Source organism: Coptis chinensis, chromosome 4, assembly GCF_015680905.1.
Source record: "Coptis chinensis isolate HL-2020 chromosome 4, ASM1568090v1, whole genome shotgun sequence".
Classification (NCBI taxonomy): Eukaryota; Viridiplantae; Streptophyta; class Magnoliopsida; order Ranunculales; family Ranunculaceae; genus Coptis; species Coptis chinensis.
The window spans coordinates 27,818,551-27,883,382 of record NC_141459.1 but is presented as its reverse complement, the minus strand read 5'-3'; the positions used below and the strand labels follow the sequence as shown (position 1 = coordinate 27,883,382).

General features: G+C 37.9%; 3 protein-coding genes across 12 annotated transcripts; 2 read left to right on the top strand and 1 right to left on the bottom strand.

Annotated features, from left to right (window-relative positions):
* The first annotated feature begins 20,795 nt into the window (after positions 1-20,795).
* Positions 20,796-28,966, top strand: EMB2421 (FAD/NAD(P)-binding oxidoreductase family protein). Of its 2 annotated transcripts, none has more exons than XM_086607830.1 (11): positions 20,796-21,254; positions 21,537-21,619; positions 21,735-21,870; positions 23,477-23,970; positions 24,061-24,108; positions 24,353-24,527; positions 24,830-24,942; positions 25,026-25,122; positions 26,653-26,872; positions 27,647-27,800; positions 28,301-28,966. In XM_086607830.1, exons 1-11 carry the CDS (start codon positions 21,080-21,082, stop codon positions 28,574-28,576), a joined length of 1,971 nt encoding a protein of 656 aa, XP_086463956.1. In that variant the 5' UTR covers positions 20,796-21,079; the 3' UTR covers positions 28,577-28,966. The 2 variants fall into 2 exon arrangements, with proteins under 2 accessions (XP_086463956.1, XP_086463955.1); XM_086607829.1 differs by having other exon boundaries at positions 20,802-21,254; positions 28,166-28,966.
* Positions 28,967-29,098: 132 nt separating this feature from the next.
* On the top strand, positions 29,099-34,929 carry CYP722A1 (cytochrome P450, family 722, subfamily A, polypeptide 1). Of its 9 annotated transcripts, none has more exons than XM_086607835.1 (10): positions 29,678-30,303; positions 30,783-31,080; positions 31,181-31,330; positions 31,713-31,899; positions 32,012-32,091; positions 32,190-32,273; positions 33,451-33,529; positions 33,628-33,737; positions 34,250-34,368; positions 34,529-34,929. In XM_086607835.1, the coding sequence occupies exons 1-10, from the start codon at positions 30,071-30,073 to the stop codon at positions 34,629-34,631; spliced, it is 1,443 nt and encodes a 480-aa protein (XP_086463961.1). In that variant the 5' UTR covers positions 29,678-30,070; the 3' UTR covers positions 34,632-34,929. The 9 variants fall into 9 exon arrangements, with proteins under 9 accessions (XP_086463964.1, XP_086463962.1, XP_086463965.1 ...); XM_086607831.1 differs by having other exon boundaries at positions 29,688-30,303; positions 30,759-31,080; XM_086607833.1 differs by having other exon boundaries at positions 29,697-30,303; positions 30,759-31,080; positions 31,719-31,899.
* Positions 34,930-39,772: 4,843 nt separating this feature from the next.
* LOC147503002 (uncharacterized) lies at positions 39,773-41,047 on the bottom strand. Its single transcript, XM_086607828.1, has one exon. It carries the CDS (start codon positions 40,713-40,715, stop codon positions 39,960-39,962), a length of 756 nt encoding a protein of 251 aa, XP_086463954.1. The 5' UTR covers positions 40,716-41,047; the 3' UTR covers positions 39,773-39,959.
* Between the last annotated feature and the right edge of the window lie 23,785 nt (positions 41,048-64,832).

Sequence of the window (64,832 nt, the reverse complement as noted above, 5' to 3'; positions counted from 1 at the left end):
CTGGATGATCGGGTCAATGGGTACCCCATTAGCAAGTGACATACTTCCTGGATAGAAATATCTCTTTCAGAGACACTTTTCATAGGTAGCGCCTTGAAAGCAGATCTTGCATTTTGACAGGGTCGATAAAAATCTTCAACAATATCTTGAAAAGTATCTTTGAAACTTTTTGAAGTTGGTTCAGATTTAGCGGCGTATTTAGCAATGTAATTGACAACATATTCCACTGAAAGGACAAGCGACCAATTAATGTTTGCACGCCAGGTCTGCAAAATCTTTCGATTGTGGGAACACACTAGTTCATCATTCCGGCGGCCGAGAAAACGATACATGTTACTGTTGGGAGACTCTTCTACAATCTTCGACTGACCAATTACATCAAATGGGTATCTAAAGCGACATACCATTTGTTTGGTTGCTTTGTGTAAGCGAAAACAATGACTCCCACATATAGAGTGTCGCATGACGCAATTAACCAACGAAACATAGTCATCTTCGTTTGTATCAAGTTGTAAATTAAGTGGCAAAGTGCGTGCACAAGGATGGTCTTGCAGATTTCTAGACATGCTTGGGTCTGGGTTCACAGTGCAAACAAGTCTATCAAAATAATCAATGACATTAGATCTATCGATAGCACTTGTAGCAATCTTAGTAACATCTGGAGCATCTGCTAGCCAAAGAAATCCATGAACATGACCACTACCACGATTTTGCCACTCAAACCGGTACCAATTATCAACCACAGAGAACTCAGCTCGTAAGTAATCCTGAAAGAAGAATTCCACTCTTGCCTGAAAGAACCAAGCGACAACATTTGGGTTATCATTAATTAACTTTGCGCGTCCCCTTCTTTTATCTAAAGGAGACATCCTTTCAAGATCATTAGAAGGATCTAAAATACGAAACAGTTATGGCCATTGCATGTCAGCAGCGCTGAGTGTGAAGAAGATGGTTGGTGCACCTAACTGTTTAACCATGGCAGTCAGCTCTTTCAATCTTGTATACCAATAAGACCGGTGATATATGCTTGGAGAACACTACTTAGAGTTTTGAACTCTCTAAATTAATGTAAAAGCAATCAAGATTCCTTACTCACGATCTTCATTTCGTAGAGTTTGAATAAGGATTCGAACTAACCTAAAGCTTAGAACAACTAAAAATTAGATGTTACAATAAAGGGAAATTAAGGAGTAAGGATATAATATAAATGTTAGATTTTTCCTTCCTATACAAACATTAATAAAAACATTAACAATGAAAACATGCACTTAATAACCTAAAATGGAAATTTGAAAGAGAAATTGGAGAGTTAATCCTCCTCATGTGAAACTATCATTAGTGTTGATTTGAAATAGGTTTTGATTCTTCCTAGACTCATAGACAAGTCCCTAACGGAAAAATAGATTTGATCCCTAGCATGCATGGCTCACTAAAAGAGCTCATACATGCTAGCAAGTGAACCCAAACAATGACTTATCTCTAAGCTCATTGCTTGATTTCTAACTAAACTCTACACCAACTACCATTTTGGGGTAGGATGTAGAGTTAGTTGTTCTTCCTAAACCTACTAAACCAACAATTGGTTTACCCTCACATGAGTTAGACTAACTCCCCAAAAGGGAAGTTAGCTCATGATCCTTGGGACAAAGACTTATGAACTAATAAAAACACCAAAGAGAAAGAGAGAGAGAGAGAGAGAGAGAGAGAGAGAAGAAATATCCACAACCAAACTCACTTCTATATTTTCTAGAAGAACAAGTGTTCCTCCATTAAAACTATTACAAGCTTTTTAATAAAAACCAAAACTAACTTCTCCTTTTCACTAAGGAACTAAAATAATCCATGTGAGGAAAATAAGTCAAGGGAGTAAATAGAGTGTCCCCCACCCTTGTCTAATTTCTTCTCCATTTTAGAGAAATCTCATTTCCTCCCACGTGAATTATCAAACCACATTGATTCATTTTTATCTACCATATTAAAAACAAAGTGACACCTTTGCCTTTTTCTCACTATTAACACCTAATCTAATTTATTACATGCAAGGTGTCAACTTTGCACCAATAATTTGTTATCTTTGTCTTGACATGCTCTATGATTGATGACTCATCCAATCTTGTGGCCCCAAGATAGTGGGTCCATGTCCAGATCGTGGCGGGCCCGGGTATTTGGGTTTTTTTACAACTTCCCCGCCTATGCGTAGAGTTCATCGCCCGATTGTCCGAGCAGCTCTCTTTGTCGATTCGAGTCCCCGGGTTCGAGAGGTAGGAGCTTTGGAAGTTTGATGCTTCTACGTGGATTTGGAAGAATTCATATATACTGCTCCTCATGCTTTATTGCAGTTTAACCAATATTTCCATGTTTTCGCGCAAATACCGCAAAAGTATGAAAACATATTTATTTCATGATTATTAAACACATAATGAACCAAATTTATATGTCTCAATGGGGTTTCATAATACACTTTTTGGGTGCTTATCACACTACCCTCAAAACAACACTTTGCTTGTCCTCAAGCAAAGAAGAGACACTAAAATAGATAAGTGGCCAAAATGTGTAGTCCTAAACTAATTCTCGTTTCAAGCAGAGTGGGATTGTATTGACCATATGCAACAAGGCCTTTAAACCACTAGGAATTCCCTAGTGGACGAAGTTATAGCCTCGTGAGAGTTTTCCAGAAAAGATACTCACAAACTTCATTTATACTACAACGACTCAAAGGATGTAAACTTGTTTCCTAAATTAATCTCAGATATCCATACATCTCCTTAGCGTGGAACGAGGATTTATTTCTTTGAAACTCAAGTTAATATGTATTCAATAATTAAAACATCTACATATGATTATTCATGCAAGTGAACTTTTCATTGAAATATACTAGCGTGGTTATTTCGATCATTGGAGAGCATACCTAAACGGGTTCTCACAGGTGTATGTGTTGAAACACATATTCACTCAAAAATTTTCCACTCAGAGGTTTTGTTAACTCCAGGTGCAGTGAGCACACGTTTCCTTACATCTCAATGACAAATGAGGAGCCGATGTCGATCAATCACGCCTACTACTTATTATCACACCACCCCCTACTCCTAATTGAGCTAGAGGTCTTTATTAGGTATTGTGGGGCTTAGGTGATAGTGTACAAGAAAAAATGGAAATGGATAATCAAAATTTACTTGAGTATGAGAGAATAGGGTCTTCATATATTTACACTAGAGAAATCCTTGTTTCCTTTCCTTCTTCTAACCGAAGTTTTTCCAACCTTGTTCTTAAGCCTCCGGCTACTAAGGATTTTTTTTTTTTTTTTTAATATATATATATATATATATGGCTTAAGAACATGATTCTATTTTCCTTTCTTGAAGCAAGTAACCTAATTTATATTTAGGACAAGTCTTTTTCTTTATTCTTCCACATTTCATCCTATTTTCATACTCATCACTTAGGTAGGTTCTTTTATTTGGTTTAATAGATGGGTAAGGAATTTTTGTGGTGAAAGTGAAAGGTTTGATGAAAGGTTCGATGGAGTGACTAGCGGTAATATTTGTAAATGTAAGAATTTTTAGCTATGTCGATCCAAAGAAGGCCTAAATTCTCTTTAGGGTTCAGGTGGTGATCAAGTAAGTAGATCGTAATTTCCTCTAATCGAAAATTACTCCTCCTCAGGTCATCACACATAAATCACTCATATCAAGGCTTTTGGTTAGATTCTCACGGGATTTATAGTTTAAGTAACTAACCGTTGGTTTAAACTTATCGCTATGTACAATCAATGATACTCAAGATATGAATATTCATGAAAAGATGTATAAACTATTGCATACGATATCTAAAGTTTCTTAAAACAAATCCTAATTCGGATACTAATGTGAGATTTCTAGACAATTTTCATCATTGAAAAGGAAACAAGACTTTGTCACTAAGTACAATTATTAATATGAAAATAAAACTATATATAGGCTACAAGATGCCTAATTTTTTTGTTACGTGTTTAAAGCACCCCCAAACGTAATGATGCTTAGTCCTCAAGGATCAATAATTAAAGAGAGAAAGTACCGAGAACCGTGGAGCAAAATTAGGGCTAGATTGCTGGAACAGAGGTTGGAGATCATAATATATTATTCAGAAAAAACAAGAAAATGTTCAATAGCACACTAAACATAGCACACGATATAATGAACCATAGCTGCATTTAAACATGAAAACAATAGCACACCAAATAGAAGGTTTAGCTAGATATATGTACAATGGCAAACTCAAGTTTACCATCCAACAGATCGCGGAAGGTCCAAGGCCCTCTTTAAGGAAATGCATTTCCTTAGCATCGCCAATAGATAATAGTCCGCCAAATTTCTGCCCATTCTTTGTCTCCGGATTCCCCAAATTGTCTTCATCTTTTCGTCCTTTGGGTAACATCGAACATGCCTCGTATCGAAATCGGACGCTTCCATTGATTTAAACCTTAATGAGCTTAATGATTCGCTTTTGTCGGGCACATGGAATCCACCTTGACCCACCATGAAAAGTAGCCGCAAACCGTGGGAAATGTGTCTTCATGATTCGCAAGTTTGATCGGGTAAAAGTATATACTTATCCCGAAAAGCGCGAGCTCGTTTCAGCCGAGACAACACAACCTAAAATGTTAAATAAAGCATGACCCCGAAGCTAGTGTAATCAATAATGACGCAAGCGCAGCCTTCATTGGCGAGAGAAATGTCAATCTCCCATAATGTTTAGGAGTACAAATAACATTGCAGTCCCCATGTTCATGGTCATGCTTGCTAATGGAATGGTGATGTTGCGCCATGGTACATGGCCATCTCCTTCGCGTTTGATCTCAAGACCATCACCATAAGAGTCGCTAAATGCTTGCCACTGAAAAGAACGGTAAGAATTATGATAGATGTAATGGCAAGATGCAGCAGGTTCGCGGATATGGAAGGTCCAAAGTTAGAGCAAGTTGTTGTTCGTAAAAGATATGAGGTGTGTCACCAACTCGGATTGTGAACTGTCTAAGTAGAAACCATGCGATGGTTGAATGCTGGTGTGTCATCCATATTAGCATAAAGTATGCAGCCAAACTAGGAGAATAAGTTTGGTCGTTGAAGAATTAGGGAAGACCACCCAATGTTTGTGATGTAATCATGGAAGAGATGGCCATAGGCATTGGAATCCATCATAGATTGAAAGGATTGCTCAGAATGAGTTTGGGAGGTACCATGGATGATGAAGATGCAATGTTTGATGAAGATGCCATGGTGGATGAAGTAAAGAAATGGGTAACGATATCGGGCGGCTGAATGGAAAAATGAGTATGTAAGAAAATAGACCCTCCTCAGAAGCACATGTTAAAATTATATTAGTCACAAATGAAATGATGACAATCCTACTAAGCATTTCATACAAAATAAAACAAAAAGATAAGATAAAATACATAGTAATGACGGAAAAACATAATAACATATATGATTATATACTTATTGACCTAGTAATATCATGGATTCTTATATTGATCTAGGAGATGCATATTTTGCACCGCATCATTTAGGTCATCTATTTGTTGGCCGAAATGCGATCCGAATGTCCCCTCGGGCAGAGAGTACAGCTTTGATTTTCCATTAGAGAGCATGATTTTTCAAGAATTGAGAATGATTTTCCAAGATCTCTTCCCTGCTCAACATCATCGCGTTTTGACGATCTTGAAAATCCCCGAAGGGTTGTGGATGATGATATTCCGACGAGTGTGTAGTTCCCTCAAACCCCTCGATGAAGAAGTTTAATGCCTTCCATGGGATTAATAATATTCAAAGATGGCATTTTCATCAAATAAATGGTCAATTTGAGCTTGAGGTGTTCTCGCTTCATCTATCGAGTATCGTGGGTCCAAAACCAAGGGAGTAGTCCGCTTTGAAGTACCTTTATATATGCTCTTTGAAGGGTGTCTCGAGATATTATTGATAACCCTAACGCATCATAATCATGTAACCAAAGTGGGTAGAACTGGCCGACCGCCTTGTTTTCTTTGGTGACTACGCTCGAGAGGTGTTCATCTCTTTTCGTTTGCAAAATCCAAAGTAGGTGAAGTTGAGGCTTTCAGGACTTCAGATTGGTGTGATGTACCTACCACATTATGTCCCAACCATTGGAGCACAACACGCTGATTCTGCTTTCAAAGAGCGTTGAAGAACCATGATGATGTGTATGTTCGACGTTGCCATGAGATACTGTAGTTCGCAAGAAAGTTTTTATGAATCGAATGATGACTCTTGAACAAGGGACTCCCCGGGTTTTAGTGGATTTGAAGTATGTCGGAGATCATTTCCTTATTCAATTCCAATCGTTGTCCATAGGCATTGAAGTAGAATTTTCCATCTTCATAACCGCTAAATTGGTAGAACATCAAAACCAATTTCGGAATAACTAGTCCGAATGATATAGAAGAGGCCCATCCTCGACGATGATTTCAGTGTCAAAATAAGGAGAAAACCGGCCTTCTTCGAAAGTTTTATGTAGTCTTTCTCCGCCGTTATTTTTCTTTGGAGCCATTGCCAGGGAGGAAGGATAGTGAAAAATTGTATGAATAAGAATGGCTTTAAAAAAAAAAAAGATTTATAGGCAATCTATGAGGCTATACCAACTGAGTCCAAGTGTATTTAATGACCCATGTGATTATGAACAAAGATCATAGGGGATCCACAATAAGTCTTTGTCATGTCGATATCCAAATACAATTAATGAGATGGTTTAATGTTTAGAAAATACGGAGAAAAGTTTCACAGGGTAGTTAAACTTACACGTAATTTCAGAAATGATGATCATAACTCAGTAATAGAATATGGATAGAATAATCGAACTGCATGTGTGACAAGTGTTATGTGTACCTTTAAGCGTCGCAGCGATTTTTGAACACGATGTGTATCCATTAATTATTTCGTGAGTTTTGGATGGCCTTTCTTTGTTACTTATTATTATTATTATTATTATTATTATTATTTTTTTTATTATTTTTTTATTATTTTTTATTTTATTTTTATTAGAGAGGAAAAGACGACTAATATACACAACTAATTAATACGGAACTTCTCCATTTAATAATGAACTGCATAAATGTGTGAGAATTATTTAACACACCATACTAATATACAAAATAAAAATCAGAAAAGAGACGGTTACATAGATCTAGATGTTCCGATCATGTTATGCATGAGTGACAAGAGAATAATGATAGACATCGTTATCAACGACTAATGTGATAGCCCATTCGCGTTGCTCCTTTTCCCATCATCTAGTTTATTCATTATTGGCAAGAAATTGAAAATTTGTGAAGAAGAATTTGTGAAGATTGAGAGAAGGAATGAGTGAAAGAGGAAAGGAGAGTTGTATTTATAACTTGGTTTGGAATCGTTGGGCATGTGACCGTTTGATCGATCCATTGGGTCTCGACCGTTGGGCTTTGAGAGTAGGCCCAATGAATCAAGGAGCAAACTCATATTTTAAAAGTACTATATTCGCGATAACATAAATAATTTCTCATTTAAACCGATGCGGAGATACAAAATTATGAGAAATCAACCGATATATAATAATTTAGCACTAAAAATAAAAATGCAATGCATTAGGAAAATAAATGACATAGTCATTTCTAAACCAAAGAAAATAAACAGCCATCGGGGAATCCTCGGGTTAGCAGAAGATGAACCGGGTTTCTACGCCTTCGCCATTTACTTTTAACTTCAGCCGAGTTGACTAGGGCAGAATGTGGCCTATAGGATCAGAAGTAACCGATCTTGAATTGTTGCTGATTAGCCATCATCATTCTCCTGAATTGGCCTTGGCGATTTCTCATTTCTTCTTTGGAATTCATTTCGAAGTAATCATCTCTTCCTCGCGAAGAAACATCCCGCGATACTAGAATTCATGTTCCTCAAGGCATCCATAGGAGTATTGATTCGGCGCATGGTATCTTCATTAAAACAACCCTGGTGGTGAAGGCGAGGAGGAGGTAACGTTATCATGCTCAATGTCATCTCTAGCTACTGGGTCCCAATGGTCTAAAACACAAGTCTCAAAAATTCCAAAATTCTCGAAAGACCTTGTTTCAATGAATGGAGTAGCAGACTGGAACCCTAAGTTAAGCATAAGCTGAGTAACAAACGCTAATGCAGAAGAGGAGCTGACCTATTTGATGCGGTCAGAAGAATATGGCCCGTGAAATGGACCATACAGAAAGTGTGCTTCCTCTCCTGTAGGATCCACAGCAGGTGCAAGAAAGTCTTGTTCACGTCAGACGTCTTTGAAGTTCCAATGACGTTGTACGCCAGCCATTGAGTGACGGCTAATTGGTTACGTCTGAGCGAATGCTGGTACACGCAGCTTCGAGCGAGTGATGTTGTACCCTCGAGAAGCGGTCAAACATCAAATCCCTCGTGGTCGGATACTCGACAATAACAGGGTCGGGCTATCGAAGAGTTAATCGGAATCGCGCAGATTCAAATCAACTCCAAAGATGAGTTCACGTTCCATCCCATCCGCCAGTAATCCAAAATTCGTCACCCGAAACCTCCATTATTATAAAATTTCAACACCAATTCTTCGGAATATTGAGCTGGGATTCGATGCAATAGATATTCCCACTCTCTACTTTCAATTTCCTCATCAAAAAATGGGTGAAACATCCCGGAATTATAGAGATTTGTGAAATTTTGTCGACCAGAATTGGCCTTCGCGGCCGCCATAGCGTATAATTTAAATTTTGATGGTGCAAATAGCAAGAGGAGGTGGAGGAGGTGGTGCTGGAGGAAGGGGGTTGAGGTTGGTGGAGTTTTTCTTGCGCGGTGGTCAATTCATCGGCCGGTATGCGCGCTGAGTGGATGGTGAGGGGACCAAGATCCGTTTTTTGTGGAAGAAGAAGTGAGGGGGGTGGACGCGTGGGTGCCCCGTGCGTGGGCTTTGTACCCGGATCTTGGGTTTTTGGGTCGGGTCAAAATTTTTGGCCCAAGTACAAATGAATTACAGAAATTCCTCTTATGTCCCGAAAAGTTCGAAATTTCAAACGTGGAAAATTGGATTCGCTTCAACTCCGAATTTAACGGATGAGATATCAAAACGATCAGTATTAAAAATGCCATCCACTAGAATATGAAAAATCACATTCAAACATCAATTTTTTTTATTTTTTTTCTATTATTATTTTTTTTTTAACAATCTTTCGTTTTTATTTATTTATCCTTTATATACAAATGTACAAGTCGAGAAGAACGGTCAACAACACCGAAATCCAAATAAAACAACACATCACAAACAGCTTAACTCGGGCAACTTTCATGTCGCTCGGGCGAACCCAATCCAGCCGACATCGTGGCTTATCCTTTATGTTTTGGGGGGGCCTGTGGTTCGTGGATCGGTACCATCCCCCGACCAATGTGCAATGGTCTAATAATAATATTACCCTTAGTACATATGGTATAGCCTCAAACCGCCAAAAACAGTCACATAGAAAACCGAACGGGTTGGCTGGGGAATCCATTGCCCGCATTTAACTAGGAAATGTCCGATGGTGCATATCACGACTCTCTTTGGGCACCATGCTGGGTGCTAATAAAACAAAACGAGTATATACATGTTGAGTCTTTTAACGCCGATCCTCAAGATTTAATGTGAGTCTTTTAACGCCGATCCTCAAGATTTAATCCCAACCTGTGGGAGCAACGGGACGACGACGAAGTTTATCCTGTTGAGCTGGTGTCAGACAATAATATACCTTATACCGGCTCATCTCGGATAAAAGATCAAGACCTGGACAGAAAGGAGTTTGACAGTTCATACACCACCCCATCCTTTTTCCGCCGCTGAAAGCAAAAGTACTACGACCATTACCAATTCGAGATGGGTGAGATTTGGACCAAATGATGAGTTGGAGTTCGCGAGGAAGAGAATAGAAAAGGGAGGAGAAAGAAGGAGTTGAAATTTTTGGTACCCATTGTTTTCCTCGAGGCACGGTTTGCTCGATTATCAGAAGACATTTATACTCAGTTCTGAAGTAGAGTTTTCGTGGACTAAGGTTCCGGCGCTTGCAACCACACACTCTAGGGAATTTTAGAAAAGAAAATAGAAGAGGGCGCTATTTACCCTAATGGCATACTTTTCCCTGTTTAAATACATGGAAAGAAGTACACCAACGAATCTATTAGTCGCGGTAGACGGATCATTGAGAAGAGTCTCTTCGACATCCGGAGAGCGAACTCATGATAATGTTTGGTACCGCCATTTACTTGAAATTCGCTACCATCATTTACGCTTTTTTTACAGAGATAGCCCCATAAGGAGTGACAAGCAGAGACGTTGAAAGGACCGCAGACCATCGAAGTTTTTAATTTTCTGGAAAGATGTGTAATCTTGAGTTGTACATCAAAACTTTTGACCGACTTTGAACTCTTTTCGCAATATGTGCTTGTCATGCACTCTTTTCATGTTGGCTTTATAGGATTTCGAGAGATCATAGGCATCACTCAATTTCCTCAAGCTCATTTAACTCGTAATTTTCTTTTTACCGCCATGTTAGTGTTATAATTGAGGCTTTTGATGGCCCATGAGCACGGTGCTCAAGTTCAACCGCAGATGACAAGGTTTTCCAAAAACGAGGCGATACGGAGACATCCCTATAGGTGTCTTAAAAGTCATTTCAGATGCCCACAAGGCATCCGATAATCGTAGAGACCAGTCTCTTTTCTAGATGGATTGACAGTTTTTTCCAAAATGGATTTTATTTTCGATTAGAGACTTTTACTTGACCAATCGTTTTTGAGGATGACACGGAGTTGCCACTTTGTGTGTGACTCCATATTTCTTTACTAATGATTCAAAAATTTTATTGCAGAAATGTTTTTCCCCGGCCACTAATTATAGCTTTGGAACACCAAATCGAGAAAATATTTTCTTTTATAAACAAAACGACCGTTTTATGATCGTTAGCTCGACATGCCAATGCCTCAATCCATTTTGACACATAGTCAACTGCTACAAGTATGTATAGGAAGCCATGAGAATTTGAAAATGGACCCATGAAGTCGATGCCCCATACATCAAAGATTTCCACAATTAGAATGGGATTTAAGGGCATCATATTACGTTGAGTAATGCGACCTAATTGGCGGCAGCGATTGATGCTTTGCAATGCTCATGTGCATCTCTAAACAAGTGTTGGCCAATAAAACCACATTGTAGAACCTTGGCCGCAGTTTTCTTACCACTAAAATGACCACCACAAGATTGTTCATGGCAGAAGGATAACACATCGCCAGGTTCCCGGTCGGGAATGCAACGGCGGATTAGTTGGTCCGAACAATACTTGAAGAGGTAGGGATCATCCCGTAAATAGAATTTCACAGTGGATAAAAACTTTTTCCGGTCATTACGGAGACCAAGATAAAGGAACTTCCTCGGTAACTAAGTAATTTACTATGTCGGTACCAACGGGACGAAAAAATAGAGTACAAGTGTTCATCCGGAAAGGAATCACGATAGGTTCAAGATCGAGATCAACATCAATCGACAAGTCTTGATAAATGGTTTGCAAACCACATTTTCGCTTACCTTTTTATCTCTAATTTCGAGAGTAAACTCTTGCAAAAGGAGAATCCATCGGATCAACCTTTGTTTTGCATCTTTTTCGCTAATAGATAACGTTAAGTCGTCGATGGTCAGTGTAGACAATAGTTGGAGAACCCACTAGGTAAGGATTTAAACTTATCTAACGATATACAACGGCGAAACTCTTTTCAGTGGTGGTGGTATAATTACGTTGAGCTTCATTAAGGGTTTTACTCGCGATAGTAAATGACAACCGGCTTATCTTCTCGCTGTTGTTCTAGTACACTCCTATAGCATAGTCGCCAAGGCCACACATTAATTCAAAAGGTTTAGACCAATCAGGTGGTTGAATTATGGGAGCGTGGTTAATGCGGTTTTAATACCTCAAAGGCTTTTTGCAACTGAAACTGAAATCAAAAGCGGCATCTTTAAGCAGAGAGATTGGTTAAAGGTCTAGCAACCTTTGAGAAATCTTGAATAAATCTCCTATAGAAACTTGCATGGTCCTAAGAATGCGCTAATGTCTCGAACTGCTTTTGGTATAGAACTGAAGCAATTTTTTCTATCTTAGCTTTGTCGAATTTCGATTCGGCCCTTTGAAACGATATGTCCTAAAACTATTCCTTTAGTAACCATGAAATGACATTTTTCCCAATTAAGAACAAGGTTTTTCTTCACAACGTGTAAAGACCTTTTCAAGATTTGATAGACACTATCGAAAAGAATCTCCATAAATTGAGAAGTCGTCCATGAATACTTCCATAAACCGCTCAACCATATCATCGAAAAATATGAAGCATGCAGCCGTTGAAAAGTACCGGTGCATTGCAAAGGCCAAAAGGCATTCGCCTATATGCAAATGTACCAAATGGATGTGAACGCTTGTCTTTTCTTGATCGCCAGGTGGTCTATGACTATCGAAAATAACCGAATAACCATCAAGAAAGCAAGAATAGGCATGACCGGCTAAACGCTCGAAAGCATCCGATCGATGAATGGAAGTGGAAAGTGATCCTTACGAGTGACGGCATTAAGTTTGCGATAGTCAATGCATATTCGCCATTTTATCGATACGAGCGGAAATGCATTCATCTTTATCATTTCACACAACCGTAATGCCGATTTTGGAACTACGCGGTACGGACTCACCCAAACACTATCGAGATAGGGTAAATAATACCCGCGATCTAGTAATTTTAACACCTCCTCTCGACCACATCTTTCATGGTAGGGTTTAGGCGACGTACCGCGGGTTCACGCGACGCCCTAGCATTTTCTTCCGTGTACGCGATGGGTGCACACATTAGGTTCAATGCCTTTAATGTCATCGAGGGACCATCCAACAGCGTAACGATGTTGTTGAATGACATTAATTAAACGAGCTTCCCGATCGTCACCAATCAGGAAGAAATAATAACCGGGTGACGACCATCAAGATCAAGCTATAACGATTTTAATTCGAAGGAAGAGGTTTTAATTCGGGGTATGGAGTGGGTATTAAAGATTCTTGAGGAAGGTCATCATCCATGTAGTAAACAGATTTATGATCATCCAAGTTACTAGACATCATCGGTTGTAGGGTCAAATAATGGTAATCGACTCTAATAACTCATTTACTTCTTGTGTATAATCATCGCCCTCAAACTCGTGAGTCGCTAAAGGAAAGAAATTGGTACACTTCATCTTCGTGAAAAGAGTTTGTAAAATACTCTTTGCGAATGCTTTGTTAACCCCCGGCTGACCTCACCATCAATGTCGCTCGAAGTTGTTTCATCAACTTGAACACATTCACCTCGACCGAAAGATTTCGGGGACATGGTCATGGAACCATCTCGACAGTTAATAAGAGCATTAGCGTGGTGGCGAGAATGGACGCCCTAAGATGATTGGAATGGAATCACATGCAACCTCTCAGATCCAAAATAACAAAGTCTACGGGATAGAAGAAATCTTGGACTTTACAAGGACGCTTTTTCACAATTCCTTTTGGATACTTTATGGAACGATCCGCTAACCGTAGAGTCATGGTGGTAGGTTTAAGTTCATGAAGACCTAGTTGTTTAAATAAATAATATGGAAGTAAGTTCACACTAGCTCCTAGGTCTAGTAGAGCAAGAGTCGCGGTATTTGTCACCTAAGGTGCATGGAACCGTCGGGTCTACTGTGGTCCTTGTATTTTACTATACCATTGCGGTTCTGGTGAATGGAGGGAAACCGCAAAATGAGGAACGCTTTGTCGAGGAACGTTAGTTCTTCTTTTTGTGGTGCACATATCTTCAGAAATTTTGCATGTTTTGGTAATAATTTTAAGGCATCGAGAAAAGGTAAGTTTATTGTTAAATTTTGAAAAGTCTCTAATTTCAGCAAAATTGTCATCGTTTATTCTTTTGCTGCCGCGGCAGAAACGGTGCCTTAGGGCTGAATTTGGCAAAAGGGTCTACTTGCTTGTTTCCTACATCCGGAGGTGTTGACTCTGTTGAACTGGGAATCTTCCATAGGTTCATTCTTAGAAATAGATTCCTTGGAACCCTCCCGTTCTTTTGGTTGATCATCCGCATACGATCCGATTGTCGCAGTTTTCCAGATCGTAGAGTCGTGATTGCATGGACCTCACCTTGGGTGGGGGTGCTTGTACCAGTGGGCATTGGTCAGTTCAAAGGTCGCGGTTTGCTAGTTTAGGGTTTGGAACCGCCAGGCAGGAAACACTTTTTTCGACTCTTTTCTTTCGGCCAATTGTTGGATTGATTGTTGGATAGACGCTAAAATTTGAGACTGTTGGTTCATGTAAGCCGGGGAAAGTCTCATTTGTCCCATCCGTAATGGTTGGCGCAGTTGTCAGCAAAGGTAGTAGTTCTCGATTATTGCTTAGAAGTTGTTGATTATAGTTGGGATTTGGATTACCGGAACAAGGTCTGCGGTTGGTCCGATAATTAGCATTAGAATTCTTTTGAAATTGACCTTGTTGGTATTGTTGATTATTTCCTTGGCGGTATGGAATAAAATTATTGGTAGGTCGAACAGTTGATTAGCCAAAACCGTGAGGAGCCCCCATTTGTTGGTTATTTTGGCCAAGTTTAAATTCGGATGTTGTCTCCACGGTGCATTGGGAATGTTGAATGCACATGCCTCCTCCGCTTGTTGAGTAGGGGAAGCATATAACAAGGGGCAATATGCATCGATGATCGGGACTAAGACAAAGGACACAAGGAGCGGTGTCAACGCTCATGACCGGTTTTGGTAGTTGATCGCTTACTTGAACCGCAAGGGCATCTACTTTTTAGTTAGGGATTCTATCAAATTTTTATTTCGTGATCGGGTTTTACCTCAAAAATAGATGTGGCTTTTTGTAACAAAGTATCCTTTGATGATCTAGACGGCTCGTGTTACCCCCGGTGTGTGCCTTTTTTTCGCTTTGTTTTTCAAGAAAAGTATAAGCTTCAAGAGAGCTCCTTTGTCCATGAAGCAACCTCCGCTCATTATATCAAGAGTTTCTTTTTGATGATCGCACGCACCATTAAAGAATGAACGAACAAGGACGCCTTTTCTAGTTGGTGGTGAGGACATTCTAACGTAAGATCAAGAAAACGACTCCATGCTTCCAGAAAGGATTCATGAGGATTTTGGCGGAAGAATTGAATTTTCTCAAGCATTTCGGTTGTTTTCTTCTCGAAAGTGTAAAACCGGGAAGCATAAAAGCTTGAACTAGTTTATTCCATGTGTCTATGGATTGTGATTGTTGTCCTACTAGCCGATTGACGCTTTTTCCGCTAAAGTGAATGGAAACATCCCGGGCAAAGAGTTGTTCCTTAGAGATCATTTGGATGATGAAATGTTGTTGCCACTTGTTGAAGTCTACGAAGATGATTAGACGGTTTTTTCGCGGCTCCAAACCATGATATATTGGTAATAAACTGAAAACGCTTTGGTGGGATAATAAAATCACCGACAATGTCCTCAAGTTTGATGCAGGAAGAAGGTCCTTCCCTGAATGCAAAGATAGAAGTCCGAGAGGGCTTCTCGCTAGTGGAGGATCGTCGGCCATAATGACAGAAGTTGATGGCTTAACGGGGATTGTGGACGAAGGTAATTAGCGTAAGAAGAACAATTTTTATTTGAGAACTTACGCGAATTGCTTATCGTATTTTTTCGACGATAGGTATGTTCAATTTCTTTAGTGGAACCGGACCTTAATCTCATGCAAGCATTAAATCTAACTTACGGAAGGAATTATGAGGACTCGAATTTTATTAGTATCTTAAGCATTAGGATTAAACAACATATGCCTAAGCTGCCGCTTTTAACGAAAGGGAAACTAGGAATACGGTGCATAAACCAAACGTGTCACAACAAAGAGATATGAGGGAGGATTTCCGCAAGCAAGCCGCGGTTCTAATTAAGTAACCTCAATCTTCAAGTTTCCTAGACACCATTGGAATATGATTAAGATTTATGCAATTAAAATTTATGCAAAGGTGGTATTAAATTAATTTTAATTTAATTTAATTTAATTTTTTTTTTTTTTGTTTTTTTTTTTTTTGTTTTTTTTTTTTTTTAAGATTTATACAAGGGTTAAAAAATACAAACATGCAAATAATGATCTACTCGCAACAATACTATGTGCAGTAGCATGTGAAGGTTCTACTCATAACACGATAGCTATACCTAATAGGCAAGCTTGTGTCATCGATAATTATTTCCATGCACGATAGGCAAATAAACATCAAGAATAATCGTGTATGTACGCTAATTTGTAAGTCGATATTACGAAACGATATCAACAAGAATGTGGGAATTTGAATCACTCATAACGCATCTAAATACCTTAGCATACCTAATACGAGATACAATGCAGTAATAGATGACAAAACTAAACATGCAAAGTATTATACCTAAACTAAAATACGACTCTTGTATTGCATAATAAATCGATTTCGACAATACTCATTGAGATTGAATGTCCCATGAGAGCAGCCTTTACCCCGTAGGTTTAGAAACAACTTTACCCAACTCAGATTTTAACCCTCGTTGGAATGTTCTCCTCTTTCTTGACAAAATCGACTTATTAGACAAGACCGGTAACGATAATCGTAGAAATATCAAACATGTAACAAGAAACATTTATACGTAGAAAGACATATACCCATGCAATACAAGTATCATTAATATGTAAATATACATTCATATGCAATTCATGTCCGTAATCGTGATATAAATATTTACCGGTATACTTAACTTGATTCATGCATAATTCTAGGCTAAAACTTAAATAATAATTCATAAATATTTCCTAATACTATATACATGGCATACATGCACATAAAAAAACAAAAAAAAAAATTACACTAATAAAAAAAATTGAACCTCAGAAGCTTCGCGTTTTCCCGCCTTGAATAAAACAAACGTTTCAATTCGTTGACGCGATTAATCCCAAAGGATTATCGAATATTTCGTAAAAGGATCGATATTTAGGCCCTGAAATGGATCAAGGTAGATCCGAGATCTTTGGTGGTTGAACAGAGCAAAAATGAATAAATTAACTCGCTGACGCTGGTCCCAATTTCGCCACCACGCTGACTCCCAACCACAAGACGCTGCGGTCCAAGATTTCGAGAATACTTTCAAATTTTCTCGAAGTCTTATAATTGTCAGAAGTTATCTCTCCAAATCCTAACTTTTGGTACGAAAGTGGAACTAATTTTTGGATTACGTGTCAATCGCGAGGCAAAAAAATACGAAAAAATAACAAAAAACATAAACGAACGAAAATGAAAGGAATGAAGAGAATGGGGTTCCCCCTCGATGCAACTTCCGATCTTTAGCACACATTCTATGGCTTTAGAACAAAGGCGCCATTTGATATATGCTTGGAGAACACTACTTTAGAGTTTTGAACTCTAAATTAATGTAAAAGCAATCAAGATTCCTTACTCATGATCTTCGTTTTCGTAGAGTTTGAATAAGGATTCGAACTAACCTAAAGCTTAGAACAACTAAAAATTAGATGTTACAATAAAGCGGAAATTAAGGAGTAAGGATATAATATAAATGTTAGATTTTTTCCTTCCTATACAAACATTAATAAAAACATTAACAATGAAAACATGCACTTAATAATTTAAAATGGAAATTTGAAAGAGAAATTGGAGAGTTAATCCTCCTCATGTGAAACTATCATTAGTGTTGATTTGAAATAGGTTTTGATTCTTCCTAGACTCATAGACAAGTCCCTAACGGAAAAATAGATTTGATCCCAGCATGCATGGCTCACTAAAGAGCTCATACATGCTAGCAAGTGAAACCAAACAATGACTTATCTCTAAGCTCATTGCTTGATTTCTAACTAAACTCTACACCAACTACCATTTTGGGGTAGGATGTAGGGGATTAGTTGTTCTTCCTAAACCTACCAAACCAACAATTGGTTTACCTCACATGAAGTTAGACTAACTCCCCTAAAAGGGAAGTTAGCTCATGATCCTTGGGACAAAGACTTATGAACTAATAAAACACCAAAGAGAAAGAGAGAGAGAGAAGAAATATCCACAACCAAACTCACTTCTATATTTTCTAGAAGAACAAGTGTTCCTCCATTAAAACTATTACAAGCTTTTTAATAAAAACCAAAACTAACTTCTCCTTTTCACTAAGGAACTAAAATAATCCATGTGAGGAAAATAAGTCAAGGGAGTAAATGGAGTGTCCCCCACCCTTGTCTAATTTCTTCTCCATTTTAGAGAAATCTCATTTCCTCCCACGTGAATTATCAAACCACATTGATTCATTTTTATCTACCATATTAAAAACAAAGTGACACCTTGCCTTTTTCTCACTATTAACACCTAATCTAATTTATTACATGCAAGGTGTCAACTTTGCACCAATAATTTGTTACCTTTGTCTTGACATGCTCTATGATTGATGACTCATCCAATCTTGTGGCCCCCAAGATAGTGGGTCCATGACCCATGGCAACCGGTATTTTTGGGCGGTTTACAACTTCCCCTATCGCGTAGAGAGTTCATCGCCTACGATTGTCCGAAAGCTCTCTCTTGTCGATTCGAGTCCCGGGTTCGAGAGGTAGGAGCTTTGGAAGTTTGATGCTTCTACGTGGATTTGGAAGAATTCATATATACTTGTTCCTCGTGCTTTTATCATAGGTTTAACCAATATTTCCATGTTTATCGCAAATACCGCAAAAGTATGAAAACATATTTATTTCATGATTATTAAACACATAATGAACCAAATTTATATGTCTCAATGGGGTTTCATAATACACTTTTGGGTGCTTATCAATCGGGGACCACGAATGTTGTTAGCAAAGTAAGAGACACGATTAGCTAATTGCTTGTCGCCGGACAAAAGCATATTTCAATTTCCTCAATTGACAACTCAAAGATCCCCCTCGGATTCTTCCTCACAAAAACATCACCTAAAGAAAGTGTCTGCCACCTTGAAAGAGAGTTCCAAGCAAAGTAGCGGAATCTCGTATCTCTAGCAAAACGGCCATCATAATATTTTATCAAAAACTGGAAGTACGACAATGGATTAACTTTCCGCATACATGTAGCTTTTAACAACCATGAGGTTAATTATGTAATTTCATAATGTTAAGGATGTGGATGTCATTTGATAAGGATTGGTGGTAGCCGTCGGATAGAGTTCACACTTCACAAGATCATGACATGTGTCATAGATGATTTGAATTCCAATTTTGTATTTGTCAAAGTCACAGGGTATTTATGTAATTATACCTAGAAAAGGGCATTAGAGTCTTTTCATTTGTCTTGACCAAAAATATCACGGTCAAACTCAATTGACTTAGATGTGTTGTGGTCTTGGGGGGGTAAACCTCTAGATGAAAGAACTAGGAGAGTAAAGCTAATTGGCCTAAGTTCGGGGATAAACCTCTAGATGAAAGAACTGGGGATAAAGCTAATTAGCCTAAGTTTTGGGGGGTAAAGCTAGAAAACTATTAAAAGAGAAAAGGGCAATAATGTCTTTTTACATGAATTGACCAAAAAGATAACAGTTGACTTGGATGTGGTGTGATCTTCGGGGGGGGTAAACCTCTAGATGAAAGAACTAGGGGGTAAAGTTAGAAACTGTATAAATAATGAGGGACATATCAATAATTTCAAAAACAAAACCACAACTTAAATGGACACAAATACCCCCCGTAATTTAGCTCCCAAACAAAGAACCACGTTCTCATCTTTTTCTACATCATATCCTTTTTTTTATTGAAAAATAAAAAAGAAAGAATAAACCCAATACAAATATCTAACTTTTCTCTTGCAAAAAATCTCAAAAAATAAAAATAAAAACTGAAGATGAAGATGAATGTAAAGATACTTGTTTTTCCACACAAAGAAAAGTTTAAACTAAAATACCACAAAAGCCTATTTTTAAAGAAATGTGTGGTTTTACAAAACAAAAGGCTAAATAATCCAAAATTTGTTTGAAAAATCATATTTGTTTTTACATAGTACACTACAGTTACTGTTTCGCATATTGAAAAATATATGCAAAAGCAATTTTTACATAGTTAAAATGCTAAGCAAAAATACATTTTCATTCGAAATTACTATGCAAAAGTAAATTTGCATAGTCAAATTGTCATGCAAAAATAAATTTGCACAGTCAATTTGATATGCATAAATATTTTCTTCATCTAGTCTATTTGTTATGCAAAAATAAATCTATATAGTCAATTTGCTAAGCAAACATAAATTTACATACCAAAATGGTATGTAAAACTAAATTTGCATAGTCAAATTTCTATGCAAAAATAAATTTACATAGTTAACTTATTATGTATGCAGATTTTTTTGCACATTGAAATATCCATTTATAACAGTGGAAAATAAATAAAGTCATTGAAAGAAAATCAAACTTATCCAAATCCACCAGATGAAAAGAAAAATTGGCACTAATATTTTTCAATACACATGAAGTTGAATTGAAAAGAAATTAAAAATCGATTTTGCCCCTTCCAATTGGAACTTATGACCGTTGTTTTTCATTAAAAAAAACAAGTTGAACTGATGAATGAGTTGATTCAAGATCAAATCTTCGAATGAACTAAACTCCTCTGTAGCATAATCATACGCGATTTTTGAATCGTAAATGAAAACTTTTTAAAAAAATCTTTCAAAATTGAACAGAATAGAAGAGAAAGTAAAAAAATTAAACTGATTGAAGGAGAAACAATGAGTGAAAATGGTTTTTTTGTTCGGTAGAAGGGGGCGAAAGAAAATAAAACGATAAACAAAAGAGAGTTTTTCGGGAGGTTATTTAATGCCGCATGAATTATTTATCGCGTATTAAATTATCGAGGTTCCGTGTATATACTCGACCTTTCATTATTTACTCCGTGAGTTACTCATCTCTGTAATAAATATCCTTTTGTAAAAAATTGTTGGTAACTTGGCGTGGAAGTTAGTTGCCCTCTACAATAACACCAACTGCCCCTTCTCAATTGTTCGACAAAATGTCTACTCGAGTTTTCAAAAACCTTAATCTAATCCTTGGTGGCTTCTCACCACGAAGCTTTTCAACAACAACCAAACGTAGTTTATTTATTCACCATGATGATATTCTTCCTGTTTTAATCGTTGGAGCTGGTCCAGTTGGTCTTGTTCTCTCTATTCTTCTCACCAAGTTAGGTAACATCTGTTTTCTTCTTTCTCTTTCTTTTTAACTTTCATAAATATTAACAAGACTATGTACATAGCAACTGGTTATCTTACTTCTTTTGCCTTTTGAGCCGATAATGCTGTAATTGGAGAATACATACTAGATCATGCTCACAGGACCTATGAACAAACCGATCCCAAAGAACGTTATTTGGATAGAGTAGCATAGCATTTAACTATTCTTTGCGTATTGATTTTTGACATGACACTTATATGTAAGAATGTGATTGTTTTTTCCTATATCCTATATAGGGGTCCAGTGTGCAGTTCTGGAGAAAAACAAGACATTTTCTCAACATCCACAAGCACACTTCATAAACAATCGATCCATGGAGGTTGGTACACTGATCTGGACAGTGCGAATTCTTTTTCTTATTTTTGTTTCAAGGGAAGTTTTCTGAATACATGTAGATATGTATTATGTATAACCAACACAATCCTACTTGTCAGGTATTCTGTAAATTGGATAATCTGGCTGTAGAGATCCAAAGCTTGCAATCACCTGTTGAACTGTGGAGGAAGTTTATATACTGCACTTCTCTTTCTGGTTACATCCTTGGGTCAATTGATCACATGGAACCTAAAGGTATGGTCTTAATCTCTATCTTACATATTTTCCCATCATAAAATATTACTAATCGGACATTACAACACATCCATTCAGAAGTTCGTAGTTAACACAAGACTCACCCAGACTTGTCCAGGCTGTCTTTAAGGAAAAGGACTAGTGCCCATTTCATATTCACAGGGAAACATTGTCTACTGTTGTTAAATGTCTTCTGTTCTGTTGCATAACTAAAGGGTACTTTCCCTACATTTTGGTTAATCACTTTAGGGATTTTTACCTGGGTTATCGAGCGTCACAAAATCTGTCTTTATGGAATTCAACCCAAGGGCAATGACCACCCGGGCCTTTAGGGGCTTTCAGCAAAGGGTACGGACCACTCCTTGTATATCATCCATTCAAATGAATTCTCATATTTCTAAAATCATGCATGATACATGAATGATGCACCACATACCTTTTTCCAACAACACTGACAACATGTTTGCACTTCTATCATCAACCACCTAAATGTTGGGCATGATGTGTAGATCTTGGTATTTTCTCCCTTTTGTTTTCTTCAAAAAAATGTTATCAGTGTATACACAAATTAAACATATAATAAAAAGGAGCAGTACTTACCTCAGTAAATGGTTAGCTAGATCTCTAATGAGTGTTTCCTTGTCCCCTACTTCTCCTCTGAAATAATAAATTACCTAATATTGCTGTTATTTCAGTTTGAGATGAGAATAAATTAATAAAGGATTTTTTTTTTTTAAATAATCTTTGTTCTCCTCTCTTTCTCTCTTCTTTACTAAAAATGGGAGTCACGGAGCTTATTTTCTCTTTTTGTCTTAAGTTCAAAGTAAAAAGGATGGAGATTTCCTCCGTTGACATGTCGTATTTGCTATACTATTCCCTATAACATTTCTTTTCGTTTTTTTTTTTTTTTTCACCCTACTTCCAATAAAAACACCAATAGGATTTCATTGTTCAAGATATAGGACGGTTTGTTATGAACGAAGATATATCCAACAGAAGCAGAGGCAGGTACACTCCGTCTCGTTCTTTGTACTCCACCCGATTCCCCATATAGAGGCTAGGTTAACACTCCATACTAACTTACTGAGGAGACCCTACTTGGCTTCTTTCGATACTTTTATTATCAGATGTATTTAATTAAAACTCAAGTATCACATACTAACCCAGGTCTTCAACAGTTCCTAACTGATGGGTGTAAACTCGTCACCCAATTTTCATTGTCTCAAGCATACCCCCTTGGTAGTTACATGATCCAAGGACATGAGGAGTGACTGATGATTCAATGTACTTTTGCTAACATCCAAACCTTTTTCATTGGTTTCCTTTATCTCACAAAAATTCAATGCTCTTTCTTCTCTCCAGACCCTGAGTGTCTTTATTATTGCCTTTTTAATTGATATTCTGAGCTGGTTCGCACAGCTCCCAACTATCAAAGTTCATATCTTTTTCTGATTTTGTATGATTGGTCTTTAGAATAACAACATCTTTTCTTTTTTGAGCTCCTAATATTCCCTTAGTTTGACTTGTGCATCTTGTTCGGAAAACTATTCTTATAGTATTTGCAACAATCATTTTGTACCGTCTCCAAAGCACTTCCATTTTGCAGATCTAGATAAAGTAGTCAGCCCCGTTTCTGTTGCTCACTTCTCACAGTACAAACTAACCAGGTTACTATTGAAGCAAATCGAAAACCTTGGCTTTCATGTTTGTGGCTCTAATGAGTTAAATGGTCCCCATCATGATCTCATTGGGGAAAGAAGTATACTACTGGGGCATGAGTGCAAATCCATTGAAGCTACAGATCGTGGTATCATGGTGGGTGTTTCATCTTTTAAAAATGGAGAGAAGGTAGAGAAGAATATCCTGTGTAACATACTTGTTGGTTCTGATGGTGCTGGAAGTGTAGTGCGAAAGCTGCAGGGAATAGAAATGAGAGGTGAAAGGGACTTGCAAAATCTTGTTAGTGTCCATTTCCTGAGCCAAGACCTTGGGAAATACTTACTGAATGAGCGACCTGGAATGCTGTTTTTCATTTTCAATGTTGAGGCTATAGGAGTTCTAGTTGCACATGATCTCAACCAAGGGGAATTTGTGCTGCAGGTGGTAAACCATAAAGATTGCTTCATTTGACTTTACACGTGGTTCAGTAGGCAGTTATTCAAACTGAACTTTCGTACTTGTTTTCTGCAGATACCCTTCTATCCTCCACAGCAGAACCTAGAGGATTTTAATTCCGAGGTACTTTAATTTGTTGCAAGATAGATGGGTGCATGAAAATTGATTGTTTATATGAAAATTCATGCTTAAAGGATTGAACATTTAATTAAAGAAAATGTGTGAATGATGAAACTTGTGCAAGGACTAACGGATGGGAGAAAGCTGCTCTCCTTTTCAATGCTTCATGACCCAACGATTCAACATGTAGATCCAATGTGTAGTCTCTGTGCTACAGTGTATAATGAAAAACTTCAACCTTTTGTAGGTGTGCAAGGACTTAATATTCAAGTTAGCCGGCAGAAAGCTTGTGGACATTGACATAATTGATATAAAACCATGGGTGATGCATGCTGAAGTTGCTGAGAAGTTTGTTTCCTGTGATGACCGAGTCATACTAGCTGGTGATGCAGCTCATCGTTTCCCTCCAGCTGGTGGATTTGGTGAGTGAACTTTTCTTTGGGCCAAATCCAGTTTCGATTTCCTAAAGCTGATTCCAACATATAATTCTGCGTCCATATGTAATAATGTATTCAAGAAATGACTCAACAAATTTTTAATGTAATAAATAAAAAAACCCAGCCACACTTTACCATGACCCATAGATTAGATTACTCTTATGAGAATACTGTATTAGGAGTAAATTTATCCCAAGTCCTGATATGTTCCCGAAGTTCTTGTTTGGAAGCTTTGCATCTGTATAAATCCCAAATTAATAATTAAAACTTTTACATGATTGGTGCAGGAATGAATACTGGCATCCAGGATGCTCATAACCTGGCCTGGAAAATAGCTGCTGTTGCGAAGGGTATTACCTCATCATCAATTCTTCAGACTTATGAAATGGAACGTAGACCGGTATAGCTTTCTTCCATTGTTAGATGTCTCTCTCTGGGAAACTGTTAGGTGAATTATTAATAACTAGCTATAATTATTTTCAGATCGCCGTATTTAATACTGCGCTTAGTGTTCAAAACTTTAAAGCTGCCATGGCAGTTCCTGCTGCACTTGGCTTGGATCCAACTGTTGCTAATTCAGGTACGCATGCACTCTATTATTATAGGATGTGCTTAGAAACTTCTCCAGGACCATGGTGTTCTAAACCTCAACATTTTAACATCAATATTCCAACGACCATAATATAACTTATAAGCGTTTCAGTGAAGTTTGAACTTAAATGTAAATATTATCTTGGAGAGTTTTTTCACTCTTCATAAATCATAATACATTTGGAGACTTCAATATTCCATTAATGTTGGGAATAATGTGCTAGGGTCTTAGTTACTTAACTTTATGAAGTTCTATCAGTGACTTGTATAACTACATCATTGATTCTCTTACCTATATAAAGAACTTATTACTAACAACAATATCATAATTAAGATGCTTTCATCATCATAGTAAAAAACTATTTAATTACAGACTATGTTCTACTATTGGTGTTCACATGATATTCAGGGGCTCAGGGTTGTGCTGATGACACTCTCACTGTCTCAGTCAAGAAAGTGCCATCTGGGAGAAAGGATAACTCCTCCAGGACTTTTCTGGTTTATTATTAAGTTTAAATTTAAAATTCTTGATGTGCAGGGATAAGATATTGCTCATTTTTTTGTATGAGTAATACTCGTCACACCCTGATACTCTCTCCACACCCCGTCTGACCATTGTACCCTTACTAAGTCTCTCCACACCCCACTCTCAGAACTTTGGTTCAGTTATTCTAAGGTTGCAAGGAGGAGTTTAGTACCAAGTATTTCATAATACTTGTACCAGATTACGTAAATAGTAGTATGAAAAACCAAATCTTCAATGCGGCGAAAGCGAAACTTTGATTTCATTACCTTCATTACCACATTCCCAATGCTCTCTAGTAAGACCACCATGTCATACTGCTTGATGTCCCAATACTCCATCTGTGTTTAACTCATAAATCAGAAATTTTTGAGAGTTGAAGAAGAGGAATGCAATGAAGACCTATTTGCCGCATACAATTTAAATAGGTGCACTTGGGGACCTTATTGGAGTGTAATTTTACTTTTACTTTTATGTTTCTTACTCTTTTTGATCATTATAACAAACTTCATTGATGTTGCAGAAGTTGATAATCCATAAACAAGGAATCAACCGTAGCCATGAGATTATAATTCCATGTTTCCCTTCATAAAAGTCAATTGATATTTTGGTCTTAAGACTTAAAATCCGGTTGTTACATCCTTTCCAACTACACCAAAGAATAACTAATTTGTGTGATGAAATGTCCATATTCTGTTAAATTAGTTGACATTCCAAGTTGGCATAGATAGATTAGGAATTTAGGACACTTGGGTGAGAGAGATTGATGAGAGAGATAGAGAGGGAAACATAAACCAGTGGAGTAGCAGATGAGAAGACAAAAGAGAAGAACAAGTGTTTGATGGGCTGTGGAGACTAGAGAGAGAACTCATTAACTAACGGGGTGTGCCAAAAATTGGCAACGGGGTGTGGAGAGAGCAAATCGGTATGCAACAAGTATTACTCTTTCGTATTCACAGTTCCATTTACTACTGATTTCTTATGCTGGTTTGGCAGTACATGGAGTAATAAATAGTGCGCTTGGTTCAATTTTACCTTCTGGACTACAGAGAACACTATTGGATAAAATTTTCACTATTGGTCGAGCACAAGTTTCCGAGTCTTTTTTGAATGACAACAACCCATTTGGATCTTCAAGGCTTGCTAAACTAAGGGGTATATTTGACGAAGGAAAAAGCCTTCAGCTCCAGTTTCCCGCTGAGGATCTTGGCTTCAGGTATCCATATCATTTTATTTTTTATTTTCTTTCTTGGTTGTTGCATTCAATACTGAAGCCTGTACACGTTCTGCACATTTCATGGCCAATGACTAGTTTATGTGGTACTGAAGCATGCCTTGATGCTCTAGGAAGCTGGGCAGTTAAATCGTTGAGTACTCGCCGAGTAATCGGTGAGTACTCCCTACTCGCTACTTAGCTGACCCGACCAACAATTTAATCCCCAATCACAATTGGGCTCAAAAACTCCCTGAGTACTCAGCTGATTATCCCCGATTAGCCGAGTAATTGTGTTCGCTATTTCACTGTTAAACATCGAACTCGACATTTCGCCGATTCGATCAACCCTCTATTCTTTAAAGTTCTACACTTTAATCATACTTATTTTAGTTGATTGACTGTTTTGCTTGTTTATTGATTGATTGGGTTTTTAATTAGCTCCATTATGTTGGTCTTTCAATTATAAATATATTAAACAGGTATTTGTAAAGAAATATAGTGTTTTGATAAATCACCCAATTAATCCCTGACCGACTAGGCCTACTCGCTACTCACTCTTCGACCGAGTAGCGATTTAACTGCACAGCCAGGAAGTATGCTCTATTGGAAGCTCCTCTTTTAGAACCATTTTTTAATTACCTGACATGTTTTGCTAAATGATCTTCATATCAATTGTCCATCTACCCAGATAAATTGATAAGAAGTCTTGATTTACTAAAATTCAACAAGTAAAACTTCTGGCAGCACACTTCACTCCCATTGTTTCCACATTAGGTATCTCGAAGGAGCTCTTGTTCGTGACAGTGATGGCTCACAAGACGCACCAGAAGCACCTACAGGTCGTAGAAGGGACTATGTTCCTAAAGCAGAACCTGGAGCACGATTGCCTCATATGAGCATCAGATTGTTGCAAACAACTTCTAGCAAGGTATGTTCGTTTTTATGTGGTGATAGTGACATCCTAATGGTCCCGTCTGACGGACTTGCTACCTAGATAACTGACATTAGTGCAATGTTCGTGGAGCTTTGATGCGTCCTACTTAGAGATAGCTGATAAAAGATTGATTAGGACAAATTAACACATCCTGGTTAATGCAGCCTTTAGACTGATCTGATCCTATGCATAGGTATAAAGATAAACTTGTGGTTTATGATCTTCTGACATGGACAACTTTTGCAGTCTTGTAGAGCTCCCTCTAGGTCAAAAGTATCTTGAGTAACCTTTTGGTACTTCAGTAATCAATGGTCGAGACATTTCTTGTGCCATCACCTTATTAGTCAAACTATTTGTAGGAAATGCTTTCCACATTGGATCTGGTATCCGGAGATAAACTTGAGTTCCTTCTGATTATAGCACCCAAAAGGAAATCCTACATTCTTGCACAAGCTGCATTTAAGGTAGCCGAGGTATTCAATGTTTCTTTAAAGGTATGCGTCATGTGGGGTGACAGTTCCACCAAGGGGATAGATGGAAGTAAAGCAGCATTAGATCCTTCGGTGCCTTACATAGATGTTGAAGAAGTTCAGAGCACTTTATCTCTATCGTGGTGGGAAATATGTAAGATGAAAGATGAAGGAGCCATATTAGTTAGGCCTGATGAACACATTGCTTGGCAAGCAAAGGGTGAAGTTCTTGGTGATCCTGTTTTAGAGATGAAAAAGGTCTTTTCTCAAGTATTGGAAGTTGAGAAGATCCTCACGTAGGCAAAGTCATGTCTTACTCACGAATGCCTGTGCTGCAGAAGCTGTGGTAAAGCTACTACAGATCCAGGGGAATCAGGTTCAAGCTCGCATTCAGTGGGTCTTCCTGTCTGGAGATGAAAGATCATCTCATTCGATAATCATCAACTCCATATATTTTTTGAATCCATATCATATTTTTTCATTAACGTATCTAATTGCTAGGTTTAGATCGATGATCAATTAATTGTACTGTGTTCACCTAGCTAACAAGCTCGTAAAGTTTGCCCGACAGTCTTTCAGTATTGTGATCTGCTGTCGAAGTCAAATAAATAATATGAGAATTCTGTGCCAGCTGTTCCCAGCTGGTTGCTGAGTGTATTGTGTATATTACTGAACATATATATTTGGTCATGTCTTCTTTTGCTAATGGGTAATTTTGATTAAAGTTGGAAAAATGTACAGAGAGGGAGAAACAAAAGGTAAATAAAAAAAAAATACACTTTATATACTAGGTGCTTGGAATGGATTTCCAGGAGCTACGAAGCTTGAGAGGTACTAAACTTGTGTGTAGTAGGTTGCTGCTGCATCTTCTGTTTGCACCAGGAAGTGTGGTTTGCCATGCCACCAAGCTTTAGTCCCTTTTGCCAGCATACGCCCTTGTCGAGCACTGGTTTCCGCTGAAATTAATCTCTTTCAAAGTATGAGTGATGTTCACCCATTCCCACTTTACTCTTTGCTTTGTTCCATGCACTTTTGATTTTCCAGCGGACTTCATCCAACTGAAAAGCATTGACAGCTGCTTTTGATTGGGATTCAACCCATATATTTCTCCATCCCGTACTGGTGGCTTGTGCACTAGTCATGTCCACTAGTCATATCCCCCCAAAATCAAAATGCTCATAAGGACCCGCACTGAGTTTATGCAGTACGTAAGTTTGTTGTTGACTAGGTTACTTTTTTTCGATGGAAAACTAGGTTACTAGGTTCATGCATATTGTTGCAGGAATAAGCTGTTACTATTTGGGGAAATAAATTACTTTGACATCTAATTTGATTTACTTTATGATGGAGGCTGAAGATTTTATGTACATAGGTAGCAAACGTAATGATGACTGATAAGACATGGTTAATTTATTTGTTTAATAAAAAATTGCACTTGATATAGATGGTTGAAACCTGAACAGTCTTCAACTTGCATTCTACGTTGTAGACGTTTAATTTGAAGAGGCAGAAGTGGACTTGGTGCATTTGCAAACTCTATAAAGAAAAACAGGACCCTGATGTTTCAAGGTAGTGGTCTCTGAACTACTGCATGCTCCATTGTGACGAAAGCCTTCCACTCAAGGTCCCCTTAGTGGGAGTGACGATATATAGCTTGTCTGCATAACACATAACATCCATTTCCACTACTCCGCCTACTCGTGTCAATGCCTCAACCGTAGCTAAAAATCAAGTTGTATCTCCTCTGTTATTTTAAGTATTAGGCCAAGCTGATTTCATTTGCAAAGAAAAAAAATGGTCATACTCGATTTTCCTCCTATGCTTCTTCTTCTACATCTATGTTCAGCGTTCTTAGTTGTGTGTTTGACATTTCACTTTCTCGTAACTCTCCTGTATATCGAGAAATCAGGGGGTAAGGTTCCGCCGGGCAGCTTGGGTTTACCTGTGATTGGAGAAACAATGCAGTTCCTTGCAGCAAACAATAGCACCAAAGGAATTTATGACTTCGTTCAAACTCGAAGGCTTCGGTAACGAATTTTACATTCTAAGGCATTGTCTTCCAAACTTGTTATACCTATAAATTGATATGGCAATAAATAAATAGATAATATGAATTAGAGGTTACTTCTATCCAATTACACCTCCTTAAGGACCTAATGCGAAATACGCGAAGGGGCATTTTTCTGCATGGAAATGTCGAGTTATATCACTTGTGTCCTTTCTTGGCACACAACTATAACAGTAGTTTGGATACATTATCCAGTGTTCAATTGCATGCTTTGAAGTATATGCTTGTTGGGGCCTTACAGTGGAGTCGTCACTTTTCGTCTTAGGAAGGTAAACTTGTGCGCACTATTTCAGACAAAAGAAAATCAACATTAAATCATTTGCAAACAAGTCAACAATATTGAACACTTAAACTTTGTGAATTAACACCTTCATGCAGTTCAAAGCTTGTATAATAATCTCTCCCTGATGATAGGTATGGGAATTGTTTCAAAACCAGAATTTTTGGAAAAACGCATGTATTCATATCGGGGACCAAGTCTGCAAAGGCAGTTCTGAGCAATGATTTCCCAAACTTTGCTAAAAGATACGTTAGGTCCATGGCAGAACTTGTTGGAGATCAAAGCTTGCTCTGTGTTTCAAAAGAACAACATCAATTCATCCGTAATCGACTTAGCCACCTGGTCTCTACAGACTCTATAAAGGTGTTTGTTAAACACTACGATCAATTGGTAGTGAAAACTCTAGCCGACTGGGAAAACAGAGATGTCGTAATTGTTCTTGAAGATGCACTTAAGGTTTGTGCAGAATTACCAGTACATAATTTGTACAAATTTATCATCATTATATATTCAAAGGTGTACAAACATTTTGACAGGCCATGCATCCATGCTGCAGATGACATTCAATGGTATGTGTAAGATGTTGATGAGTTTAGAGGATTCTGATGAACTTGAGAAGTTGCAAAATGATGTTGCCCAAGTTAGTGAAGCAATGTTGGCATTGCCCTTGAAGTTACCGTGTACTAGGTTCTATAATGGCCTCAAGGTAATGAGCTTTTTCTAAACTAAATGTCTACGTTACGTCGTTACATTCCATATGATTCGGTTTTCGTCATCTCCAAAAGTTTAGATACTACACTAGAAGCTGTATCCATTTTAACAATGGGACCCGAGCCCAATCATTGGATTCTGAATTTTTTATCCTTAGATTGAGGCCCATGTCATACTTGGATCGAATCTGGGCATGTGAATTGGGTCCATTTATTATTAGCTAGCTACGCCTGTGAAGTTCTTGAAATGTGTTTCATATTTTGATCAATGAAGAATTTGGCATAATACTATTCCATCAATAAGAATATTTTGTAATTTAGTCAAACCAAACAAAGAAGTAGAATTGTAATTCGATCATTTCATTTGATCATGATAAGCTACAGGCAAGAAAAAGAGTGATGGATAGATTGAAGAGGCTGATGGACATGCGAAGACGGTGTTTAGGAAAACACCATGAAGACTTTTTGCAGTCTCTCTTGGAGGGGGAAAAGTTGCAAAGAGACGATTCTCCCGCACTTACTGATACACAAATCCAAGAGAATATCTTGACACTTATAATTGCAGGTTAGGCTTTAATATCCGCAACCAAAAACGATAAATCAATCTGTACTGTTTATGCTAGTTAACTCATTATAAAGCATGAAAGATACATAAAGTTGCCTAATGAGATGAACAGGTCAGGTAACAACAGCAAGTGCCATGACATGGATGGTCAAGTACTTGGATGAGAATCAAGACGATCAAGATACCCTTAGGGTAAGTAAATAAAGGATCAATGTTTATTATACATTTTCATTTTAATCAACAAACTGTTCACTTTGACCGACACTTTTATTGTGATACTTGTCCTACAGCAACAACACAAAATTGATCGTAAAGTTCCTCTAGGGTCATCTCTTACACTAGAGGATTTGAATGATATGCCATTTGCCTCTAAGGTAAAATCTTTCTTTTCCTGACTACCAAATCAATTAGGTGCATAAGAAGAGCAAGCTAGGTAGGAATCCTCTTGGCGTGGACACCAATACATGTTCAAATTTAACTGCCACCAGCTACCTCATTTTTCCTGTGCTGAGAATACTGTAACTGATGATTCCTAACTAGATCTCATTCACTTCTTATGTTGCCAAGGAGACCTTAGGTATGTTAACTAGCTATACTCTGTAAGTTTGTAATGTATGCTACAGTGTATAATACATTGGAGAAGAATGTGTTGTCTTAGTCAGACTTGCCTATGGAGGCCCCGGTTCCTCTTGAAGTGATCCAAAACTGAGTTTTCTCTAGATTTCCCTCAAAGCAAATCCAGCCCATGATACGAGTACCGACTACGTATCATTCGCTATCAGAGTTGTCCAATTCTCTGGTCGTGGTAGAAGCAACAGAGGAATGTTGTTCAATTTGAACAATGCTCCTTTTTAGTTTACGACAAATGACAAGCTCAAATAATTGTTCCAATAATCTTAGCTACCCTTTGGGCCATTGGGTTAATCTTTCTGCGTGTCTTTCTGCGTAAAGGCTTGCAAGAAATCTAGGCTCTTTTGTGTGATGTTTTGAGAAATTTTCGTCCAAATATTGTTTTAAAGTGTTAACAGTGGTATTTGGTAATTGACAATTGAGGGATTCCACTGGAAATGAATATACTCGTGGATTTCTCGGATTTCACCTTAGAACCAACTTAAAACACTAATCAGCCCAAGTCCAGGTGCAAAGCACTTGAACCTTTTTTGGGCCTCCTGGCCAAGATGGAACTCTCAGGCTGGCTAGTTAGGCTAAGCTTCAGAAGTTCATATATTGCCATTAATTTGGTCAGCGACATTAGGGAGTATATAAAACTAGTTGTTAAAATTAAATTGGTCAGACATTAGCTTGATCACCAAGCTAGCAAGGTGGGTTGGAACTCGGAACTCTCTTTGTTATGGAAACTATCCTCAGTGTGCCACGGAACACATTGTAGCGTAGGAGGATGATCTGAATTCTGAAATCATCCTCGCTGTGCAGGCACCTATTCGGCGCTAGCTGTTCTTGTAATGTTGTCATCATGATGCTTGTTCAATCCAAACTTAGATTGGCGAACTAACTTGCTGTAAACATGAAATTGTTATTTTTGGTTTACAGGTTGTTAAAGAGTCTTTAAGGTTGTCATCTGTTGTGGCATGGTTTCCCAGACAAGCACTAGAAGACTGTGAAGTTGAAGGTGTGCTTTAAAGATATCCCACCTAAAAATGGTCTTACTTCTATTCTACTAGCTAGTTGCAAATTTATTTGATAAGATTGGACGAAATGTTTCGTTAGCAGGTTTCACAATCAAGAAAGGATGGATAGTCAATATAGATGCCAGAGCAATACACCTAGACCCAACTCTGTATCCTGACCCCGCTAAGTTCAATCCTTCGCGGTTTCATGTAAGTTTATTCTGGTCAAACTCATTCTTTTTATTTGTTTATTTATTTTTCTACTTTGTTGGTAATTTCTTCACTTTTCTGTTTTCAGCCTCTTTCAAGGTCTATGTTATCTTTTCTTCCTAGCTAGCTAGGGCCAAAAAATTGACAGATTATGATTGGTGTTGAAAGAAATATAGGCAGTTAAGTACCGATTGATAAACATTGTTCTGGCTCCAATAATTGGCACGTAACAGATCTTTGTAACACAGTAGTACACTTTCTCTAAATTATCTCTTTTGGGATTTCTCAAATTGCCATAAGCTTAAGTTCTTCCAACTTATCTGCAATTCAATTCACGTTAGCTTTAAAAATTCTAGTTAAGTATTAGGAGACTAGAAAATCGTATCGACTCAAGATTTTAATTACCGTAACTTTTCTAAAAATTAAAAGAAAAAGAAGTAGAAAGGTTCATTCTAAATCCCGGTGGCTGAATATAGAATGCATGTGCTAAATTAAATGGAGTTGATTCACAGGATGAGTTAAAGCCATACAGTTTCTTAGCATTCGGAACAGGGGAAAGGACATGCTTAGGAATGAACTTCGCTAAAGCTATGATGCTTGTCTTCCTACACCGTCTCATTACCACTTACAGGTGACTCAATCCTTATTTCCTATCCACTGTATACAGTTTACCTTTTGGCACCACATGAAACCTATAGGCCCAGAAGTTAGTACTTGATCAATTTATTACTTTAGTAGATATGCGTGGTTATCACATCGATCTCATTAGTCAAATGGGAGAACTGGTGCAGGTGGAAGGTGATAGATTCTGATGCAAAGCTGGAGAAGAGAGCACTTTTCTCCAGACTAAGAAGTGGCTGCCCTGTGCGTGTCATGCGTCTTGGACCTCAATGATAGTCTTTACTTACCTTGTTCATATTATTATGAAATGTAACTAATATAAGTGTCTATACCTACGTATTTAAGTATTTAACTACTTGAGTACACTATAGAAAATTTATAGTATATATTAATGTTGGAGTAAGTTTCATTTACAACGTAATTAAGCGAATCGTGAAAGCGAATTTTGGAAACCTTAGTTGAGTCTTGACACTGAAAGTAACTGATTGGAACTCAACTCTCAGTGTAGAACTGTAAATCTGTAAGTTGTCTCTCAAAGTCAATAAAACATAAGTCAAGATTTTGTAGATTACATGCTTGGTACAAGATCAATTTGGCCAAAATAAGCAGGTGGGATGGTGGTGCGACACTTAATAGGAGAGGAACAAAACAAGACCTCCCACTTCAGTCTACAGGAGACATGGACAAATATATTTTTTGATTGTAACTTGCGAGCAATTCATGCCAACTCTCAACTCTACTTGTTCTCATTATATTCAACCAATGTCCCCCAACTACCCTCAGATCCTTGAAGATAACAAATTAACATGTACTTGTATAGCTCCATAATTGAGTTGTGTTCCAATTCCTTTCTACTAGTTCTTCTCTTATCTCCTCAACGGCTGCATGTTTGGTTACTAGTGTTTCGTAACTCCTTCATTCGACACGTGCCGTTCACTTATAATCTGTCTTGCTTTGACATTCACTTATAATCTGTCTTGCTTTGAAATATATATATATTTTTGGGGCGCTTAAGTTAAGTACGTCACACTTCTCGTGCTCCTAATGTGCATGCATCCAAAAGCAACACAATATTTTCAAGGGTTATAAATGTACATTTACTTGGCTTCTAATCTTCTATGGTTGATCGCATTTCCCATCCAATTTATTTCAGGACTCTAGTCTGGAGTAACACGTGTGCTATGATTTTGTTCATCATACCATCTGCGATGTTTGAAATACAACTTCAATAGTAGTGTAAAATACTAGGATAGAAACAAGTACTGGGAAATCTTTTGATATGTACAAGAACGTTCCGTAGCAGAAATTTGCACTGCCTTTTAAAGTTTTGCCCAAGGACCTTCAGTGTTTTGGTCTTCCCATTGATGTAATAAGAATGGCATTTGAGCCTTGGAAAGGCCAAAGTTACAAGAACGGAAATATGTTAATGCATACTACTCAGAAACCTCCATCCGGCCAGTTGATTAAAGGTGTGTAATTTCCCTGAATTCTGGCCTAATAATTCATCAATGGGTCCAAAAGAATGCCGGGTGGCATAGGTTTCAATGGACAATTAGAAAGTAAGTATTAGTATAACAAATATGTCAAATTTCAAAGTTCCCTTTTTGATGGGGATGATGTTAAGTTAGAATCTGTACATTTCCTAATTTATGAATATTTTTTTGTTTTCCATCACTAAATTATGTTCATAAGTAATCACTAAATTCTGGGCCTTTAAATAATACTCACTAAGTCCCCCAAGAATCCAAGGTTCAGACCTGAGCGTTGTACCGCTGTCTTCATCACCCACAAACAAAAGGATTAATGTTTAAGTATTCATTATAAAATACATTACTAAACTGATTACATACATTCATAATTAAATTTGCTTCTTGATACAAAAAACTGAATTTTGTTGAACAAAATATAAAAAGGCCATACATTTATCCACTTATTCGAAGGTGGGTATCGTGTATGGCCAAGAATAATTAGAAAACTTAGATTGAAAATTAAAGAAATACTTGTATAAAGTTTTTTTCCACTGACTTAATTAAAATTTATGTACATGACTCCTATGTCAAGACTTCTTCAAATTAATTAAAGAAACGATATGAACTTAGACAAATCTGATAAGATGAAAATTATATAGATAAACAAGGGACTAAAGTAGCACTTTACACGTATCTTAACAAAATTAAGACCTTATATAAAGCAATACTTCAGGACTGTGTGCTGACGGCTGATGGAAGATTATTGTTGGTTCCGGCGCAACATTGTTTTGGTACCAAAATATTAATCACTGATTGCATTACATAAGAAAGAGAGAATGGCGTGATATCAGAATCATAAAAACGCTAATAAGCTTAGCTCAGAAGAGCACCACCAGGCCGTTGTCATGTCCCAAGCATTCGGCATTAGACTGAAATGTATCTACTAATTTCTAATCTATAAAGTGTCTGTTGATTACCAAAAATGTCCCAAGCATTCGCAAGAGGGAAAATGAATACTTATTGCAAATGTTCGTAGGAAGTAAAACTTATCATGATTCATGATAGCATTTATGAAATGAGGCAAATGTTTAGTAAATTTTTCTTCGTTTTTATAATATAAAAAAAAAAAAAAAAAAAAGGTTCATATATATACTAGAACAAAGCCACTAGAGAAATGAGAGTGATATATAACTATATAAGAGAACTATGTCCCTCTTAACATAATAATTGAGAGGGTTTCAGCTTGATAAGAAAGCAATGGATAACAGGGGTCGATAAAGGGTCCTCTATTAATTTTATTTCAAATTAATAGGTAAGAGCAAGTGAGTCTTTGAATAGCAAACAAAAAGTTAACTGAATAACTCTAAAAAGACATTGCATACAAACATCCCCACACCACTAAATCTCAAATAAGAATATAGCAACAAGTCCTTTTTCTTCATTAATGGGTCCCTTAAGCCATTCAATAAAATTTACAAATTAAAACAATATAGAAAAAAGGATATCAGAAATGAACATTTTATACATGTCTCTTGTTAGTGGTAAGCTTAGAAACTTTGTAATATAATGTCTCTTTTAGACTTTAACAAGAAGCAAAGGACCCTCTCAGGCCTCAACGGCTCAACCACCCAACAATCCAACTCTATAGTGGAGCTTATAATGATGACTCTAGCAAAATGAGAGTAAGCAAAAGCCACAAGACAGCTTATTTAATTAGCAGAAAATTTTAATTAATGGCAAAGGAAGGTAAAAGTTACTTTTATTTCTTAGTGATGGTGAAGTTCGTGAAAATTGAAATGATGACCAAATAATGTTAATTATTTGATTATGGGCAGTGACAAACATAATTGAGAAGAGGTTGATCATTTGATTAAATTTTGTTCTATAGAGCAGTCTTTAGTGGCGTATGAAAATTGCAAGGCTGTAACGGCTAGGCGCAATTCTTCTAATAGCGGGGCATGGGCGATCAGTCTCCTAGCTATCCCTAAAATTTTGCCGGAGTTGGTATGTCCTCGGTTGTCAAGAAGACATACATACATGAAATCTGTTGGACTAGCTTCTGCGCTCGGACCCTGGCACCCTGCAGTCCTTTAGAAGGTTGTATACCTATATTGTTGGCTCAAGATAATGGACCATAGAAGAAGTGCATTGGAGATTTTGCTATGGGTACCAGCTAAATTTGATCTGTGTTTGCAAAACCTATTACCGTATATAACAGACCAACTGCACCTACAGCGTACAGGGCTGGGAAAAATTTAGTCGCCCTCTTTCGGTGGCTTAATCGTATCTCATCTCACCTTCTCATGATCTCATCTTAACTATCTGAATCAAATTTACGTGATGAGAAGGTGAGAGTGAGGAATAAGCCTAAGGGTGAACAAATCCATTCCCCTGCACCATCGCCGAGTGGATCTATTGGTCATTCAATTTCTGGTCCACCCAAGTGATGAGACAAAGTTTATACTGGTGGGATCCATTTGGTCCACAGGCAAATTCATTTCTGGGTGCGAGGGCAATCAAAATATGCGCTCCTTGTTTTTGTAGTTCCAGACATTGCTTTCATCCAGTGGGAACCAGCAAATGATCAAACCATCCGGTTCATGTTGACAGATTAGATTGTGTTTGTTCATCATTAGACTTGGAAATGTGCTACAATCAATCACACGAAATTGGAACGACTTAGTCATATCACTCCATGGATCACTTATTCGGCTTACCTTATTTGTTCCGCATGAGTGCATGAACTTTAAGGCTTTTAAGCCAACAGGTTTTGAAGTCAAGTAGGTCAAGTAAAATGTGTTATAGTGGTGCTGATTGAAGCAGGTCAACTACATGAAGCTTACCCTATGTACAGTTAAGGGTGTATTCACCACTGCCCATTGAAAATTGCCTCCATGCCGCCATGCGAATCAAAGACACCCTAGAGAGTCACAGGCTGATTTTTCAATTCTTGGCAAAGACAGGTTGATATGAAGTGAACCAATCGGGCAAAAATTATTGAGGAAAAAGAAAATGAACTAATTATTGGGCAAATTAGATAAAGAGCAACGTTATCGCACTGCCCCTACAGTTACGGCGCATTTCTTCGTCTAGAACAAAATAAATTTAGCATGGGAAATTAGGGACCGTGGGGAAACTGAAGTGAGCTCACTATTTGGACTTTTGGGTCTTATACTCTTATGGCCCTTCAAAGTTCAAAGTACAGAAAGGAGGACCCTGATAAAAGCTAAGATATGTGATATGTCCATGCCAAAATTTTCCACAAGAAGAGCTTTTGTAGAGGGCTCTTCATTTAATCCTTTTCCACATTCTGGGAGAACCATCCATTGAAAGCATATACACCCACCATTGAAAGCATATAGAATACATGCTTGATTCTTCACCCTTTTCTTTATTTCTTTTCATCTCTTTTCCTCACTTAAGAGTTAAGAAATCCTAGAAATCTATCATCATGCTCACAGACATCATTGAGAATCTGGAACCAATTATCTGCTAATTTGTACTTTATCTTCACTAAATCCATATAGAACAATAGACTATCTTGTTTGAGAATAATACCTCCTATTCGACAAATTATTGAGAAAAAAAAATATTATTCCTGCATCGAGTAAAGAATCGGGACTACTTAGTTGGATACCATGGATTTGCATTGAAATACACACGTTATAATACGTGCTATCAAATTAACCAAATAATCCAGACATGCTGAGACACATTTTGGATCGAAAACGAACCACAATTTTCAATAGTTTAGAACATTAGAAGTTGCATACAGTGAAAAGACAAGAAGCATCACATTAACATCTTCCATTTTGTATACTGTACCGATAAGCTTTACTTCACCTTTAGAAGGGAGTAGATAACTTTTCATTTGAAAAACACGGATAGAAAATGAAAAGGCAAAGCAAAAATAATTGTAAATAAAGTAAGATTAAAAAAAAAGGAGAAGGCAAAATCCACGGCTCGATCATTCTTGTCAACAGTAAAATTAACACTGTACATCCGTTACATCTTACATTAACTCAAGTGGTGAACATAAAGGGATAAAGAAAAAGAAAAATAGAGAATATTTTCCTTTTAGCACAGTAAACTATGATGTTCATATAATTTTACTTTTACAGTTTACTGAGCTTCAGCTCTGATTCTGAACAACAATAGCCATAGATTCTTCCCAGTGAAATTTCATTTGTTTCGCAATAAACGCTTCAAATCTTCGTTGCAACTCTTCATTACTCATTTCCTTCTCCCCATCCGATATTTTTCCGAAATCTTCCCCTGAAATTTTAACTTCTCGTTGGCATTTCTCCGTCTCGGATCTTCTCAACTCTTTTCCCGGTACTTTATCCGATATTTCACGCTTCACATTCTCGGACTGACTCCTCCGATACGGTTTCTTCTTCTGCGCATCACGAGGCGAATGCGGAGGTGAGATGATATTAGTATCTCGAGGCATACCTGGACACTTTTTCTTCTCTTCACAAACAGTCTCCTTGTCTTGAAACACAACTTCCTCTGTAGTAGTAGTAGTAGTAACAATTTTTTGACAATTTTCACTGTTTTTCACAAACTCTTCGTACAGACTAGTTTCTTCATTGCTTGAAGAAGAAGTGTTACTTGAAAACTGACCTGACTTGACAAAAAGAGTTATGATAATTGCGTTACCAATCAAGAAAACAAAGCGAGGACTAATAAGAAGAACACAAAATTTCTTGAAGTACTTTGTAATGATCTGTATAACAGAAGGAAGTTGAGTTGAAAACCAAGAAAACAAGAACAAAACTATAAAGATCTCTAGTAAACGAAACAAGCTTGCTATCTTTCTAAGACGATGGTATCGTTTCATAGCGTGAGCTTTTTCTGCTTTCACGTTGTCGAATGAAAAGTCCATTGTTAAGGAAGAAAAAAAATAAGTGAAAGATAGAGTGAGCTGATATCAAGGCATTATAAATAAAGCATGAAAAAGTTATAATAATTAAGGAGATAAAAATTAGCTAGAAATAATCAGCTTTGTGTTGGAAACAGAGGAGGAGGAGATAAGAAAGGAAAGAGAAGTGAAATGGGTTTTTTGCAAGCTTTGTATGGATTTTTTTGCTGTTATTTAAGGAGGAGTGTTTGTGTTGTTCAGTTACAGAACCCTTTAGTCTATAGCAGGTCTGCCTTTTATAGACTCACACACTCTCACAGTTTCAGAAAATCCACTCTTGTTTTTTCGTAGTGCTAATGACAAGAAATGAAAGTTATGTGCACACCCGAGTTATTAGGAAAAAAAAAATAGTAATGTTGCTTCTAGACTTCTAGTCAGTTGATCAGGCCAAGTGGTAGGTGTGACCGTGTGACATGGGTGATGAGATTGGGACCATAAGAGGATTTGCAAAGGGGTTTGGGGGGGTTTCAAGTTTGTTCCAGCCCAATGACATTTTTCAAAACAAAAAAATAGTTGAAAGTTGGTACTGGAAAAAAGTTATGCAACCTCAAGTCCTCAACCCAAAAGTTGCTCAATCAATCGAACTTTATTACCCCAGCCCATTTATTCATAAAAAACTAGCAAATGGTAAAAGAAGACCAACTCCAAATCTTCCTTATTAACCATTTCAAACGACCAATTGAAGAATAAGAAGGTAGGCTGACTTGTTAACAATATTCTTGGGACTTGGGATGTTAGATTCCGATATGCAGTTTTAAGGGGCGAGTGTTTTGAAAAAAAAAATGAGTTTTTTTTTTTTGGCTTTGAATGTTTTCATTGGCAAATGGGGAAGGAGAAGGAGAGGGCATAATAGGAAGAAAAACAACTTAGAACGGTTCCAGTTTTTTGACTTTTTTTTTAGTCAGTTGGACATGTGTTTTTGGGCTGTTTTTTTTTTAAATTTCAAGGGGTTGGTGACTTTTTTCACCGGGTTGAGAGGAAAAATTCCATCCGGGTGAAAAAGACTTTATTTTTCGAAATTTTAAGTTCGGACGGGATGTTAGAATCGTGTGTGTTTTAAAAAAATGATTTTTTTTCGCATTTAAAACATCCCGTCTTTTTTTTTTTTTTTAAAATATTTTATTCACCGGAATCTAACATTGCGAAATATTTTATTTTTGCATTTGCGGCTTCACCTTGTTTTTTACCGTTTTAGTGAAAAGGGAGTGAATAAGTGCTGAGTTGGCGGTGAATAAGGGGGGGATTATTTTCACTTGCATTGCAAATATTCTAACATTGCTTTAAATCAACAAAGGGAGTACCGGAGTACAAAACCGGTGATATTTTTTGAGATTTAGTGAGATATAGTCTAATAGTCATCACAAATATTGTGTGTCAGTCGAAACTATAATGCCTGGATATTGACCCGATTAGAAATCGAGAGTAAGTTCGGTGTGGTCTGCACTATTCATTTAAGTTGTCGTTATAGATGATTAGATGGGGACGATTGATTTTTGTGAAAAACTCATTGTAAAATCTATGCAAATTTGTTGGCGAGAAAATTTTGAGGTTCAATGAATGGTCTACTCAAATACCAAAATATCGCTGATATATTTCTATTTTTTAGATATCCAATATAGATATATTGTGATATATTAGATGGATATATTGACATATTTTGTATCTAATATATTGATATATATTTGATATATTGACTGATATATATGATATGTCTGAAATAAATCGTTGATTTTGACCAATTTTTTACCGATTTTTATTAATATATCAATTAAATTTCTAATATAATTGACAATATTTTTTAATATATTGACATACAAAACAAAATTTTAACTACTCAACAAAAAAATATATATCCACCAATATATTAATATATACAATATATATATATCGGTTTTTAGGAGATCCGATATATCGCCCGACCATTGAAATATTTGGCATTTTTTATATAAGGATTTTTTATTTTTTTTTTTTTTCTTCGATAACCTTATCTAAGGATTCTAAGCTATTCATAAATCATAACAGCTACCACTTTGTAGGGGAAAAAACTCTATATGACCGATATATTTTCATTACCCTTTTGATTATTAATCTGGAAACAGGGTTTAAAGAGTTGCACCAAACTACCATAATGAACCTAAGTTTTTCTCAAAAATGTGAGAGGGGACACGTTTAAACTTCTCCTGCATTTGGACTTTGGAGTCCACAAGAAATAGTGTTTTTGTGTGTTAGCAGAGCAGGGACCAGGGAGAAACCGTCCATGGTCTACCTACACAGCATTTCTTTTTTAAGTTTTCCTGTTCCATTACCAACAAGTCTCCTTTTTCATTTTTGTGAAGTTTGTTGCATTCTTTCGGGTCATTATGGCGAAAATAATCTACCCACAGAGAACCACAACAACTGGCCTTCTTGAATATAATAAAAAAAATAAAATTAAAATAAGAAAAAGTGAAAATAAAACTATTGAGATGTGATATGGAAATCACCTTTCAATCGCCTACTAGAAATTAGTTGACATTATATATTGGTTGTCAATTGGTATTTGGTAATGACCATTTAGTTTTTCGTTATGAAATTCGAGAAAGGTCTTTTTAATTAGGCAAGTTGATTACCATTGAGTAGCATTATTCTTTCCTATATAGACAGCGCCATTATTTTTTCCCACAATATTTCATATACTTGCCAGTTGCAAGCTTATCGACTTCGCGATCTGGAGATGATCTTAGTTAGGCAGATTGGACTTTGAGCGTATGTGCCGATTAGGTAGGGGTCTGCCGAACCCAACCCTATCAGGATTCAGGAGACGAAAAAAAAAAAGAAAAAAAAGTGTATGTGCCGATTCTAATGCCCCATTTGCCAATTGCCATAGCTGAAATTCTCAAGTACTTGCAACGCATGGCACTATCGAGACTCCTTGTACCAAACATGTCGGAATTGAGATTGTAATAGTGCCTTAGTCTTAAATTCAAACTTCCTGAAAATCAGTTTACGCATTTTAGCTCATCAGTAACAACGAATGTTATGCAATTTGATATGAGGACTGATTCAAATGAAAAATCACTTTTTTTTTCGATAATGATTCAAATGAAAAATCACTTCACTGTGTTAACAACGCCAAGTGCAGCCTAAGCTTGCGATACCTATGCTACTATACATAATTATACTTTGGTTAATTAGGATATTAAAGTCTGTTAGCTGCTACATTCTATAGTATAGTCTACATTCTATAGTCTATAGTCTGTTAGCTGCTACATTCTATAGCAATCCTAATCGAATTATCCTAATCGAATGCATATTTTCATGGATCATCAAGGTGCTAGATAGACTTTTGTTCCGTTATTGTTTTTCCTAGTGAGTATTAGAAAAATGGTTTAAAATGAAGTTGTTTGTGTTAGGAATATTTAAACAATAGCAATTCTAGAGTACGCCTGGTGTATGGCTGCGCTGGCATCTGGAGCCTTGAATAAAGACTCTATCATGCAATACACACGAATCCCCTGCCTGATGGAGGACCCAGATGAGAGAGTATCGGTACAACATGCGTACCTTAGATTTTGTCTTTAAACAATTGAGTTGTCTAAAAAACCATTTAATAATGAATGAGAAATTGTCTATACCCACTTATATAGAAATAAGAAATAATGTGACTTACACTTTGGCTTAGACTTATGGTGTATAAATAAATATTTCTTCTATAAGATAGTTTATTAACTACCTAATTGAATTTGGCTTGTGTGAAAAAGTTGTGTCTTTTCAAAACTTGTATCTTTTCAAAGAAGTGCACAAACTCCTTGAAAAGGTGCATGCTCTTCTATAAAACCAATACAAATAATATTTTGAAATATCGTTTTGGAAAAAGTCATTACATTGATTTTTTTTTGTGCATTATCTCTCTCGCTCTATAAATTTTTATTTTAAATTGTTTGTGTACAAATACAATGTTGCGTTTTTTGAATTAAAATGCTATATTTATAGGATTGAAATGTGTTCTATCTTGGGAGACAATTGTTTCCTCAATCTTGAGCACCGAGAGAGAGCAAAATTGTTTTAAAGACGACATAGCGAGCATTGCTAGGCCGGATTTAATTATTCGTAAATTAAGTTCATTCGTTGAACTAAAATGTTTGTTCGTTTATTGAACTATATGTTTGTTCATGGGGATATATCAATTTGATTTTATTGTTTAGTTAACAATAAGTATATTTTTAGAATAAGTATACTCCATTGAAATTGTAAATCATTTCGTAAAAGACTCTTCCTAAAATAAGTGGGCATTTGGTTCCATACCACAGATATGATCATTCGATCACGTATATCATGTAATCAGCATCTTCAAAATCAGGATATTATCTCTGCTCTTTCAAGATCCATCATCCATGCACTGTACGTAAAGATAATAATGCAATTAGGGAATATTTTTCCAACGCGGAATTCAAAAAGTACGCATGGTGAATCGATTCCTTACATTGCATGTATTTCAATTTTCAAACTCCAGGAAAGAACAACATTGCTAGTTATCATTCCATTTTAAACAGCTTGCTCGATTTCAAATTTGTGTTAAAAGAATATGGCGAATTAGCAGGGTCTAAATTTTAATAACCGCCAAATATTGTGAAATTTTTGCAAAAATATATCAAGGTTTCAAGGATCATCATCAAAATGTAATGAATATTTACTGGTACCAATCTTTAGACATATTGGATGAAAATATATACTGCTACTCTTTGATGAAAACGTGAAATTTGCAAAAATATTGGAGTTCAAGTTCAATTCCTTTACTATTTTTGTCCATGATCTGTTTGTAATCTCCAGGAAGAACTAAATCGTGTAGATGAAAATTCCTGTTCCACCCCTAAAAAATAGTGTCACATAAAATCTTAGCCTGAATCTTGTAGATGAAGTGTTGAACCCGTGCAACTCTTTAGATGGTTTGCTTAGTTGTTGCATTAGCACATTAATCAAGTGTTTTATTTCTTTGACAAAAACTACCGACTAGAGAAATGGGGGGGAAATTTTGAAAAGAATGAGAGCACTCAAAGTCTCAAAGCCAAGTGCCCAACTCTCCAAGTTGTCGAGGTGATGAGAGTAATAGTAGGCCAAGAAATGTTCAAAGAGTTTGCACGTGAGTAGGAAGAGACGTTACACTTACTCATTCAAGACTGCGCTTCAAACTTGCAAGTGTGCGTTTCTGACAAAAGCAAGTATTTGCGTAGTCCTTAAAACGTACAACAGTGCGAATCGTATTTTTTACCACCACGTGACCAAAGCTCTGTGAGAAATTTACCCATACGGCCGGAAACCAGGGGACTCGACCATGAGTGTTAAATGCTTAATTTTGACGAGTTTTCAAATTTTGATGGATTCAAAACCGAGTCAACCGAAAAAAGATTGGAGTTGCAGGTGTTCGATGTCCTTGTTACTGAAACAGTAATGTCAGACACGCGTTCCAGTATGTTCTGGCATATCATACACCAGGTTGTGTTGTTATTATATTCCTTGGGAAGGAACACCTTCGCTTTTGGCCTTATTTTTTCCGGAGAACGTTCCCTGATACTTTCATTTTGGTCCCGGGGACCATATTTTCGAAAATTCAAAGGGTATGTCAGATTCCGAACGAAACTCCGGAATTCCGCTCGGAATTTCGGTTTTTCAAAAAATTGAAATTTTAAATATAGTGTCGAAATAATTGAAATTCCGAAAGAATTTGAAATTCCGAATTCTATAGAGTCGAAATTTATTGGATTTCAGTTTTTGAATTTACCGGAATTCCAAAAATTCCAAAATCCCAAACTATGATGTCAACACGGATAACTGTGCACAAATTATAAAATATTACAATAAATATCAAGATTTCAACAAAAAATATATAAATATTATGATATGTTTAGAGATATATAAGACTGTAAATATCGGTGATATTTCAACGATATTTAGTAATATTTTGTATAGATAACAATTTTATTTAATATTTACTATTATATGTCAAATAAATATAAATTATATATTATGATATATCAAAAAAATATTCATAATATTTACAATATTTATTGATATTTTAAATATATCAACGATATTTGCATATGAAACAATATCAAATATCTCCAAAAAAAAAAAGATTTATATATAAATCAGGATTCGATATTTTATCATATCCTGATATTTTGTACTATGATTGTGCATATAGAATTGTAGAAATACAAATGCTGCGAATATCATTGGCAAAAATTGGCAGTGGAAGTGGTATATGACATTACGATGATATATCAACATTGGATGTTGGTAGATAATAGATTGGTAAAGGGTAATTTTAATTAGAAATGAGAAAATTACGTGAAAAAAAAAATACATAAAGCTAGGTCATTTTCCTAGAGCTCATCAATAAAAGTACGTTTGGCAACCTTGAGAATTCTCATTTTAATCGAAATTGGTGGGTTTTCTTATTCTCATGTGTGTTTGGTTGTAAATAAGTGATGAGAATTAAAATTTTAACAAGACTTGGATTCTCACTTTGGTGGGAATTTGATTCTCACCCTAAAACCATGTTATTTGGGATTCTCATGGTAGTTAAGGATAGTTAATTTTTTAAATATAGTTAACAAAGAAGTACATCTTTAGAAAAAGGAGTTTGCGATATAGTGGTTCTAAAATATGGAAGAGTTTTAAAGAACCATTGTTTAATTAAATGACACGTGTACATATTTTTTAATGGACTAAGTTAAGGATAGTTAATTTTTCTATAGAGAATTCTTTTCTGGACAACTAAAATATGGAAAATGAACCATTTTTAATTTCTCATATAATTATCATTGACAACCAAAGAATTCAATTTCATTGAGAGAATTCTAATTCTCATTCCCAAACATGCCCTAAATAAATATGTAGTATGTGGTAGATCCTCAAGCTTTGTTAGAATTTTTGGCCTACTGTTTCACCATTGCTTAGTTCCTAAAACCAATGCACATTCTTGTCGCACACATGTATCTGCGGAGAAGTTTCCTCTCTCCATGATGAAGTGATGTTCAACCATGAAACTTTACTATTCAGTTTGTTCCAATGGGTTCTAAACCTCCAATGAATATTTGCCAGATTGAAATGTATGAATCGCGGCTTGAGAGTTTGACTCCACCCAAATGTTTTTCCAACCCATTTGAACTACCATCTCCACTCCTTGGAGAATTAATGGCCTGGCATTCCGCTACATAGCATGTTTCAATACTCATTCCACCAATCCCAGCACCACACACAATCCCATTATGATCCCTAAGTACTACCACCAACCGGCAAGTCCTGGATTACCTCTTGATCCTATACGTTACTGCTAATCCTTTGAATATAGTGTGTCTGAACTTTAAATGGTCCAAGGTGGATTGTAATTGATGTGTTCTCGTATTTTTTTACTTCCCTTTCACACTTAACTTCCTTTTCATTTCCCTGTTTTATTTTGTACAAGCTGATAAGCACCCAAAACTGTAATATTAAACCCCGAGAGACATAACATTTTGGTCGATTATGTATTTAATAATCATGTAATAATTATATTTTCGTACTTTTGTAGGTTTCCGCAGTTAACATGAATATAATGATAAAATATGCATCAAAGTACGAGAACACTGGAATATTTGAAGTTTCTCACTCAACCCCAGTGAAGCCCAACAAAGCCTGACTAGAGCCGAAGTTTCCAAAAGAACAAAACCAGTGCAGAACGGGTCCACATATAAAGAAGCAGCAAACTTCCGAAGCTCACATCTAATAAATCTGGATGCCGACGTTGGCTAGTGAATCGCCAGAGAGACCGAGGCTTTTAACTCTACGCAAAAACAGAAAGTTGTAAAAATGCCAATATCAGCGCCACCACTGGACACACTAAGTGAACCCACTATGCGTGCCCAAAAGGCATGACGAGTCAGCATAGGCAGGTGGCAAGTGATGGTCACAAATTTGTGCCACCTTGCAATGGGAAAGACACGTACCAATTCAATGTTTAAATTTAATTGGGCTAAAAGACAAAACCAAAACATAAAAGGACAAAACAAATTATAATAAAACAAAACTTTATAAAAACGAAGTTTTGATCTTAACAAACTGAATTGGACTAAAAAACAAAACTTATTAAATGTTGGGACTTCACGTGAAGGGTCCCCAGCCTATATATATGTCAGGGGGGTCTTCATTATTCGGCCTTCAACATTTTTTTGCTTTAGCTTATGCATTAGTTAGTTTTCATTCCAGCACTTATATTCCGTCCTTTTCATTTCAGCAGCTTAAATACTGTAAGTCATTTCTTCTTAATAAAAGTCATTTCTTTTCAAGTTTAATTTCTGTCATGCATTTATTTATTTAATGTATACAGCAAGTTTAATTATTCCTTCAATGACCATGAGCTAATCCCCCCGGGGGAGGGTTATGCCGCTCGTGTAGGAGTCCGGATTGACTCTTTAATATTCTAGAATCACTGCTTAGGAATTAGGTGTAGATTATACATCCGGTCCCAAAATGACTGAGAATGTACAAATTTGGAGTGTTGATGCCCCAGAACAGTCTCGCGAGAAACCCAAAATGTCTCGCACGCAACTCTTTTGTGTCCAACAGCTCTCCATTTTGTCCAGCTGATGTAGAATCGAACCAAGAGCTGAAATGATATTCCAGAGATGAAATATTAGTTTAACTCCTTATGCTAGTGCGATGCAACTCAGAGATGTGTGCGTTTCGCTAGGGATCGATACTCGACGTTGTCTCGAGTTTGTCTATGAATTCGAGACGGATTAGAGTCTGTAGTGATGTGGTAGTATAAATTGTTAAAAAACGATTCTTGCATGAGTATGATTAACCCTTATCCCTGTTTCTCTATCTTTGTTTATTTACATCGAAATCACCGTTAGTAATTTACATTATTTACATTTCCGTTAAATTAATTAAACCAACTAAAAAACCTAAAATCCTACTCACTAAAAGTTGTAATTCCAGTTGTGAACCTTGTCGAGCCCTAAGGTTTGCCAAACCCACGTGAGTAAGGTAACTTGACTATACATACTTTGGATTTTGAACTTTGGTCTTCGGACTTCGGACTTAAGTAAAAGAATAAAAACCAATAAACGTACATATTAAGCATTTTATTAAATGGCACCGCTGCACGCCAAAGGACTTTGGACATTTAACGTAATAATTGGAATACATCAAACAAAAACCCCTCCCCTACCTCCTCATCTTTTTAATTTCTATTTCTTTTACGATACTAACGTGTTACGTAACTGTTTGCCCTAAATTTTTCTACTAACAGATATCTGTGAACCAAATCTTGTTTATTTTTATTAGCAGAGTCTAAGTATTCGTAGGAACTTGAAGTACTGAACTGACAAAAGAGTCTCGGAGGAGACTAATTTAGTAGCGCGCGAGACTAACCTGGAGTATCAACACTCCGGTTTTAAGGTAAATGCCACTTTCCTTTTCAGTACTCTTTTGGACTCTCTAGTCCGGTTTATCCCCCATCCAATAAGTTCACGAGCTCAGGAGTTAATTCGATCGTTATACGAGGAATCGCGGGACGCCAGGTTTCGAATTCTTAAACTCCTCAAACTTAGTCGAGGATATTATTTGGTTATTTGCTATAACCTGTTTTACCCCGCATATTTGTGAGAACTCCTTACATGTAAATGTGGTTCGTCATTACATGTTCACGTTAATACGATTAATATGATTCGAATATATTTGGATGTAAGTATAATTTCAAACCACCTACTTATAATATTTTTGTATATGTATGTTACATCAATTCACGTACGCAGTATTCATTTGCATAAGTTCGTTCTCGACATTCCCCTAGCTCACATATAGTTGCACGTATCGGTAGCTATAGATTATTGCATGCGTAGGACATAATTCTATTCACGTATAAGTAATATTGAGTTGCATGTGTAGACTTCCTGTGTAAAACTAGCATGTATGTTTAGTTTCTATTTTGGTATCTAACGTTTTTAATTACATGTTCCGTAATCACGTCTCCATAATACATTAATTATGTAAACTAAAAATTAAAAAAATAAAAAAAATAAAAAATTAATTTTGTGGGATGAGTTTTGGGATTTGTTGAACTGTTGACGGGATTTGGTTGTGCCGTTTGGGGATTTATATGATGGGATTTGGTTTTGCCGATTTGGGGTTTGTTCTAAGGGAGTTGGGATTTGTCGATTTGGGGATTTGGGTTTTGTTCAACTAGATTTTTTGAGTTTTTGACGGGATTTGGCTATGAGAGGGAAGAAAAGTCTTGCTCTCTCGATTGCTTCTTCTGGGTTCATTGACCCAACACCTAAGAAGTGTGTTCACTATCCTTTCCAGGGTCGTCATGGATGCACAAATGGAGTAAACAGTAATAGGTTTACTGTTCCCTACATTTTCACGCATTTCGATAAACAAACATATGGATTGTCAGTTGAGTATCGACAAGGTACAAGATGAACTTAAGGAGGATCGTGAACTTTTTTTGTCACTAGAGGATTCCTTAAAGTCATTAGACAAATGGATTTGTGGCATTTGTCTTTGCATCCACGCATTTGGTATACCATGTCGTCATCCAGATGATACCATACCACCACCTGCTTTGATGAAGAATAGGGAACCGAATGTGTCATTGTGGGCATACCACAACCACCCCCTAAGCCCAACACTACAGATCTTACACCCATAACAGAGAGGGGTGACGATAATACCCCTAATCTGTTTGTTGCTGCGTCCTCTCTTGATGAGACGTTACTTGATAGTGCATTCCATATACCTTTTCGTACTGTGAAAAGTATACCACGGGCTTGTCATTTGGCTTTCTCTGGTGCACTGAAATCTCCTCTCTGGGATATTTCGGTTGATCCTGGTTCAGTTATGCCTTGGGTTCGTCTCCTTCTTCTGCCACGCTGTACTCTGCAAGTTTTTCAACCACATAATCGTCAGGAACGTCGTTCTAGTACTAGAAAAAACCTTCAGCAGAAATAGATTCTCCATGCTTTGACGACATGGAATGAGCCTGGTGGGATGTTTCGTCTCTTGTCTATAATAGAGCCTCCTTCAATCCAGCCACCACAGAGATCTGTCCCCTCTCAGAATGTGCATCGATGCTTGCAGAAAGTTGCTGATGGACATTTTGCTGCAATGGTAAAAGTGTTGTCATCATCAGGAGTTGCCTCAATACTGCAGAGACTATATATGCATTAGAGGAGAAACACCCGATGCGACAACCACCTGTAAGACCAATTGTTCCTTTTGCTGAGCCCCCTTTAGTGGTAGAGAGAGACACCCTATTGTCATGTATTAGGTCTCGAAAGGTACTTCTTGTGGTCGATGTCCGGATTTGTTAGATGCCATTATATATCGTCGATTTGCTAGATGCATTGATTCTGTAGTGAATCTTTGGTTTGTCCATAGTGCTCCGCTTACTCCACTTCTCAAGCCGGATAATAGTATTCGTCCTATAGCTGTGGGGATGGTTTGGCGTCGTCTGGTCTCTAAGATTGAAATGAAAGGAGTTTCCAAAGATGTGGTAGGATACTTACAGGGTTTTCAGTATGTGGTTGGTGTTTCTGGTGGAGCAGAGTGATTTTTTGCACCGCCAACCGACGATAGTGTATGCTAACAGCGACAATACCTCTCTTTCGATGCTGCTTGTAGATTTTCAGAATGCTTTTAACATGGTTGATCGGACTACCATGTTGAGAGAGGTTTGTATCCGTTGCCCAGCTATTGCCCTTTGGGTCGAGTACTTGTATTGTTAACCTGTGAGGTTATATTTGGGGGATGGCTACATATGGTCTGCTACTGGGGTCCAGCAAGGTGACCCTTTGGGTCCCCTTCTATTTGTCACTGGTGTTGCATCCCTTGATTCTGCAGATCCAGTCCAGTTGTCAGTTATTGCTACATGCTTGGTATCTAGATGATGGGACCTTGATTGGAAATACAGAACAGGTGGTGACCACTTTGAGTATGATTTAGGAAGAAGGACCTTCTTACAGGCTGGTTCTTAATATGACTAAAACTGAGATATTTTGGCCGTCACTGGATCCACGTCGCTCCATCCCTGGTCTCTTTCCTTCAAATTTGTCCCGTCCTCAGCAGGGAGTCAGGTTGCTTGGAGGTGCGGTCAGCACTGATTCATCCTTTATCATGGACCTTGCTCGCAAGCGTGTTGAAAAGGTTGTGACCTTGATGGACCGTTTAGCTATATTGGAAGATCCACAGTGTGAGTTAGCTCTCTTACGTGCTTGTGCTGGGCTCTCTAAGTTGGTCTTTGCGATTCGTACTTGTCCACCATTCCTTTTTAGAGAGGCAGCTAAGACTTTTGATCGACATCTCCATAGGGTTCTCCAGGGTATTGTGGTTTCTGATGGTCCTGACTTTGGTGATTTGCAATGGCGTTTATCGACACTCCCATTAAGTCTTGGTGGGTTAGGCATTTATTGTGCCACTGATGTCTCTACTTTTGCTTTTGTGGCCTCCCATTGTCAGACTTCTGAGCTTCAGAACCACATTCTTAGGAGTTGTTGCCCAATGCCTTTGGATGAGATTCTTGATGTTGCTAACAGTACATTGAGTCTTTGTCTAACCGATTTTGACTTCAGTTCTATGGCTGTGAATGCTACCGTCCTCTCAAAACCACAAATTTTTTGGCGGAAGCATTTTATGGTAAGATTGTTGTTGGTCTTGAGAGGGAGTTTGTGTTATCTGCTTGTCAGAAAGCAGTTATTGGATACTTGCAGTCAGAACATGCAAATGATTTTCTACTTGCTATTCCGATGGAGGGACTTGGGCATCGTATGTCACCGGTGGAGTATCGTTCTATTCTTCGGTACCGTCTCATGATTCCTTTGTACTCTGATGGTGGTCTATGCCTTGTTTGCAAAAAGAGTAGATTAGATGCTTTCGGGGACCATACAGTACATTGTAGACATTTTCCAGGTTTCAAATACCGACATGATCATGTAAGAGATATTTTATATGATGCATTCTGGAGGGCTGGAGTACAAGTGCAGAAGGAAGCTCCCGTGAATTTTCTCACTGATCCGAATGAGGGAAGATCGACACTTCGGCCTGCGGATGTTTTGATCTACAGTTGGTCTGAAGGGAGACATGCATGTGTTGATGTAACTGGAGCCTCTCCATTGGTAGGGCTTGGGAATGGAGTCTTTGAGGTGGGAGAAGTAGCTAATAGAGCAGCGGCAGGGAAAATTGAGAAACACGAGGAAGCTTGTAGAGCTAACCAGCATTGTTTCATTCCGTTCAGTTTTGACACTTTTGGTTTCTTGGCACAACAGTCTGTTGAGCTGCTTAAGATGTTGCAGAAAGTTATGGATAGCAACGTAATGACAGCTGGTTCTAACGAGTTTGTCTTTAGGAGGATAGGATTTGCTATTCAGAAAGGACTTGCAGTGCAGCTTGTTGCACGTTTGTCCTAATTATTTGTAAAATTCGTTATCATTATCAATAAAATTTTCACAAAAAAAAAATAAAAAAAAAAAAATCCTAATAATTAAAATTTCATCATAATCCTCTTAATAATACTCCACATAATACACCATCATCCTATTCCATCAGTGTCTAGGAAACTTGAAAGATTGAAGTTGCCTAATTAAGGAACGTGCTAGCACGAACAACCTCCCTCAATTCTCTTAGGTGACCTGGCTGCTGGAATATTCACATGTTATCCTAACTTACCTACTCAAGTTAGCAACAGCTCAGGAAGACGTGTTCACTTTCCTCCTTCTTTAATTCTAATTCCTCCTGTCATAAGTTGTTCCTTATAAGCCTAGAATTAAAACTTATGTTTGTATGAGACTACGGTTTGGTACTAATAAGGAATTAGAACTTACATATCATCGTCGGAAATACAATAAACAACTGCTTAAATTATCTCCTAGACATAGTTTTTCCTCCATAAACCAACCTCGTCAAGTATCTCCGTTGCCATTATCTCCCTTAATTATGGCCCAGGAAAATCTCACAGTCGAGAAACCCCTTTCGGATTTCTATACTGCCTTACAGGAAGGACTTGCTTCCTGCATTAAACTCGATGCGATTGTAGGTGATTTTCGCATTCCGCCAAACATTTTCGGTTTGTTACCTGTTTACCATGGTTTAGACCATGAAAAACCGTACAATCATCTTCGTCGGATGCAACAAGTAGTCACCACTTTCCGCCATCCGACCGTTACCAATGAACAAGTCTTGCTTAGGTTATTTCTCTTCACTTTAGCTGATAAAGCTTCAATTTGGCTCGCAGGACAAGCACTGCAATCCATTGACACATGGGCCAAACTCGTACAAGCATTCATGATAAAGTTCTAAACTCAGAAGAAAACTACAAAAATGCTTCAGAAGATTCAATTCTTTCTCCAACATCCCCAGGAATCCTTTTCGGAAGCATGGAGTAGATTTACTGATCTGCTTCTTGAATGTCCCCATCATCAACTCGACACCGCTGTATTAGTCCGTTCATTCTTTAATGGTCTATCTGACCATCAAAAGGAAACATTAGATATTATGAATGATGGTTGTTTCATGGACAAAGGCGCTACTGAAGCATACACTTTCCTTAAGAAACAGGCTTCACGAAGTACCCATTGGGGAAACACTGATTCTTTCAGATCTTCTAAAGACACTCCTACCAAGGTTACATCTATGTTCGAGGTCAAACCCGATCCGGAATTAAAAACTCTGATCGAGTCGTCCCTAACAAAAAGGTCGATGCTCTTTCAATTCAAGTAAATGATCAAAAACCCAAACAGGTCATGGCTGCCAACGCTTCCCCATGTCCTCTTTGTTTAAGTCCAGAGCACACCGATTCTTACTGTCCCTAGGTATATGAGTGCCCTCCCCAATCTTCTGAAGAGGCTTGTGCTTTTAACATCCCTAATGCACCTTGGCAACAACATCCGAATTTGGCTTGGGCACCCCCTGCCCAACAACAAGCTCTTCCGGGTGTCAACAACGCTCCTGTACGACCACCCGCGAACTACAATTCCTACCGTCAAGGAAATCCTCCTAAATTCCAGCAAGGGCAAAGTAATTTTCCCAACAATGCAATTATAGGGTACCAAAACAACCGCAACCTTGTTCCCGCTAATCAAGGATATGGCTACCAAAATCAACCCGTAAATAATAATCGTGAACTTGTTCCTACTGCTCCACTGGTACAATCCGCTGCCGATAAAATAGCTGAAACTTTTCTGACTTACATGAATCAACAGAATAAAATCTTAGCATCTATCCAACAGTCTCTTCAGCTGTTAGCACAAGATAAAAGTCAAAAGGGTGTGTTCCCTGGCCAAGCAGTTCCAAACCCTAAGCCTTCAAACACTGCCTTTGAACTCAACAATGCACCAGGATCTAGTAATCCAAGCCAGGGTGAGGTAAATGCCATTACCACTCTTCGTTCTGGCCGAACCATCGACAATAACATACGTATGCCAGATGAAGAATCGACGGAAGCCACGGCTGACGTCCTTCCAACTCCTACCTCGCAACCTATAACGGACGAAGTTGTTCCTTCCAAATCTACACCCACGTCCCTAGGGAAAGACACCACTAATCCTTATGCGTGATTCCGCCCAAAAGCTCCGTTCCCTGCCCGTTTGGCAAAGAACAAACGTGACGAACATTTCGATGAGATCCGTGAAACCTTCAAAAATTTGACCATAAACTTACCTTTTCTAGATGCGCTTAAGCATTTGCCCAAGCATGCCAAGTTTTTGAAGGACATGTGCACCACCAAACGACGTACGACTATTCCTCAATAAGTGTTCCTCACTGAGCAGTTTCCCTCAATTACTACTTCCAATAGTGTGGTTAAATACAATGACCCAGGTCGACCAACTGTACCATGCACGTTGGGCGACAAGTATACCGCTACCACACTTTTAGACCTAGGAGCCAGTGTTAACTTACTTCCCTACTATTTATTTAAGCAGTTAGGTCTTCATGAATTAAAACCTACCAATATGACTTTACAACTCGCGGATCGCTCCATCAAGTACCCAAAGGGCATAGTAGAAAACGTCATAGTCAAGGTCCAAGATTTTTACTACCCCGTTGATTTTATCATTCTAGATACCGAAGTAGCCTGTGATTCCATTCCTATCATCTTGGGACGTCCATTTCTTGCAACTGCTAATGCTCTCATAAATTGTCGGGACGGTTCAATGACGTTGTCTTTTGAGAACCTTTTGTCGAACTCAACGTGTTCAAATTAATGAAACAATTTCCCGATCCTATAATGGAAGGTGAGATTAGCTTGGTTGATAGTCTGGCACACGATTATTTCACAAACTCTTTTCCCAAAGACGAGGTATACCAATTTCTTTCTTTTGATAATCCTGAGTTTGACGATGACTCGTACATTAAGGATGTCCATGCATTATTAGAGTCAGTACCACTATTTGATCCTACTACTGCGGTACAAACTGATTTAGAAGAACCGGACTCGATCTTTTCCATTGAAGAGACGGTCGCTGACAAATCCTTAATCCCCAATCCTCCAACTCCGGATTTAAAACCTCTACCCTCTAATTTCAAGTACGTGCATCTCGATCCCGATGGTAGTCACCCTATAATAATTTCTGCTCAATTAACTACCGATGAAGAAGCACGTTTGATTCATGTCATTCATGAACACCGCTCTGCTATCGGTTGGTCCTTAGATGATATCAAGGGAATAGACCCTAGCATATGCACGCATCGTATACATCTCTATGAGGGCTCAAAGACATCGCGAGAACCACAGCGTTGCCTTAACCCCGCCATGAAAGAGGTGGTGAGAGAGGAAGTTTTACGTTTACTTGATGCGGGTATCATATACCCTATCTCTGATAGTGACTGGGTTAGTCCTATCCACGTTGTTCCTAAAAAGTCTGGCATTCAAGTTGTACAAAATGAAAATGGTGAATGCATCTCCACTTGCATTCCATTAAAATGGAGAATTTGCATTGACTATCGCAAACTTAATGCCAGAACATGTAAAGATCACTTCCCTCTCCCATTCATTGACCAAATGCTAGAACGTTTAGCCGGTCATGCTTACTACTATTTTCTTGATGGCTATTCCGGCTACATCCAAATTGTCATCGATCCCGCTGATCAAGAAAAGACAACTTTCACATGTCCCTTTGGAACCTTTGCATATAGACGAATGCCTTTTGGTCTTTGCAATGCCCCATACACCTTCTAATGCTGCATGCTTCACATTTTCAGTGATATGGTGGAACATTATATGGAAGTCTTCATGGACGACTTTTCCATTTACGAAAATTCCTTTGACGACTGCCTATCCAACCTTTCTAAAGTGTTAACGCGTTGCGAAGAGAAAAATCTGGTACTTAATTGGGAGAAGTGCCATTTCATGGTTACCAAAGGACTTGTTCTAGGTCATATCGTTTCGAAAGACGGGATAGAGGTTGATAAAGCTAAAATTGTTAAAATTGCTTCGCTACCTTTCCCACGTACAGTTTGTGATATCCGTGCCTTTTTAGGCCACGCTGGGTTTTACAGGCGATTCATTCAAGATTTTTCTAAATTTGCTCGACCCTTAACCAATCTCCTGCTTAAGGATGCGGTATTCGACTTCAATTTTAATTGCAAACAAGCTTTTGAAACTCTAAAAACCGCCCTAACTACTGCTCCTATCATTCAACCCCCTGATTGGTCTCAACCATTCGAACTGATGTATGACGCTAGCGACTTTGCTATTGGCGCCGTACTAAGCCAACGACGTGATGATAAAACCATTGTCATTTACTACGCTAGTAAAACTCTTAATGACGCTCAACGTAATTACACAACAATTGAGAAAGAGTTCCTAGTTGTTGTCTATGCTTTGGATAAGTTTCGCCCTTACCTAGTTGGATCATCCACCATCGTATATACTGACCATGCCGCACTTCGGTACTTACTCACGAAAAATAACGCAAAACAGGGATTGTTCCGCTGGATCCTTCTCTTGCAAGAATTCACCCTGGAAATCAAAGACAAGAAAGGAACCGAAAATGTCGTGGCCGACCATTTATCAAGGCTGGTTGGTGACATTGATAGTGATTCTGAAGCCATCTGTGATTCCTTCCCAGACGAATATTTGTACTTTATTTTCTCATCTCCATAGTTGCAAGCGTCGGAATCTTAGTCCACGAAAACTCTATTTCAGAACTGAGTATAAATGTCTTTTACAACACGAGCAAACGTGCCTACCGGCAAACGATGGGTACCTAAAATTTCACTTCCTTCCTTCCCTTCCTTTTTCTACTCTCTGCCTTGCAAACTTCAGCTAATCATTTGGTGTAAGTCTTACTCATCACGAATAGGGAATTGTCGTAGTACTTTTGCTCGTAAACGTAGCGTGCGAAGAAAAGGGTGGTGTATGCATTGCCAAACACCCTTCTGTCAAGGTCTTGACATCCTATCTGATACTAGCCAGTTTAAGGTATACTTTTGTCTGACACCAGCTGCACAGGATAATCTTTGTCGCCTCGCGTTCCTCCCACGGGTTGGGAATCATCTTGAGAATCTGACGTTAAAAGATTCACAAACGTCTTGAGGATCTGACATTAAAAGACTCACCTTGTAGATATGTATATATTGTTGACAAATTCCCCGTGCTTTAAGTTGTACACATAGAGATTTGTGTTCAACCTCGGATGTTGCATACTTGGAACACAAATGGGCAATGGATTCCACCAGACCAACCCCTAGAATTGGTTACTTTGAGTTCCCTTTGGGGCGGTTTGAGGATAGCCGTATGTAATAAGGGAAAAATTATTAGACGGTAGCGCGCACGGTCCAGGATGGTACCGTCCTACCCCAACCCAATAATACATAGAGGTAAAGCCATAGTCTGGCTGGATTGGGTTCACTCCAGAGCCGACATGACAGTTTCCTATTAATTTAGATGTTGACTCTTCTGGACAGCCAGTGTGTTTCACGTAATCTCCCTTGTATATAAATAAAACATTTGTTTATAAATAAAACACCCTCCTTTATTTTCAAAACTCTTGTGACCTTTGAGAATGACTCATATAATTGGATAGCATTTTTTGTGCCGATCATTTTGATACATCGTTCATCCAATTCGGAGTCCAAACGAGTCGTGGGTGAGCGTTTAGATTTTTTAGGCTTAAATCGGGCTTTAAGCTAGATTTGGGCTTGAGAAATTTTTTTGGCCCAACCAAATCTCGAAATCTCAGGCCATTTAAACCTGACAAACTTGACCACATGCGTCACCATCACACACTTCGTCTTCCCCAATATCCGGATCTTGTCCCCTCTCAATTCAGTCTCGCACGAGACAGGCCCACGTTATATCCAGGTCTCGCGCGTGACTCCTACAACTCCGATTCCAATTCCTTTCCGTCAGCAAGTCCCATTTCTCCCCCTCATCATAAATCAATAGCCAGCCTCTCCCTAAGAGCAATAATGGCCAGAAACAGGCGAATTTGTGTGGAGAGTTTTTTTGGAAATTTATTCAAAAATGGGATGTTTGCTCCATTCTTTGATAATAAAATTCACTCTAGAGGATGGGAGTACTTGCTATATGCTAATAGCGGGGTTTATTCGAAAGATTTGGTGATGAAATTTTACGACAATGGGAGCTTTAATGGCGACCATTTTTGGGTTACTGTCGAGGGTGTGCGTCACGAAGTCACACCCATTTTGATCTCCGGGATCACGGGCATTCCTCACAGTCGACCACGGCCGATTCGGCAGCAAATCCGTATACCCATGGACTTATGACTTAATGCTCGACACGCTAATCGAGGGAGAGTACAACATAGATAGGATGGGAAATGCAGTATCGTATTTCGGTCGCAACGGAACCGGCCGGCCTGTGACTCAATGGTTTGGACTGAGCGTCATTAGCACCTCGAAGCCCCCGGACATCAACAAGACCTTCCTCCACCTTCTCCGGATCCTCCAGAGTGCAAGGGTAACTTCTGCATAGTTACCTTTCTTTTTGATATTATTACGCATGCCACTCTTAGGTCAACCCCTCTTGCCGTTCTTGTAACGCAAGTTATGATTAATTTGGGTTTTCTGTCTGCCACCCCGCTACTCCCTATACCACTGTATGAGAATATGTTTGTCTTCAAGAAATGCATACTGACCCCTTGGGAACCCACAACACCAATGGCTGCTGAGCACGCTAACGTAGGCCCATCTCACCCACCCTACTTTGATGAGACTGCTATGAGTAAGATGAGTCACCTTATGGATGCTGATAAGAGCCCAAAATTATAGTTTTAACCCCTTAACAATCATACTTTTAGACCAATTATGTGAGTAATAATTAAGAGTTAATACTGATTACGTGTTTTTATGCGTTTCAGGCTTCAAAGTCAATTATGTGCAGAAATGTGTCACTTTGATGAGATAAAGGAGCAATGGTTGGTTGCTAAGGAGTTCTGTGATTAAAGGCCAAGATTCAAGAAGACAAAGCCTTTGTAAAGCCGGGTCAAAAGGTGAAAAGTCAAAGTCCACGCGGGCAGAAACAGTGCACAAAGTCAGTAGAACTTCCGAAGACCGTATCTTTGGACTCAGACCTTGGAATTGGGCCTATCTTATGTCAAAATGACCGGCTCGGGAAGAGCTTTCTAATGGTCCAAGCTTTGGCCCAATCAGAGGAACAGAAGTGGACTAAAAGTCTGTTGAAGCCGAATCCAACTGAAGAGCCTTTTTTGGACTGAAGAAATTGGGTTTTGGGCCCGATTTTCCGGCCTAAAACATGGCTCCAAGCTCATGCACGATTTTGGATCTGATTTCCTCCTTATCAACAAAGAAGACTTAACTCTTAAGATATCTAGTAGCTTAGGATAGAAAGTAGCCATTAGAATAGCTTCTAGATCTAGTTTTAATGGTTTTTTTTTTGTTTTGTTTGGTTCGCTTTTAAATGAGATCAAGAACTCTTTGATCTTTGGCGGGGATTTAGTTTCATTTCCAAAGGTTTTACCGACTTTGCTAGTCGGCACCTCCAGTTTTAATGGTTTTTAATTAAGTTTAGTTTCATTTCATTCCTTGTTTTAGATTAAACCATTAAAATATTGTTATTGCTTGATTAGATAAATAAAGTAGTTTATTATTGATCAAATTCGATTTTGTCATTTAAATTTGTTAGATCTAATTTCATTTATTGTTTGTTATTCATTTCGTAGTTATTGATTTCGGGTTGGATTATTGTTTAGTTAAAATTCATAAAGTTAGAATCTTTATATTATGTCATATTCAATTTCATATCGAAAATGATTGCGTAACGATTCTCGGCTAAACCTCCATTAGAGGGGGTTGAGAAGCCTTGATGAATGCTTGATTCCGATTATCGTAGAGTCGTCGTAATTTCTATTCCACTATAGAAACGATTAATTCACCATGAGAATGGGTTTAATCGTTCACATGCTAGTTATGAATTAGTAGAAGTGCCATGTGTAATTAGGGATTAGGAAGAACCAATTGTTTTGCGTAGCAGTTCAATTCAGATTACGATGATTCGTCGTTAGTAAGTTAAGTTGAGTTAAGGTGGAATCAATCCCCCCTAATTCCTTATCATAGAATCAACGCAAAGATTCCATAGTTAATTAGTCGTGATCTCGGTGGGTAGTTGCATCAGTAGTTTATAATTCGTAAATCTCTCATTAGACTTTAGTTAAGATTGATTAGACTTAGAAAACATTACATGTGAAAGAACTAGGAGTGGAACGAATCATCTACTCCACTATATCTCAATAGGATTAAGAGTAGAAATCTTTGATAAATTAGGCACGAAGTTAGTTCTAGTTTTACTAGCGGAAAGAGTTCTCGTGAGCTTTATTCATTGGTAAAACTAGCGTTTTACATTATATCAAATGGCGCTGCTGCCATCTTAATTCACTTTCGCATTGTTTTCGTAGTATAAGTACTCTTCTTAAAGTCCCATTTCACCCACCCACCCTTGTTTGATTCTAACTGTGGTCGTCCGTTTCAACAATTGAAAGTTCCTCGGAAAAAATACACAGAGCGCACCTACGCCCCAAAGGAGCGTGACCCGCTCACACGCTGAAAAAACCGGCGAAAGCCAATTGCCTTAAACCGAGCGAACCGCTCAAATCATCGAACTCGAAGTTTACATTGAGCGCACTTGCTTCAAGGAGAGCTACCGCCGCCAAATGAAACCTGAATTTTGCCGGATTTCCACGGGGTTTGTTTTGAACTTCGATTTTTCAAGTTGTTCTAACTTGTTATATACACTAAACACGCCAGTAAACAAGACGTTTTATTCAAAGCGGAAGCAAGGACCTTAATCAGGTATTCTTTTCTTCCACACCTCGCGATCTTCGTTAGAGGTTTATACTAGTATATCGAGGATTGTTTGGAGTGTTGTTGTGTTTAGTTAAGTTTGGTCTTAGCCTTGTATGAGATTAAGGTTTGGTCGAACAAAACACCTAACGTAATTACACGCGAACGCGTCAACAACAAGCCTATCTAGTATACCACTCATTGCACCTCTAGCTACTATTCCACATACTCTACCTAACATAATGCAGAAGAAGGAGAGACTCCTCTCTCGACTTTTATAAAGCCTTGAACGATAGCCCCAAATCTTGCATCGTTTTTGATGGGGATTTCGAATCCCCAAATGTTTTAATTTGTTACCCGCTTTTCATGGTTTAGACCATGAAAACCTTTAGGATTGAACAAGTTCTTACAACATTCCACCATCCTACGGTAGGTGCCGAACAAATTAAACTCAAGGTATTTCCCCTTCACTTTAGCCGATAAGGTCTTGGTTAAGCGCCCAAAGCTAATTCTCGTGGACTCGTGGGGCTAAACTTGTTCAAATTTGTTTATGGAACATTTTTACCCACCCCTAAAGACGGATGAGATGCTTTCCAAGATTCATTTCTTTCGACAAAATCCTCATGAATCATTTTCAGAGGCTTGGAATTGTTTCACCGATCTCCTTATAGAGTGTCCACATCATAACCTAACAAAAGACACGTTAGTTCGTTCCTTTTCAAAGGACTTCTACACCACCATAAAGAAGTCCTCGACATAATGAATGGGGTAGTTTCCTAAGTAAAGGAGCCTCGGAGGCTTATAAATTTTTAGAGGATCAAACTAAAGTTTAAATAACAACCTGGGGTAGTGACGATATCCGCGGCGCTAGTTCTTCTAATACGATTTAAGGCTGCCGGTATGTTTGAGATGAAACACGATCCCGAGCTTAAAACTCTAATCGAATCACTCACTAAAAGGTAGAGGCCATTTTCGTACAACAAAAGCCTATCCCCGTCATGAATGTAAACTCCAATCCATGTAGTTTTTGAGTCCCCGAGCATCCCGACTTAATCGTCCTATAGCCTATGAACATGCTTGTTCCATTAATAGCGAACCTAACGCCCTTGGAGACAAAATCCCAACTTTGGTTGGAGAAATAACCAACAAGTCACACCTCCGTGGTACAATAATCAATATGTTAGGCCAACGACGCGGTTATAACCAAGCTCTACCACGACAAGGGCGGTCGGGATAATTATAATAATTATAACAACCAAAGCTTAACCTCGACAAGGTCAAGCACAAGGTCAAGGTAGTTATAATAATTATAATGCTAATAGAGGTATCGTTAGGTAAATAATAACTATCACAATCCGCCCATAAATAATCAACGCGAAATAGTTCCAAATACACCACCCGCGGACCTTTACACCCACACAACGGATCGCCTTGACACCTTCATACGTGTGAGCCAACAACTCTTCCAAACCATGGCTCACTCTAACCAACAGATTCTACAATCCGTTAATAATTTAAGCCAAGCAGTTAGCCCAAGATAAAGCCCAACCCAAAGGTGTGTTTCAGTCACGCGATACCTAATCCTAAAATAACAAACACAGCCTTTGAGGTAGCCGTAATACTAGTAATGAAAATGAAAACGTGGGTGAGCTAAATGCCATCACCACTTTCCGCAGAGTGGTTGATAACAAAGTAACTATGCTTATAGTTACCCCACCAAGAGCCCCTACACCGCTACTTTTACTAGATAATCAAATAGAAACTCAAGAGTCTACCACCGTAGAGGTACCGCCACAACAC

Coding starts and splice junctions, on each gene's coding strand:
- LOC147503002 (XM_086607828.1), bottom strand. CDS start 40,715: ATGGACTTTTCATTCGACAACGTGAAAGCAGAAAAAGCTCACGCTATG.
- CYP722A1 (XM_086607831.1), top strand. CDS start 30,071: ATGGTCATACTCGATTTTCCTCCTATGCTTCTTCTTCTACATCTATGT. Junction 32,092..32,189: donor ACGATCAAGATACCCTTAGG/GTAAGTAAATAA, acceptor CTTGTCCTACAG/CAACAACACAAAATTGATCG. Junction 32,274..33,450: donor ATATGCCATTTGCCTCTAAG/GTAAAATCTTTC, acceptor TTTGGTTTACAG/GTTGTTAAAGAGTCTTTAAG.
- EMB2421 (XM_086607829.1), top strand. CDS start 21,080: ATGTCTACTCGAGTTTTCAAAAACCTTAATCTAATCCTTGGTGGCTTC. Junction 21,255..21,536: donor TATTCTTCTCACCAAGTTAG/GTAACATCTGTT, acceptor TATCCTATATAG/GGGTCCAGTGTGCAGTTCTG. Junction 24,943..25,025: donor ATGAAATGGAACGTAGACCG/GTATAGCTTTCT, acceptor AATTATTTTCAG/ATCGCCGTATTTAATACTGC.